The sequence below is a fragment of the Manduca sexta genome, chromosome 22, assembly GCF_014839805.1.
Source record: "Manduca sexta isolate Smith_Timp_Sample1 chromosome 22, JHU_Msex_v1.0, whole genome shotgun sequence".
Taxonomy (NCBI): Eukaryota; Metazoa; Arthropoda; class Insecta; order Lepidoptera; family Sphingidae; genus Manduca; species Manduca sexta.
The window spans coordinates 9,245,232-9,317,320 of NC_051136.1; the positions used below are offsets into that span (position 1 = coordinate 9,245,232).

The 72,089-nt window shown below is 33.3% G+C and overlaps 2 protein-coding genes across 2 annotated transcripts in view; both read left to right on the top strand.

Annotated features, from left to right (window-relative positions):
• Positions 1-19,427: 19,427 nt before the first annotated feature.
• On the top strand, positions 19,428-51,328 carry LOC115451384 (zeta-sarcoglycan). Its single transcript, XM_030179678.2, has 6 exons — positions 19,428-20,889; positions 46,904-47,129; positions 47,431-47,620; positions 47,924-48,116; positions 48,356-48,479; positions 49,519-51,328. The coding sequence occupies exons 1-6, from the start codon at positions 20,801-20,803 to the stop codon at positions 49,711-49,713; spliced, it is 1,017 nt and encodes a 338-aa protein (XP_030035538.1). The 5' UTR covers positions 19,428-20,800; the 3' UTR covers positions 49,714-51,328.
• A 17,333-nt stretch (positions 51,329-68,661) lies between these two features.
• LOC119190196 overlaps positions 68,662-72,089 on the top strand; it is a 5,594-nt gene continuing 2,166 nt past the window's right edge. The window contains exons 1-2 of the mRNA XM_037441507.1: positions 68,662-69,172; positions 71,279-71,396. Of these exons, the coding sequence (XP_037297404.1) occupies positions 69,014-69,172; positions 71,279-71,396 (277 nt within the window). The 5' untranslated portion in view covers positions 68,662-69,013. The remainder of the gene's footprint in view (positions 69,173-71,278; positions 71,397-72,089) is intronic.

Below are 72,089 nucleotides of genomic sequence, written 5' to 3' on the forward strand. Positions count from 1 at the left end.
GAGGAATCGCAGATGGAGAGTTTCAAAACAATATGATATTATCGCTGCGTTTAGGCGGTCCTAATAAGATTTACCTCAATATTAATGCGCATCGCAGCGTCCATTATTTAGAGGTATCTAAATACACCCGTTGTATTCCCTCGCTTTTCATTTACAAACCTTTGATAATAGCCATTTAAACGCCGAAGGTTGAGAAGTGGCGAAACTATTATAGTCGAATTCTGTTTGTGATAATGCGCCACTGTTGTAAGTTAACAATAGAGCGGCCCTAATGTTACAGAACAATCGTGTCATACAACCTTTACTTTCATAAAAACCCTGGAATGATTAATTATTTTTCCGACCTCTTCAAAACAGTCTTATTCTTTTAAAGACTTCCGTTATTTTCCGACTCGATGACGGTGAGAGGGTGATTTTCGACTATAAATTAATATTTAATTACGGATTAGCGGTAAAAATATTTTTTGTTCGTATTTTTTAATTTTTCGCGTGTTTGTTAGCAGCTAGGTTTTTGCTCATTGGAATTTGGGGTTGTTGTATTTGATTGGTGTATGTATGCATGAGCAGTCGCTCGGCACGTAGTATTGTTTTTGCAGAACGGTCTTAGTGTAGTGGGTAAGTCGGGCGAGCGAACGCGTGAATTCAATCTAGCCGAGCTCACGCGTAGCCGACCGACGCGTCGCTTTGAACAGGGCCACTAAAAGCGAATCGCCGTAAACAAGAATTAACGCCAAACCTGCATCGACCACTGCACTCTCCTTTATGGTGACATGATAAAAGCTTCCCGTTTTGAGTGCTGACGTACACTTCAGCCTTACATCATATTATACATTCACTACAAGCGTGTTTTTTTATTTCCTTTTAACCAAGAGCGGGTTAGTCTTTAGTTTTTTATGAGTCATTTTTTAATATTGAAAAGAGGAATATTTTTATTCTACAATACAATAGTTATCGAATGCGACCATCGACGTCGTAAAGAGGAATTAGTGTAGGATTGTCATCCACTATCACGGATCCTTTTATGGGGTTGTACGATAACGCAATACCTACTATAGTTCGATAACGATTGCAGCCCATCGTTTACGCGAATGTTAAAACAAATTGAGATATGTATGCAGGCAAGGTCCAGCTGATGGAATCAACTAACCAGTTGAATTAAGCTACGTAACAAAAAAATAAAAATGTATATAATCTAAAAATAGGGACATACTTACAAGTCACTTTTTCATTGTAACAAATAAAATTGTTTCAATTTATTAGCGTATAGAATCTTTACCAAAAAATAACAATTTACAAAATATCCTTTTTTATTGAATGTTTTATTGAACTCTATGGTTTTATATGAAACTGTAAAACATATTTCTGATGTGAATCCATGCACCGTTATAAATTTCGATGACAACGGAAGTTTTGTATATTATCTAGGTTGTCATAGGAAGACATACGTTCGTTACTCGCCGGGGTTTAGGTCTTGCGCTGGATGGATATATTGCTTTAGATTTTGAAGATACGACAACATGTTTCATGTTAATGTTATAACTCTATTAATCAAAGTATGGGTATAGTTTCTGTATGGATTATTGACTACGAACGAAATAAAGCTAAATGTTTGAGATATCGAGAGAGTCACTGATCTCAATAGACGTTGGTTTTGTGGAAGGGTAGACATGAACGCCAAAAGAATGTTAAGTGTTACCTCGTTAACGAACTTGTACATAGTTACACATTTTTACTATTAGAACTTTATTATCGAATAAAGTTGTACTATGAGGAAATAAAGTCCCTAACGTATAATTGAAAAGGACCAGCCACATTTTAAATTAATAAACTAAGAGACGTAATTTTAATAAGAATATTTACAAATTACTTACGGTATAAATGATATTGTTTTAGTTGTTTGATCATTGAGTTAAATATGTTTCTTGAATAAGGTATATTTTCATAGGGAAATAATGAGACGATCATACCTTTAGCCTGACAGTACGCCATTGCCGACATATACTAACACATCAAGTTAGATCTTTGAGTTACAAAGCACTGTAAGGCCTTGCTTATACTGTGCTAGCTGCCCAGATGCATTAGATGTTAAGTCACACAATGCCCAGTAATTACGTTGGCTACCGTGGCTTTGAAACCGGAATATAACAGTGTTTGCATACTGTTGTTTAGAGGTTAAGATTAGACTAGTTCAAGTGACGATAAATTTAAGATGTCCTGAGGCATTTGGTTGTTCGAAATAATATCTTATTTTACAAGACGGTTAAATGAAAAGTACCTGCACATATTTCGGACATTTTCGAATTTGCTCAAAGTCTTTTAAAATGTTACCGCATATGTTATACCTTTTAAACGTACGTAGCAAAAGTACTTATTATTTTAATCGAAAACATTACCGTAGTAGAACACTCATCACGGCTTAAAAAAGCTAACTCGGCGGGGATTGCGTCCAAACTGAAATTTTAACTATTCGCTTGAAATGCGTATGAGGCGAAAGGCATCAAAGGCTTATTCCCAACACGTCATCGACACGTTACTCCAGCGTGGCTGCTGACGGCTGCACTGCTTTGAGGCCATATTAAGGGAGGCCTTTTCCAAACCATTTGGTTAAAAATGATTTATGAAATCTACAGAGCCGTATTTTTTGGAGGCTTGTTGATTGTTCACAGAAATATGGATATACGAAATCTAAAATTAGTTTTTATTAACCGGGACCAGACTGTTCGCAGTGACACCGCCGTCACTGTTGGGGTTATGCATTTATTAAACTTCGTTATCTGTGGGAATATTGTGAATATAAAAGAAGGTAAAAATTCGCTTTGAGCACGTTTTTATTATACTGGTGTTGTTTTCAATTGTCTGAAATAGTATTAATATACGTATGAACGTAATAAGATATCATAACTTAATGAACTAGAACTTAACCTAGGATATAAACTATATCTTTATAATAAGACTGTAAATAAGTATACATAAATAAATTACTACACTTTCTAATCGACATAGGAATGGCATAAGAGTTGTGGTTGTCCTTTCAAACCAATTTATTACTTAAGTTGAACAGCACGAATCGCGACCGCTCTGAGTGAAAGCTTAAAGTTTCAGTGAGGCAGTTACGCTCCCCTTCCGGACGATCAGCGTAAATTATTCCCCTAGAAGAAATCTCTAAGGGCTGAATGACGGATAAGGGACGAGTCGTTTTATTGCCTACACCGGCCCGCGTCTGTGGCCGCTTTAAAAATCGACCTCCGCATGTTAATTGAGGGATAATGTTATTCAATACTGAACCGCCATTGATTTAATTACGGACCTAAAAGAAAAATGACAGATAACTGCAAAACAATTACTTTTACCGACAGTATGCTAATATTGTTTTAAATAAATTTTATCGCCGCTGTCATAGGAAATGGCGAACGATATTCTAATAACTGGTATCCTAAATCGTTTAGCTATTCTCTCTTCTAAATGGTTTATGAGTGTAATTTTCCGCGGCTGAAAGGCGTTGTAAGTGATAATTAAAACCCAGTTACTGCAGCTGTTACTGACATCATTTTAGAGTTTTAATACCATTGCCGCGATAAAAGGCTATGTGGATTTCCAGCTTACGTTAGTTAGCCGTTCTTGTTTCCCATAAACCCTACCAAAGTACTTGTTTAAAACGATGTTTTCTAATGCAAAATATATGATTATGACGCGTATTAAATGTTTTATTGTGAAAGAATGCATGTAGGCATGTGGGTGCGTCTCCGTCGTGACTCGCGTCCTCGTCGTATGCGAAGCCCCGGCTGGTGCTTCCTGTCTCGTGCCTTTTGGTACGCAACGATGCCTGCAGCGACAAACGACGCGACGCCTACTATGTTCAAATGCAATGCGCTAAAGATATGTTCAACTTTAATACAGTTTAATCTTTGAGAGATGTACATAATCCGTTTACTAAAAGGGATTTCAAAACTCGTTCCCCTGACATAATCGACACGAATTTTTCACGTATATTTCTTTCACTCGCAAATCCAATTTAATTAAGGCGGGGAACTCGCGGTTAAAATCCTATTTAAGCCGTTTTTATTACCACCCGTCGGGCAAAGACGGTTCGCCACTGTGCCTGAAGAATTTGAGCGCTCGCGAGGATTTCCCGGCTTTTATCTTAGCACTCCTCAGTAGAATGGTAAACGATCTCAATGCAGATTATTTATTTTAAACGTCGATGTTTATTGGAATCCATCATTTGTTTTGGGATTGATTCTTTAAATTACAGTTGAGTATTCGCCATGTGAAATGTAAATTTGTTTTCCTAATTATATCAACCGCAGTGCTGTTCAACTCAAGACTTGTGGTATCATCTTAATGAACGTAAATAAAGATTTCTCGCAGCGCTATAAACGAGTGCTTGCGGGTTATCTTTGTTAGTCGTGTTTCATAGTTAGTGAGTGAGAAGTAATGCGATTTCCGAGTAACAAACACGCGCTCACCTTAGCCGCCGACTCGAGGGATCGAGTCTCTCGGATGTTTACCCTCAATTCAGAAAAGATCTAGCTAATCCGGCCGCTCCCAGTGGAGTCTGCTCTCTTGATATGTTACCCGGATTTCTGGCCACTTGGCATTACTTTGCCTTTGCTTACGTTTAGTAATTGCAGTCACACATTATCTAAATATAATATCACATTAAAATACTTGTATCTGTAAAACAAATTTACAATATCTTAGAGTTTATTAATAGTAAATAAAACCTGCAGTTGAATATTTTATAGTACTTTCCCACATCAGCTTATTTCGTGGATATTAGCAGCTATGAGATTTTCAGATGCGCTATACTCAGACCCCAAACAATTTCGAAACTAGCAAAAATTATTGAATTTTATATAAGAGAAATATAAATATAATAAATATTTGTTATATAGAGATTAAGTCCGAATTGAAATGACCTGCGTTGCATACCAGAAAGGGACCCACGCGGAGCTATAAGTCAAAGCTGGTACTAACGTACATTTAAAAATGCTTTAAACAACCAGAATCCAATAAATAAAAATCAACTAACTGACGATATTTAGTACACTCCAAATCCCGAACAGGTTTCGCTTTTCACGAAGCATTGGCAAGAATTTGAACTGGGGCCAACGGCGCCGTGGTAATGATCCGAGAGTGCATGCATAATTTACCAGCAAAGAGCTTGTTTTGTAATGTTATTAGTTGGTAATCTCGCCGGAAAACAGCTAACAATATTATTTCGCGCCGGCTGAAATATTAAAATAATTTATTCCTAGCCGGACTAACGATCTGTAAGACATTATTTTTCATGATTTAGGTTGGACAATTTCAATTCCATGTTCTAACAATCCAGCTATGTATAGAGCTTTGCACTGAGCTTATTGTAGATCTCTTTTAAGCTCATATTTGTTTTATTCGCAATAGTTAAATTAACATAGTTCATATTGTTGTGTTATTATTTAAATGAAAGCTAAAATTTCCATTGAGATACTTTAATGTATTTTAAACAGATTTGAATACTCGAGTAATAAAACGTCAGGACTAATCCTGTGGAAGCGATGAGCGAGAAATAACTTCGGTCTGACTTTGCAATGATAATTTAATCATGATATAAGTAGAACTCTCTTATTATTGTCCTGAAGACAATAAAATAACAAGGAGATTGCCGGCATAACGTGAATACTGTAAAATAAATTTTATAGCAAGCTTTATGGCTGCCATTTAATTGTATTGTAATTATATAATGCATACCCTTATAGATAGATCTCTTTTTATGTAATTAAATCCGAAGTTTTACTTGCTGTAAAAATACAGATTTTTTTTTAATAATTATGATTTTAATGTGTGATGCTACAAAACTTATAAATATTTACGGTACAGGCGATTGTTTAGCCTGGTCGGAATAGCTGCCAAATGCCAGAAATCTCGGGTTTGATTCTAGGGGACACGGTATACATCGCTGATTTTAAAAATTCTATGTAATAAAATGTTCACTTTTAGGTAATTAAACCGCGCTCTACGGATGGGAAAATATTATGAAAAATTCCTGTATAGTGTACATTGTAGCCTATTTAGGATTAACTAAATTTATTAGTTACTATATTATTTCAATTGTACTAAAGTGAATAAAGGCTCGAATATTCGGTTGAAATGTAATTAGTTTAAAACTAATCTAAACACAAAATTTAATCACGTGTTTACCCTCTATTTTCGGTATATGTGAGCATTAACACTAATGACCAGCAGTTAAACAAATATTAACCGAGTTGTACAAAATCAATATGAAATGTGCTTGAATAGTGTATTTGTGAAGAGATTGTAAAGGGAATGATTAACTTGAGCTAACTGTAGGTAATCACGTACTTAAACATATTCCTCTTGGGTGCAGCCTCATCCAGGCCATGTTTGCAGGGACCATGACTCCCTGAATAAGATTTACTGAGCACAAAAGAGTTGTTTTTAGTTGGCTAAATATATTGCCAGGATGATTTCAATATATTAACTTCACTGTTTGCATTATTCGGTTTCTTTTATAGAGTATAGAAACTGTAGATTTGAAATATCGCAACGTAATTCAATTCTAATTATAATAAGCAATAATATATTCATATGACTATCATGAAACATAAGCATTTACAGATTTTAAAACGGATCAACAATTTGTAAGCAAAACACACCTTATAAACGAAAAAACAATACTACATGCCAAAAATCAAAAATAAATATAGATATTTTATAGTAAAAGTCACTGTCAGCCGCCCCTTATCACTCGTCTGAGTAAATAAGAGTAGGGGACATTTTGTTCGTAATTTTAAATTTCGAATCAAACTGACAGGGGCAAGCATTAATTAAAAATTATAAAATCCCTAACACAAAAACAATAACTCTTCAAAAATATAAAATATTAGGTGTATATAGCCTTATACTAGATTCACACATATTCCTTCAAAATTGGAGATAAACTTTAGACATATTATTTTCTAACACAACTTAAACCCTTATTATTTGTCTAGTCGCTTATAATCTACGATGATAAAGTTCGATAAAAGGGTAAAATTTATAACACCGCTTTTTTTTTTGAGAAGGGATATAATACATATCCAAAAAGGATATAAATGAATACAGAAACTCTAAAAAGGAATTTAGCCCCCATCAACGATAGTACCGGTTCCATCCTAGGCTGGGCTTGTCAACAGTCAGCGGCACAGATGCGAACCTCGTATTCAGTGCCACGCATCGCAACTGTCGACCGTTTGCACGAACAAAGTACACAAGCTCCGTTGTTGGTTACTCATTAGTCAATCCTGGATGGGTTAGCTAAGTCTATTTCTGTATACAAACGTATGAAAGGTGATACTTGAAAGGTGCTCGAATATGCCGAGATGGTTATTTCGTGGTGAAATGCCTTGAAATTATGTTTATAATGTTATGGTTTAGAACGCGCATTTTTAATATTTGAGAAAAATTACAAACATAATATTAAAATAAGTAATAAATAATTTTGTAAAAAATTATAAGCCAAATAATTATATTTGAATAGTTATTGTTTAATATAATTCCTAAAAGAAAGTCAAAAGAAAATGTTATTGAAGTCGACGACTTTATGCAGACACATTAATTGTAAGTACTTTGTCACTAGGAACGATGATGGGATCGGCACTAGTATCGTATTGATATAAGTAAAGTAGTATCTAATTTAAAAAATAGCTATGCACTTTATTCAAAATAAGCTAACCACTTTAGGGTAACGTTATTCTTTCTTGTCTTCCCGCAAACAGCTTCACAATTCGCCTAAATAAATAGCAATAAGCTGTTAGCTGTAGTGTTGCGCAGGGCCGTCCATATAGCCGTAATACACACTGAAAAGTTACCGTAATCAGCCGGGGCAGGGTTAAGATTGCTCCACCGAGTGCATTAGCTTCGAGACAATTGAATTAAAACAACGATATCTACAGAGTTGGCATTGTACCAATTAACTATCTTCGCAGCTATTGAGTTACCACCGTACATTTTATGCTTTTAGCTGCAAATGACTTTATTCATGGACTATTGACTTTTGTACACGTTATTGGCAGCCTTTGGTGTGATATTCCTTTTGTGCATATTCAATTAGTTGAGGTTAAGGGATTAGTTCATAGGTTAGATTACAAACCTCATAACACAAATTTCTATCACAGGTACAGGAGACTAACATAAAATAATACATTGAAAATAAATCTTGATGTTCTAAATTAAAGATAGTTTACAAACATGAAAATACACGCAATTATTTTCATTAAACCTAATGATACCGCAAGTCTACTGAATGCTCATTCATAATACACAGCCATGACGCATGGCGCGAGTTTATTGCAAGTGCAATCCAGACACATTGTAGGGAGCACAATTTAGAAAGTATGTTGATATTAGGTGGAGGTGTGTGAGTTCACACGTTTGTTTTCATTTGAGTCCTCAACCGCGACAGGCTAAGGAAGCTCGGCGCGCCGTGTCGCGTGCAGGTGATAAATCGCACCGAGCCATCACTTTTTACTAACGAGACAAGATGTCTTGTGCTGTCGTGTGTCTACCTGCAAACATATTCAAGTAACGATTGTTAGCGCCAACCGAGGTTTTGTCGGTTTTACGTGTCACAAAAGTTTTCCAGCTACGGCCGGGAATTGGCGGAATGTTTTCGTCCGATTTCGCGAATGGAGATTTTTCAGCGCGGTTCAGTAGGCGCCGTGTCGTACAACTGCACCGATGACAATAAATATCGGACGCGGCGAGCCGTGAAATCGAATAGGCTCCGTCTGTGAGCGCTTTACAATCAGCAGCCGGCTGTCGTGTCGCGAGCCTTTACCCGCCCCAAACCCCTCGCTATAACTTACTGACGTCCCGATGCATAAAACCTTATTTTAACCTAATTACTTTCCTCTTTCCTTCTAAACCTTTACAATAAACCGAGTCTATTAGGATTAACATTATTATAATCAAATTAATTTAGGCTTCCTGGTTCGCCTGATAATCAATAAATTGATTTCAAGAAGCAAGAGCTGAGTTCATTAGGTATTTATCCTGTGGTATTTCGATAACGACGAACGAATATGTACTGTACATACGTCTGAATACGTATATTTAAAACATTCGCACGCAGAGTGTTGGAGTAATTTGCGGTTGTGACGCTTCCCCCGTCGCCCCGTGTGTCCCCTGACGCGTGTTCGATTAGAGTACAAGTAATTCCGGAAAGGAAATTGAAATCTTAAAGCAATGCCCCACGGACTTTATGTTTCTGTTCAAAATGAAGTATAAAATGAAAAACAAACACCACCCTCAACCTTGCGAGATCTTTGTGTTTGAGAACGAAATGACACATAACACTCGATTCTCGCGATCGGTATTTTATTTGGAAGTTGTGTTTTAATTTTTCCCATTTTGTTGCATAGTTATGAAATATATTACGATATAATCATTTAATTAACGGATGTTTCATAAATAATAATTATAGGGGTGAAAATTAAAAAAGTTCCACCATTGTGAGATTCTAATTTAAATGTTTCCATACATTTGAATGTTCTTTCAACGATAGTTTAAAGCTGCATTCACAAACAGTGGTAAAGTAATCGGGTGTGGAGTAATGAACACGAGCCCGGGGCCCAGGAGTTTAATTTTCCTCTTCCGCGCGGCTGTCCCGGCCGGCCTGCGCTCATTAATGGCGCGACAATACCTAGCGCCTCATCATTTGCACCGATGCGACGCGCTACGCGCCCTACCGAGTGCCGGCTTGCCGGTTTGCCTTCGACGTCACTACATTCCAACAAATAAAACTTTTACTCATGAATAGCGCTCGCGTTACGCATTAGAATGTTTTTTATGCTCATATAACGTATTATCGGACGATGAGCTGTCAGGACCTGTCAGCGATGACATTTAAATGAAAGTACTGCTGACTAATTTTTTTTCATTTTCGTATCCAATCTTAATCCATAATTATTTTGACATTACGTTAATTAAATGAAACTACATACTCTTCTTTACGTCAGTTAATACTGTGCTAATAATCATCCATCAATAACGAATTTATCATTTTGTAGTTTAGTAAGAATATATCATGTGCTGAAGTGTATTTCTGATTGAAAGTGTGATGTGGCCGCTGCGACGAATTCTCTTAGAGTAGTAGTAGTGGCATTAGGGCGCGTAAAATTATAATAAGTTTTTAATAATATTTATTTTGTTTGAAGCTTACACTTTTTTTATTAACATCCACGGTTCCACTTATTTATTGTAGTGTTATTTTGAAGATACCCGTATGTAGTTTTTATTTAGTAGCGTAATATAAAAATGGCCCTGTATAATGTATATCTTTAAAGGAATGAAAGAAGTCGAATATTATAATATAAGCAGGTATATATTACAAATTTACTTAATTCTAAATATTCTTTACGTATTAGGTAAGTACTGAAAATGATGAAGTATGATTATGTAATTCTTTAGATTCGTCGTTTTAGATTTTTTTTCGTCTAATATTCATTAAGTTGAGCTGATATTTTTAGCAACGTGGAAATTATGCTGGTGGATATAAGATTTGTATACGACATGACGTATGTACCGATCCGTCGGCCCAGTAATATGTAGTTAGAACTGGAGCACATTAGTTTCATGAATGAATCATCGTGATCGAGTCCCCAGACCCCAAGCGGTCGTATTCGATTAGCACGAATAATTCCGAAAGGGAAATTGAAAAGCTAAAGCGATGCCCTGAGGACTTGCTCTTTCTGTTATTTGCGGCTAGCTGCCGCAGTCGTTGCGCGGAATACACAACTAGATCCACTTAGTGAGTTGTGTATGAAAGTTTCATGTTTTTATATTATCTCGTTACCCATTAACAATAACACATCTGGTGGAATTTGATTTTTATTTTCTCATATTTGCATAATGTTATTGTTAAAATCATAGGTAGTGCGTTTAGACATTTCGATGTGAATGCAATGGTAGGACAATGGACATGTATATGGGTGGTTTGAAATGCGAGGGTACTAGTTAGAGATGTAATAATTATAGGTGAGTGACGACAATGCAAATGTTAACTTATTTTTATTCTTAATGCTGTTTATTAAGCCGGTTTCAATGTCAAGAGAAAACATATTTATGTATTGGATATATAAATAACTAATTAAAAAGTGTTGTTTCGATCTTTTATCCATACATCTAACGATTATTCTAGAGGGTAGAGGAATCTTAAAGAAGTATGATAATATATAAAGCAGCCCAGTGCAAGAAATATTTCTGAACTGAGTGAATTCCTGCAATTGTTTACTTTTTTTATAAATTATTCTCTACGTATGTTTATTTATTTATAAATCAACAATTGCTATTTTGTTAAGGCTTGGATGAGATGCATAGCATACTTTTCATCTAGTTTATTATTTTTATTTATTCCTTAAGTTGTGATGTTATTACACTCCACTTCGTGGCAAACTTTATGATCAGGCTTCGGTTATTAAATAGTATATTACATTACGATATATCTTTATTACGTTATAGAAATTAATATATTAATACTTTTTTTTTACTAGGGTATTCAAATCTCTATGCATGTATTTAGTAGGACGATACTGATTAAAAACAAAAAAATATATTAAATGGAAGGTTTTGTTCAGCAGATAATTCGCTTTGTCTTCGAACCTAGTTGTAAACATTAAGTAGTTGTGGACGGGTCCGTTCGGTAATCCGGCCTTAATTAGCAGTTGGTTGAGCGCTGCGGTGTGCGATCATACAGCCAAATATGACCACCAACATGTTCGCCAACGATGCTTTATGACAATACATAATGTGAATTTGTACTTGATTTTATTTGATTACAATTATGTGCAAGCCCGATGTAGAGCATTTGTATTCCCAAAATATTATTTGTTTGTAGACTGATTAAAAAATGTATTCAATGGCAGTAAAAATTATCATGATTATATTATTTTTATAGTAATTGTTGCAAATAACTTTGCGTGTGAAAAAGACGGTGTATAGCACATTTAGGTTATAAAAGTTAATAGTTTCTTCAATATCTCGATACCATATTTTCTATCGGGTATTATATTAATACTTTGCAATAATTTGTAAATATCATAAGGTAACAGAAACCTTGAAGGCTTACTTAAATTAAAAATCTTTATGACATCGTTTGTTAAAAATTATATAAAGAAGAACCTTTGATTAAATTGCAACATATCATAACGTATTATATACTTTTGGATAATAAAAGATCTATAATTTTTTTTGGTATGTTTTTGCACTATAATACAAATAATACCATAAACATGGATGGCCTCGTCAGGAACCAAGCTTTCTTCGGTTACACTAACTTATTTCTAGAGTAGAAGTAAAATTATATTCACATTCGATTTCCAAAGTTAGGAATTGAGCTATTTGTTTCCATAGCATTAATTAACTTGAAGTTCGATAACCGTATTGACCGGTATCATTCGCGTCCCGTGTAATGTAACGGAGTAACGTGTGCTGCATCCGAGCTGGCTTTTACCACGTTGTTGCCGATTCACAGTGGCCTGTGTAGTGAGACTTCATAATTACCTGAAGAACAAACTCCACTGATAGGGTTTTGTTACCATTGCCAAATTACTGTACGAATTTGTTAACTGCATTAATATTTTAAATGGTATATTTGTTAATATGCCTTTGCGAGGTGGGCTATTTTGGAGTAAGATAATTATTAGCCAACTTAGACCCATATACTAATCCTTATTGCATTTTTATATGAATTATGGTTTATTATTTCGATTCTTTAATTTAGCTTTAATTTGTTAGTAACTAAACTTGTTTTTTCACACATCGTTTGTGCAAATTATGATGGTGTTCTTGTGAATTAAACAAATCGATTATAAAAATCCCTACAAAAATCAAAAAGTCCTGGAAAACTTAATTTTAGAACTAAATTTTGGACAAGCCAAGAAATGATAATGAATAAGCTATATTGCAATTCGTATGTGTAAAGGAGACTACTTTTAAATAATTAACAAGCAATCTCAAGAGAATATACGTATTGTACCAGAGCTGTCTCACGGCTGCTAATCCCACTCTAATTGGTGGTCAGAAGACTATTGGACTTGAAATGGCAAAGCCAATGCAATTACGTACCGGGACAACAGCATTACACGACAATGATAATTGTATAAACCATCTATTTATTTCTCACTCTTTTGAGACGCTTTTATCTTGAATCAAATATTTTTACGTGATATTGTTGCCATACTGAAAATGGTTTCTTTAAAATATTATTTAGTTTTGATATGTCTGTTCCTATGTCGATCGTTTTTTAATGTTTAGAATTAATTGAATAGCGTTTAAATATAAATACATGTGTAATATAATGCCGCTTGTAAAGTATTGAATTATTGACAATTTACAAATATATCGCCTTATATCTCCTGAGTATATCAAACGTAAGGATGTAACGGATTTTTACTTGCTACATTTCAGGTGTTTTTAAAAATAATTTATACATAATTTAAAGTTAATATAAAATTCGCAGCAATTTTTAATTATGTTTATGCAGCTTAAAAAAGAGTAATTAAAAAAAAATGATGATGATGATGTTTACATGTACAGTCAACACCAAAAGTAGGTAAACAGATTAAAAACTTAAAACCAACCATACACGTTAATTTGGAATAGAAATTTCCTTTTTTTTTTATCTAAAATGAAATAAACCCCCTGTAGTTTATTTAAGTGAGGAAAAATGCTTTGCTAAGGATACAATTTTAAGTAGATTAGATGATTATGATGATTATGACTAGATGATTATAAGTTTGCCTTTTGTTTGGCGATTTATGTAGCTGATTGTACACAATTTATTGTGCGAGAAAAACCCGGAAAAAATTGTAGTCTATTTTAAAAGGAAATAGTTATCATTTTATCTTTACTGTTGTGAAAATACTGTGGCATACGAAGTATTTTCATCTATTCTATACTTATAATAAATCTGTAGAGAGGTCAATTCTGTACATGAAATATATTTCCAAAATAACTATCAGGGGGTGATTAGGGATCGATACTGATCCCAAAAATGCAATTAGTAAAATTTTTGTCTGTCTGTCTGTCTGTCTTTCTGTCTGTCTGTCTGTCTGTCTGTCTGTCTGTCTGTCTGTCTGTTTGTCTGTATAACCGTTATAGAAACAAAAACTACTCGACGGATTTTAACTAAACTTGGTACAATTATTTGTCATACTCCTGTGCTGGTTATAGTATACTTTTCATCACGCTACAATTAATAGGAGCAGAGCAGTGAAGGGAAATGTTGGGAAAACGGGAGAAGTTACTCTATTTTTAAGCTTCCGTCGCGTGTGCAACCTTAATGGTTAAAGCTACGCAGAAATTATGTATGACGGAAATGTTCTCCTTAAAATTATGTAAAAAATATCCCACGACAGCATATGTCTATCTTTTATGGTTGACTCACAATAACACGTGTAACTCCCGATAGCTTAGCAGTTCGAAGCTTTCTCATTATATTTGTCTACTCTTACGTTTATAACACTCTCAGTCATCCCTAATTAAAAAAGTTAACATTATTAAATATTCCATAAAAAGAATCATAGAAATCGGTATAGAAACACCAAAGTTATACATGAAATACGCTAATAATAAGCCATCACGCGTGAATACTGAATCTTGCTATAAGCTTCCTTCGATTTCACCAGAATCCCATCATCAGACCCTGACAGGACAATCGGACCACCTGCATACCATCATACTTAAAAAAACATCCCGACAAATTGAGCACCTCCTCCATTTTTGAAGTCCGAAATCCACGCGGGCGAAGCTGCGAGCGGAAGCTAGTGTGATAATATAATACAATATAACTTATATAATGTATACTTCCGACGTAAGCCAGACGAGTACAAAACCGTAACGAGTTACCACTTCATACACTAAATACAAACTGACCATGAAGACTGCAAAGCCTTCGAAACCTCGAGAGAAAATAATATAAAAAACCGCGATAAATCCTGAAAAATAAAATGTTTCATATCGAAATATGGATAATGAAAATATTTTTTACTAAGAAGTTTAATTATGTCAATTATAATTATAAATCATTGCCGGCTGACCCGGTGGCCTTATTCTGTCTGACGTAAAATATATAGTCGAGCCCAATATTTTGATGTTAAATTAACCACAAACATGTTAAATGAAAACCGATAGTGCTAAGTTTTTAAAGCCATAGAATGGGAAATATCAAAAGGCGACGTTTGTATAACATTCCCCGACACAATATAATCCAGAGTAGAGTCATCTTCGACATGAAAGAAACACATCTAAATTCTTAAGGGGAAATATTACTTTGCAATCGCGAAATTCTTCACTGAAACAACTCGTGGGGAGGTAACGTTCATTTCGACAAAAGACAAGCAATATTCTGTGCACAAAGGAAAGCACCCGATATATTCAATGCAGTGACACAAGAAATGGCGGCACAAAGCGGTAACAAAGCTCATATTGAGAGTTACATCGTAGCGAACGCCAGCCTTGGCCTCAGACGGACATGTCGATCTCGAGCAATTGTTAACAAATATGTATTTTCCTTTGTCTTTTACTAACTTATTGTCAATAAAGTTTTTTTTATTTAACCTCTTTACTGTTTTTTGATTACGTAGAAATATTGCTTTCTATTGGTAGAAGATAGAGGTGGTATCATACAATGTAACGTTTTATTCCTAAATATAATTTATCATTTCTTAAATATCTTTATTTAAATCAGTTTTTCCAATTCGCTGCGGGCAAAAGCTATTATTATAATGGGTTTTAGTGGTGAGGATGGGGTCCTAACCTTAAATCTCAATAACTAGTGATGCTTACTGTTGTAGTGATTCGTTTGCTTGTTTGCCATGTAATTTAGGTACTACATGGCACACAACCTAACCTAACACCTATGCATGTATGCACCTATGTAATGTGCGAATCAAGCCTGCTATGTCAATGGCTGAAGAGTGCTAGACTCAAATAATGCTAATATTATGTTGAATTGTATTATTATTTTAAAGTATTCTGTCTAGATGTACTGTATTTTCAATATTTATGTTTTATTTTTGATATTAATTAAAACCGACTCCTATATTTATTTCTAACAACCAAAATGATGTACTTACTTTTATTTTATATAATTAACTTTTGTCTGTTATTTTACTCTATTGAAATATGAATTTCCAGTAATCTTTAGTAGTACTCATTTGTTTTAAAAGAAAACAGTATGCAATATTATTTTGTTACACCTACTACTACTTTGAACTATGTGTTGATAGACAGAATTTCATTACAAAAATTTGAAGTTTAAAAATTTTATTGAACTGCGTTTGTCATATTAATGTTTATTTAATTCCAAATCAAAGTTAATAAGTTATACTCACGTATTTCCCATATTACGTCTGTCTATATTTTCTTCCATCACCCCTCTAGGATGAGTTGCATTTATATTTTTTATTTAACGCCCTTAAAAAAAATATTTTCAAATAAAATATTCTTAGTGTTGCTTTATAATACGAGAAAAAAGCTGTGCAAGATTTCATACCCCTAGAGCTTGTTTACACTGACTGCCTTTTGTCTGTCAATCAACGTTAAGATTTTCATAAAATTTTATAATCTGTAAAAATAATATTCTATCTGTATTAATTATATTGACCAACTGCGCAGTTATTATTAAAACACACCGGTAATTATTAATACTAACCGCGTTTATTAGTCAGATCGGCCTGAATATGTAAATGTTACGCATTTAAATTCACGAGCTGCTTTATAAGTCAATGTACAAACAAAACTGGGTTACAGAGTACATTTTTGTTAAACGATTTTTTTATTTTTGTGGGATTTTTATTTATATTTTATAAATACGAACCTATTATGTCAAAGACAAATTATTATTATTTCTCGATCTCCTCAACGATTGAGATTGCGACTATACTGATGATGCGTGGATAATATCAATATTGTAGATATAAACTTTAAAAGTATGTAGATTGTAAAGCTATTGAAAGATAGCTTTACAATCTACATTACAGAAGAAAAAAAGGAATACCACCTCAAAGTTAAATTGAAAGTACAGCTGATAGAAATATATTGAGTTAAGATTAGGAAGGATTTTTGCATGCCCTGTTTCGGTTGAAATACAACCAATAGCTTACAGGAAAGTAATCGCGATATATCTAAAATATTCACTATAGGGGTCCGATGATATTGTTATCGGGAGTTCAATGAGATAAATTAATTAGAATAATTATGATATTTTTAGTTTCTAAAGATCTTGCTTGCTAAAGAGCTCTCGAACAAAATTTTTGAAGCAATTTGTCTTTACTAATGAGTTCAAATAATTTTAAGTTCGCCAACAATTGCTAGTAAAATAATCGTTTTAATATTGTAAAAAAAATGCATATTTTATGATGATATTATGATGAATATATGTTCGCCTTCATAAGGAATATGTATATTACTCTTTTCCTATAGCAATACGTGTGATTTTAGTCTATTAGCATTTGGCAGCATTTAGGCGTTGCAAAGCGGTAGGTCCTGAGATTCCTGATGAGAGAGCTCGGGGAACACTCTGGATTTTTCAAAGACGCTTTGCCCAAGACTAGAGTCCTCGGAGAAATTGGATGTTGGGCAGACGGTTAGTGAAAGGCAGCTTAAAAAGGAGGCTCCATCGTCATGGAAGTAGAACAAGACCAGTCAGAAAATGATAATGAGATCCCCACAGTATGGTTGTAGAGTTTCCAATAGCCACATATTGCAACTCGTTTACATTTGGTCCTGGTTCTAATTCTCTGCTGTGAAATTATTCCTAAAGCAATAATAATAATTATTATGAGTCTGTTTAGTCTATACCATGCATTGTGCATAGGCTTTATTACTCTAGTCGAAGTCGAAACATTCTTTCGCTAAGCTTGAAGAGAAAATTGCTTTAGCATAGCTAATGTATACATGTTTTTAATACTCATATAGTATTATTACAAATTATCTAACGTACATCAATATAATATGCTAAAAATGTATAAAATTGTTTCAACTAAAAGTTTTAAATTTGCTATGATTTTATTTATAAGTATGTATTGTTTTTGCTGTCAGTTCAGTTCTGAATATGTTAAAAAGTAAAATTATAACTTAATAGTATAGTTTTATATATTTTATATTAGGTTCTTAGAAAATATATGAGTATAATTATTTGTATAAATATTTTTTAAATACGCTGATACGATGAAATGAAAATAATACACGCACACTCTCACACACACACTGACACCTTTTATCCCTGTGGGGGTAGACAGAGGTGCAACTGGTGCACTTACTTTCCGTAGTGTGTATTTCATCCCTTGATGTGATAGGGGCGAGGCTGTCGCAATGTCCGACACAAATTTCAAACTTCGGGCTCATAAATAAACGAATATCATTGCCCGAACCAGGGAATGAACCCGAGACTTCAGCATTGCAGTCGTGCCATAATACGATTATGGTGCCTATTTAAAAATAATATAATTTATTGTTTATTTTATACAATAATTACGTAAGTCTTCAGTTTTGGAACATCTATATTGTTATAATTACCAACAAGAAACTTTTAACTAATATTTAATGTAAGATTATGTTAGACCAAATTTTATTAATTTTTAAACATCTACCTATGTTACAACTTTATTTCAAGATTCCTTTTTTTTATTGATTTTGTTTACAGAACTTCTAATCTGTTGTCCAACTACAGTCACAAACAGTCCGTAGTTTAATAAGTGAGAGCGCACGCCACCTAGAACATTTCTTATTTCTTTGTGATAAATCCCAATTAATCAATTGAGTTGCGACAAGTTCTGAATTTCGTAAGTTATTAAGAGATTTACGCATGCGCCTATTTTACGCGCCACCCCTCGAAGCCTTACGACCGCCTCCATCGTAGACACATTACCTGCAAATTGAACTCTCAGATCTCAAGCATAGAGGTTCTCACTGTCTACTAACGTCTTTTCGTGAAAATGTTGAGTTCCCCGTCATCCTCAGTTCTAAAGCAGTCATTATGTTCACGTAGGAAGAATTAAATTTTCCTGACGTATTTTCCCAAAATCTGTCTCGAACAACTCCTGTGCCTTAGAATGTCAGTATAGTTGCAAATTAAACTGAATGCTATAGTCATTAGGTGCAAATTTGTTCAGTACGATCGCGCCGTGCAGGACAATATTGTGGAGTAAAGAGTACAGCACTCAGTCGGCTGCGAGCCTTGCCGGTGGATGTTCGAACTCACCCGCCGCGGCCGCGCTCCATCCGTAACTTAGTTCGTAGAATGAAGCGGGTTATTTTCATTTTATTATTTTTGTAGTGAACTTAACAGAATTTTTTAAAGGTAAAATTAGAATGAAATGTACTTATTTTTTGTTTGTTTGTTATATTATTTGAAATAAAATAAAGTTTAGAAAACATTAAAAAATATATCCCGTATAAGAAATGGAAAATGCTCAGTGACAAGAAATAAAATTATTGAAACCTATTTCAAAGAAATATGACAAGTTGGTATTATTCCAAAATAACCCCTAGAGTTTTAATCATAAGCTTCAGTTTTATACGGTGAATTGCTCGTACAATAAAAATAAATCAGTACGGTAAGAGAGTTAGTCAATTACCTTGTGGAATAAAATTAGCCGTCTCGGTGAATTAAATTAATTTGTGTTGGTGTATTTTGTAAATAAATAAGAGTGAATGTAAATCGTAGTTAGTGTAGCCGGGTTGGGAGTCGGGACGCGGGGTGGCCGGCGATCTTGGCATATTTGCCGTTTCGCCGACATTCCCCAGTTAATTAAAGCCCATTTGTACACTGTCTTGCGAAATATAATTTATAAAATGAGAAAACGTTTCACCGTTTGCAAAATATTTTACTGCCTGAAATATTTGGGTGGCTTAGTGATTTATACTCATTAAATTCAATTTATGATGGCATGATGTAAAGATATTTCCAGGGTGACGTCCTGATATGTGTCAACGTTTTAATAAATTGTATTATAATTATCGTAAGAAACATAATATATAAAATATTGATAAATAAGCAGATGCCTCCACTCCACCTCCTTGTCAATTCCAAATAAGCCCGCCTCGATCCTAAGCTCCGCCTACTCGTAGAAGGTAAATAAGTGCTTATGTAAACAGTTTTATATATTTGCCAGTATACAGTCACATTTTCCTGCTTTATCGTTTGGCCATTGATGCGACGGATAGTGCTGTATACGATTCCCATTGATATATAGATTGATATGTCTTATGTTACTTCACTCTGACTAGCTTCGGTGTATTAAAAGTTCACTATTAATAATGTATTCTTCAAAGTATACATCCATATACCATGGTTATTGATAAGTGCTTGGTTTTAGTTAAATTTAGCTTTCTTAAAAATGTTTGTAAAGTTCACGTTGTAGATGGACGATCAGTAAAATGGAAAACAAAAACCTTTTTTTAAAGTGCAGGAAAAATACTTAAAAATAAAAACAACATAAGTTTGAATAAACGCAGCAAAAGGGGTTATTTTGGAAATACGGTTCTTGAGTAACAGGACATTGTTAACAAAACAAAATCAACATAGCGGGTGAAACTTTAACAGCTAAGAAGTTGAAACTGTACACAATGTCGGGACGAACAGTAAGCTCTAACAAGCTGGCCATCCGAAGTTGTTAAACTGAGCCGAGTGAGCAGCGGGGGAATAATTCTACCAAAGCGGTCACTAACTGAACAGACAGTTTGAAAGTGTTCGCGGCTGCAGCGAACAGGCCTAGAGCGGCATACACTACGAGTCACGGAGCATGCACCACCGATGAGGATGGAATCACAACTCTTGGCCAGGAATCGGCAACCACTCGCCGCCAGAAATCATATCGTTTACACAGATCATAAGGGACGAAAGTGAGTATTATCAATATCCAATCATGATCTAGAAATAACAATATGAAATTTCCAAAGTAAGTATTTACCAGCGACAAGAAATGTTAAGATTGTTAAATTCAATGTCTCAAATAACAAAATAATTAATTTAACAATTTGACTGTGGTGAAATAATAATATCCGAGTGCCGGAACTCAAACCCTTTAAACCAAACAAATGAGTCCTATTATTTCTCTCAATTTAGTCTAACAAGCAACTTAGAGTCAAAGGTTCTCTGAAGCGGGGAACTCAATGGCCGTGAATTTTGTAATCTTCATTAATTTCAACTGTAAGTTAACTTTGACCTCCTACATCTATTTCTATTAATTTTCAACTCGACCCGTTTTATCGAGTGCTGCCTGTTTAAAAACAAATGAATATCATTTATTTTTAAAAGAGATGATAAAACTTTTGATACTAGAAAGATACTTTTAGATTTATGACTACTGGTTAATAAACTATAATAATAATACAACCAATAATATAATATAAACTATGATAATGATAATATGTTATGATATATTATAACGCAGATTTTGAAATAAATTGCAATTTACAGTTCTTCGATAAAAACATATAACAATATATTAGTGATAGTATAACAGTATCCGAGCAAATAAAAGAATATATTTAAAACTAAAAATATATGTAATAATTAAATAAAATATACATCTTAATATATCCCCTTATAAATATCAACTATGCAGGTAATGAGAGGATTGTTTTAAAACTTATTACTTTACAAATATTTTCATACAGCAGATTGTAAATAAAATGTTTTCAAAGCACATGGTTCTTTTAACTTGAAAACGCGTAAATTTCCTATTTATCTTATATTTCTTAACAATAAGAATGTATTTTATAAATAAATTATTAGTATCGCGTTAAAGAAATAAGCTATTAATAAAGATGATTAACAGCACTTAATTCAAAGGCGGAATTATTGTAGGGTGACATCTTACATTTTAAATTATATTAACCTCCAGGGGAACTCTCCGGAGTAGGAAAAATATGCTTTCTAATTCTCTTTAAACCGCATTAAAAGACGGCACATTTCCCTTTAGTTTAAAATAGGTTACATGTTTTAATAGTAGCAAAAGAAATTTTCATATAAATGAACTGAACAAAGTTTCTAACCACAGTAAGAAAGCAGGACCGAGTAAACTTTCGTAGAAACATTTAAATTCACTACTGACTCTTGTATTATGTTTTGTTTTGACTTTTTACAATTCCTCGTTGCGACTGTTCTCTTAATTTTTAAACGAAAAACGAATATCTCTTAGCGAGTTGATAATTAGGTTCTACACAAAGTTAGCTGACGTATTCTTTTACTATTAGCATATAAAATTAAGGGTTATTTCCTGGCAACACCTTAAATTTTGGCTATAATGTCAGAAATTTAGTTTAATACCCCTTCGAATTATCAGAAATTTTCCTATAAACTAGGTATAGTGGTTTACATATACAGATTGTCCCAGAAAGTAGTGTCAAGCGGAGGCCCAGAGATAGAGCACCCTTTGGGATATCCGAATCACCGCCAATATGTTTTTTTAATAAATATGTCAGTTGAGAGTCTGGATTTGATCTACCTTAGAACCACGAAGTCACGTGTTTATTTTTTTTAATTTAAAGAAGAAAATTTAAGTTATAAACCATAGAACGTAAGTTTTTCACTTTACACCAACATTTTCATAATTTTTATTAAAGTTATGAAGCTGATTGTTTTTAGCAATAAAGTACAACTAATAAAAATTTTGTTACATTAAAATAATCTCGAATAAGTCTTCTACTTTTTTAAAAAGAAAACATTTAATTGTTCAAATCGAAAATTCTCAAAAATTCAGAAAAACATTCATAACTCGAAACCTATGAAAAATCGCGGAACATACATGGAGGTGATTTGGATACCCAAAGGGTGTTCTATCTCTGGGCCTCCGATTGACACTACTTTTTGGGACATCCTGTATATGCAGAAATACAGAATTAATGCTTCTTAAAAAAGTTTTAAAATTTGTTTATTATAATATTTAATAACCTCTAAAAATCCTCGAAAAAGGAAAAAATATTATGTATTTTTTTGTCCTTTAATTATATTTTACCTATTTAGTAATTATTGACCTGGGGAACGCAAAGGTCTAGGATTCGATTTAAAGGATGAAGAAACAAATTTTATTTTTTACTTTCTTGAGTTTTTTTGTGCCAGGGTTATTGATAATTTAAATTTTATTTTTATTTCAATCTTTTAAATTTACTATTTCTCTACAGTGAACCTGAATCATCACCTTTTACTAACAAACTACTCGTCTCAATCATTCTTATGAGATTAAACCCGCTATGTCTGCTATAAGTTGATGAGGAGTTAGATATCCCGTAGACTACATGATGCTGTACCATCAGCTCAAGGTTGCCATGTCTTAAAAATACAATCGAAGTATATTATAAATGTTATACGAAATATCAAATCAATCGGATCTGTGAAAGCAGGGAAAGGGCTGAGGATCTTTAAACGCTTGAATAGATCTTCCTAAATTATAGCTAAGAACCATATCGACCACACCTGTTTGCAAACAAAAAAACCGCATCAAAATCTGTTCATTAATTTGGGAGCTACGATGCTACAGACAAGTAAACAGACACACTTGATCACAAAGGCAGATACACACCTCAAACTTCTAGCACCCCTCTTTTTCTGTCAGGGTTTGAAAAAGATCACAAGACCCCTAAATTTCTTTTGTTGGATTTTAAAAATAGATCACTATACCCATTGACGTATATTTATCGATGATTATACTTATACCGCAATATTTTGATGTTGTACAATGTTAATTTAATGACCAGTGTCATTTGTCTATGGATCGGTGTGGTATCATCATTGACGTATATTCTATCGATGCGAATTTACATATAAACTATTTGTTCAAAATCTGAACTAAAATGGCAACCAAAACGTCACTGCGATAACCTATTTATTCACTTCTACAACAAAGAATTTTACTTATTTCACTAATATTTTGTATTTAAATCCAGGATTACACTTAGACTCGAGTTCCGATATCATGAGCGCCACTCCTTACACAGCCACAAGCTGTCAATATTGACCATACTAAAGTCAGTTTGAATGGATATTAGTTAAAATCAGTTGAACTCAGTGAATATTCGGAACGCCAAATCTAGTACGTAGTACGTATTATATCGATGGGTGTTTTAATTTTTGAAACTTTGTGAATTCAGGATGCCATATTTGATTATCAGACTATCCCATTTCAAGACGCCGGCGTTAAACTTTTTATGTCAAAGTTTCCATTTATACCCATGTCTATACTCATTGTGTACAGAGTAAGGATATTTATAACAGAATTTTTGACATGTTACGAATTAAAATGTATGGAACACGTTTTATATTCATGGGAGAAATAGCAGAAGCATCAAATACGATATATTTTATGCAATGAAATTAATGGAATTATTTAAATTGATATTAAAATATTATAGCCGTGGCCTACCTATAAACCTGAGAAGGTTTATATACATAATAACTGCGGAATATTTTCTATTTATAGATTATGTTTAATGTTGAATAACATAATTGATTTAGGTAATATCGAGCGAAGTTATGAACTTCATGTAAATAACGAACATATTTCAGTGTAAATGTACATTAATTTATATTTACCATATATCATTAATTTAGCAGTAATTCTGTAATAACCTTTAAAATAGACAATTAATAAATAGTGAATAATATCTTCTAAATAGCTTGTTGTTAAATAATCAATAAATTCATTTAAAATTCACGCCTTCAATTTATGATTTATAATTTATGATTGAGTATTGTTTATTATAAACTACAAGGGGCGATTGGCGCTATAAATCTACAACTAAGTACTGACATGAGAAGTCACTGATTTGATGGTAGCTTGAAGTTTTCCATAAAATATTACCAACATTAGTCGAACTTTGAACTAGAAAACAGTTCGTAGAACTGTACTGTGCTGCATTTTGAGACATTAAATTAAAATAAATTATAACTTTATTTTACTATTTTAATGTTTTTCAAACCGGAACCGAATAGCTTTTTCATTGCTTTTTCACGGCAAAAATAGCCACTGCAATAGTTACCACTTACATTGCCGGACTATTCGTGGATCACAAAAACATAAATAATGGCGCGTTGGGATTGAAACAGGGCTTTTGTGTTTAGTTACTTAAATAAACCGCAAAAAATTGACTATTTTAAATAACTTTGATATATACATGGATCCGTCATAATTGATAATTATAGGTGAAACCATGTGATATGGCCGTACGGGAGAGATAGATAATCCAAAAAAAACACTCATGTTATGGGTAAAAAGGAAATATCTTTGGAACTTAGGGTATCGAGAAAAAAAAAGTAATAAGAATGTATCTATCTACATTTATGCAAAGTTTAAAGTTTTTATAGGCCTTGAGGGAAATAGTTTGGTGATAAGAAATGATAAATATAAGCCAGTTTTATTAAGTGAACAATTTATAAATTAAACTGAAACCTATCGACATTACACTTTGGTTCTTAATACTTTTTATAGAAAAAAATGCCACCTATTCTAGATAATAAGGATAGATAGCTATAGGTACAGAATGAGCTTATAATCCTTCTGTCAATGTGCATGGCATGGTAAACCTATGTTTAATAAGCTTCATGAAAATATAAATGTTCAACAAAACTGGTGGTAGGACTTTCATATGTGAGAGTCCGCCTGGGTAGGTACCACCGCAATGTCTATTTCTGCCGTCAAGCAATAGTGTGAAGTCACTGTTGTGTTCGGATTAGAAGGACATTGTAGCCAGTGTAACTATCGGACATAATAAGACTTAACACCTCACGTCTCAGGATGGCGAGCGCAGCGGGATACCACTTTAATTTCTTTCTTTCTTACTATGGCTATCTCTTCCGGATAAATTCGAGATGGCTGTGTTTGATGCAACACTATTCAGCACTACAAACGGTCAGATTCCATGTGAGTGACAAAACAATACGATAAATGCCTTTGGAGGACCTATTTATTGTCTAATGGCTGGCTATGTGCTGCTGAGTGTTCCTTCTAGCACAAGACGTTGATAACAAAATATCTTAATTATATAATCTGTCGTACATTATCAAAAAAAATTGATAAATTTTATTACAAGTATATCGTATTCGATGCTTCTGTTATTTCTCCCATTAATATTAAATGTATTTGAATTTACACCATATTAAAAATTCTGTTATATATGTCTTTTCTCTGTTCATAATGAGTGTAAACATGGCTATAAATAGAAATATTGGTACAAGTGTAAGTCGCTTGTGTCTCAAAATGGGATAGGGTAAGAATCAAATATTGCATTCGCAATTAATAAAAAATCACAATTTATGACTGATATATCAGTTGAAAATTATAATTAACGATTACTAAAATGCGTTAAAGCAGCTTAAATCCAGCATACTATAATAAAAGTATGCAAGCTTGATACGTAAGGAAAAGAACATGCAAAGAGAATCTAATTTGCGGAGTTTATTTCTTGCGGTAGTTCTATTTCGAATTAGTGAAAACATATCTGGTGGTTATGTGAACGCGTTGATATATCAAAGAAATTTGAATATAAATGGCCGCTTCGTGCTGAGCGTGGTGGTGATGGGCAGAGGGTTGCCGAATTTGTCATACCAAAATAAAATAGAAGAACACCAAGCTACCTGCAATTGTTATCGTGGTTTTACTTCGTACAAAAAGTTCAAGGGTTAGTAGGGCGGTTGCATAATGAAACTTCCTAAGAGTATATTACGTTGGATGCCATCTATACCTACTTATAATAAATCTGTAGAGAGGTCAATTCTGTACATGAAATATATTTCCAAAATAACTATCAGGGGGTGATTAGGGATCGATACTGATGCCAAAAATGCAATTAGTAAAGATTTTTGTCTGTCTGTCTGTATAACCGTTATAGAAACAAGAACTACTCGACGGATTTTAAGGAAACTTGGTACAATTATTTTTCATACTCCTGAGCTGGTTATAGTATACTTTTCATCACGCAACAATTAATAGGAGCAGAACAGTGAAGGGAAATGTTGGGAAAACGGGAGAAGTTACTCCATTTTTTAAGCTTCCGTCGCGTGTGCAACCTTAATGGTTAAAAGTTTCTTCGATTTCACCAGGATCCCATCATCAGACCCTGACCGGACAATCGGACCACCTGCATACCACCATACATTAAAAAAACATCCCGACAAATTGAGCACCCCCTCCATATTTGAAGTCCGAAATCCACGCGGGCGAAGCTGCGAGCGGAAGCTAGTCTATAATAAAATAATGCGACGCATAGCTCACGACAAAATTTAGTTTCTATTTTTGTAGACAAATTGATTTGATGAATAATTATAGTCATTACTATAATTGGTATAAATTATTCTCACTTTTATTTATTATAAAATTAATGTAAAAAAAATTGCATTTATCTTGGTAATTAATTTTTGCTCGCAAACCCATATCTTTATGCAAGGAAAATTGCTTGTCATTCATTCTCTGGCTTATAGATATCTTATGGATTTTTGACTGCGTGAGGGGAGAAGAAACTAAGCAATACCCCTTCAAATTAGGTAGTAATGATAATATTCACCAAAATGTGGTACTTTTTAAATGCTAAAAAGAAAGGTTTAGAAAAATCTACTCCTTGTCTTTGTAAACGGCGAAACTAGCGTAGTGTATGTACTTGTTTTAATCTTGTAAATGAATTAGCCTCGACCACTAGTTCTTTCTGCCTTATTTTTATACTTTAAAATATTTAACTTTTAAAGAGGCATGATAATTTTGTAGCCCTTTCTCCTTTGTTACAAGAATATTGTTTACCTCCTTGATATTAATTCTATGTATGCCTGCTACGTACATATTAAAAGTAAAATAAAATTTGGCGCTTGGCTTATAATATTCGAAACAAAACAACATCGAAAGCTATTGTAAAAATATTGCTGTGTATTAACACACAAGAGGTCGAATTTTTTCTAAGCGTTTTTTTACTGTAATTAGTATAAAAATAAAATCAAAAGCTTAATTGTAAATCATCAAATCTCTAACAAGGTCCGAGCATTTCATTTGCCAGTAGCGTTTTTTTAGAAAAAGAGATAAACTAATCAGCGGAGACCGAAACTGTCGGGCTGAAAGCCACCGCGTGGCAACCCTGTGGGTAGACAAGGTGCGAGAGTGCCCGCTGAATGTGTGTCGAGGAAGGACAGTAGAGTTACTTGTACACAGTTTCCGTTAGTCACATTTTCGCAACAAGGTATTCACATTTCGAGGACTGGAAAGTTGGCGTTATCGCGTTTAAAATAGAACGACAAACATATCTAACTTTGTGATGCAAAATGGACACAACGAGCCGGACTCACCATTTGGGTTGCTTATTTTATTTCTCTTGTTGCACAAACCGCTTAACTGTTCCGGCAATCGTCAATAACCTCAAGGCACAACAAAGTAACATTTTATTTGTTTTAAAACTTTAATTTTCATTCCTTTGGCGCATATGTATTTATTATGTTATGTATTTATAGTTTTATTCAAGAGATTCTTATTATAAAGTAGGTATGTTAGTGTTTTTATATTAGGATTTTTCTAAATCAAGATATAGCTATATCTGAGCTGTTTATAAATTACATATTATGACTCTTATTTACGAATTTGTATTAATTTGTAATAAAATTTGTTGAACAAAAGGTAGTATAATTATGCTCACGCTATCATCCCCATAGAAACAAGCAAAGGCGCAACACAAACATCAATATGCCGCCATAATTCTTTCAATGTCATGATGGGATGATATGATATCAAACTTATAAATACTGCGCATAAATTTCAATATCAAGCACCTTATTTTTATTTTTGGTTTAAAAGATGCAAACCCTCACATTTTACATCCCACAACTGACACTAGACCGATTTATCTATTTATGCTAAACGTTATCAAATAATATGGATAATAGGTACGTCAAAGTTTGGCTAACAATTAACCTGTATCGCTTGTGTATATCGGTTATTGCGCTATGGTCTTATTCCGCCTAATCATGAGTAGTAAACTAGACTTGAACTCAGCAGCGGGAAAAGAACAGAAAAGTTATGAAATAGTTAATCATACCTCGTTTTTAATTTACTTACCTAAGAACGACATTTCAATTTCATGAATATGACTGGAGCATAATTCACTGTGCAATTCTACGGTGCCGTGATAAATATTAATCTAAATAAATCTTCTCAAGCTCGCATCTCGCCGTCTCCGAGCCACTGAGAAATTAATGCATGTGTACTCGGCAGCCAAAAACATTTAAGAAATTGTTGTAATGTTTAAGCTGTACTAATAATTAAATCAGCACATTCATGCTAAATAGTGTATTTGAAATTTGTTTTATATTATTATTCTGAAATACATACAATAAAATGTAATAAAAAACAAATATTTTAGGGTAAAAAAATAAATTTTGTTTTAATTGTAAGTGCTATTGTATTGTATTGGTTTCATGCAGAAAGTGTCAGAAGCACTTTCACTTTATAGTTATGAAGTAATGGTACGTAGTGAAATAGTACTTCTCATATTTGCAGTTTATAAGAAAATCGCCTAATAATTTATTTCTCTTCTCCTTGTCAGATCTTTTAGAAACAAAGATGTACGCCGGGTGCATCCTAAGTTATAACTTAGTCCTCTCTTCTCTTATATTGTATTGTCGGAAGCGCCTATTTTTTATGTAAATATTTTTCCGTGGTAAGGCACCAAAGATATTCTGGACTAGCTTTTGCTCGCGGCTCCGCTTGCGTGAAAAAGTTTTTAAAAGTGTGGATAAAAGTACTGTTCTATATTTTGGAGCCTAAATTTTATGTTTGCCCTCGGGCTCGTAATAATAATAATAATGTGTATTTAAAATAAACCTTTAAAATAAAGAAAATTGACCATGTATATTAAACATGCAGACATACAACATATCTACAAAAATTCTAATAAAGATTGTTTTGTTACTATAATAAAGTCGCTCAAGTTAGTTATATTTCAATAATTATAATGTAACATCGGCCTTTTACAAATGTGTTATATTATGTAAAACAATATGACATGCATTCTATTTAAATAATATGGCTAATATATAGTCTACAGTTTTTTTCCACATATTATTGCGTTATATTATAAAAATGAATCAAATTAAGTGTCTGAGTGTGTGTGAAGTTGTTAGAGTAATTTTAACATATTCAGAGACGGTCGCGACACGTCCCGAACTCCACTCGGTAAGACATTATAAGTACGCGTAAGTGTACAAATTGATTTATTGAAGTTGAGCGTGTTTACGAGTTGCGCCTGAGTATTCACAGTCCTTTGCGTTACAGATAAAGTGGAAATAAAAAAGAAACTTCACAAACAGAAATCCCCTTGTCGCGAGATTTACGAGCTGACGCACCTCCAACACAAATAACTTATGTACATGGAAATTTTGTGCTCCGCAAGAATAAACATTTGCTAGCTCTCCGACATAATCAAATACTTATTGAGTATACTGTTTGGTTGTTTGTAGCGTTAACGATCAAAAAGTTTGGGCCGCATTAGCGATCAATTTTCACTAATGCAATTGACACAAAGTTTTAAGTAAACCAGCGATTTGCTTTATGACATCTGTGTACGGTGTTGTAGTAAATGCGGTGTTTCCATTTTAATTACAAGAAGTCACGCGAACAATGTTTTAAATATAGTATATTAGTGTCGCTATAAATTTTCTTGGAAGGACAATAATGCCATCACTATCAACAGAAAGATTTTTTTTATATTTTGACGTGTCAGATTGTATTGACTTAGTAATAATTAAATGTATTTTTTTATTAGGTTTTCGTAAAATCGAACAAAAAGATTACATTTGAATTAAATCATTTATTATCGTGTTTTTTAGGAGACTAATACATAATTATATATTTCCTTTACGAATAAGACTTTTTTTCTAAGACATATGTCTACTGTTTATAGTTAATTTATTATAGGAAAAACGTTTTTATAAGTTGCGTGCATTGCTGTGTGTGTGTGAAAGTGTATTTTGATGCAGTTCTGACGTGATGTTTATTCATTGAATTAACATCCCGCAAATGCAAGCACAATTTAAGCGCTATTTTCCCCGAATTTCTGTTTGTCAATTAAAATATTTGGAATCACGAAATCATTTCAGTAGCGGTTTATTTGATTACTCGGAAAACTCCACAAATGATCGCACATTGCAGTTTATTATTATTTTCCTTGGTTTGTTGGTATAATATGATATATCAAAACAAAACCAACTGCTATAATTTTATCAATAATTGGCATAGTATTTAGCTATAATAAAAATTACATCATCATTTTAAAAGCGTTTTGAAATTCTGTTAAATGTGGATTCATTGAATTCGACATATTCAGAGTGATATTAATTAACAATTTGATTTAAAGATAATGTTATTATAAAAGAAATAGCCTGATAAACCATTCTACTAGTAAATAATAATTTTACATGACACTTTTCTTCCTGGCAGAGTGGACGGTGTCAGTTTTTGTAACTAAATTAATATTAATAAAAAAAAAACATATTTAATGTGTTGTACAGGTAATAAAATGAATCGTTAGTCGCATTACTTTTCGAATATAATTTCAGTCTTTGTGTTAGTATCTAATAGTTTTCTATTTTTTGAGACGATAACTTAATCAAGCCTGCTCAAAGATTTCCAGTATCGAGTCGTGTATGTTAAAAACATTGACCATTTAGATTGTTCTAAACTCCTATTCCAGCTATATTCTACTAATATCCAACGGTAGAGGTATCCCTAATTTGTTTCAACAAACAAATGGGTGGACAAGTGAAACTATAAGAGTTCTTTGTTTTACTGTGGGAGCCCAAAAACCGGTTAGCTTCGAACAAAAATCCCGACCGGTGGGGTCCGTTCTGTTACACATGGTATACATACATGGTATTTAGGGAGAGTTAGTAATTTCATAGTATAATAATAATATTAGCACTGTTTTATAGTAATTTGGTATTGCATTAAACTAAACGGAACCAAATAGTTATCTTCTTGAAAATAATACTTTATAATTAGTCGAATCGTTGATGTAAAATAAAAAAGCGTAATTTTCAAATAAAATTAATATCAAGAAAGAGTGATTTTTTAATTTTGTACAGCCTAATGACACTACTTCTACTTTAATATAATTCGTCGCAGCGGCAACATCATACTTTCAGTCAGAAATACCATCCACGCACATGCCATTTTCGCGCTAAACTACAAAATTATTAAAAGGCAGAAAAGTAAAATTGGGATTTATTAAAGAATGTTTGTTGTTGATGGATAATTTTTTGGTACAATTTTAGTAGAGGCAAAGAAGAATAGTTTCTTTTATTTAGTAAAGCGATTAAAGTAATATCAAAATAACTCTGTACCATTACTACTCACTTTTGACCACGTGACTACTCTACCACTGAGAGGATTTAGGCCTTAGTTCATCGAATTGATCTAGAGTGGATTAGCAGACTTCACATATCTACAAAATTCTTATGGAGAATTCTCAGCTATGTAGGTTTCCTTAAAAGGTTTTCCTTTTATGTCAACGTGGATGATAATTGGTAAACGATACACACATAGCTTCGAAAAGTTATTTCATATTATTTTGTGACAATAAATTCTAGTTCCAGGTGAAATTTCCTCTTTTGGTGCTAGATTACAAGTTATAGTGACGAGAAACTTTAAAGTATGCATAAACTATCTATCAGTTTCAATTGTGTATTCAAATATTTCTTGAAGGATTGACTCAGGGGACTAAGCTTGTCGTAGGTCATCCGAAAAGTCAATGTCGGTCCTCCGGTGACCATTATGGTCTGCAAAGTCTTTGAAACGGTGGGCGAAAATTATAATATAAAAAATTGCGAGAAAATCCGAAAAATACTTTTATTTTAATGTCTAACATACGCGCGCATTCTATTATACATATTTATATAGGCTCATTATGACGTTAATTGTGCGGCAAAAGGGATTCAGTACGATGCATGAGCCTTTTTTATAGTTACAATACGAAATCCAATCTCAAGTTTGTGTTAATATAATCTTGACATTCTTGACGGATTTTATAAAGTAGATACGGGAAACCTCCTTCTGTTTAACTACTACTACATTAGCGGTGATTAATATTTGAACGGCGCCAGTTTGTAATGAAATTCATAATTGATAAATAGAAATTAGTTGCAGTATTAGTGATTTGCCAACGCTCTGCGCTCCGAATTGTGCTGCGTGTCACGTATTCACACGGCTTTGGCTTGTTTGCCCAGCCAGTCACAGTGCGAACATTCCACAGCCAGACATTATTGTCGTCTTTTTATTTTGTCGCGCGCGCTTTTATGTAAGCCGAAATTTTTACCTGTGAACGTTTTTATTTAAAAATATTCTCTGGGTAAATGCATAATGCTGTGACAAGCCAAATATGTTTGGAATCTGTACGGATTTTAGCTCTTTTGGCCCAGGTTTATTTTTACGATATGATATAGGGTTTATACATATCTATTGGAAATAGCCAACTATTCGGCTTTAAAGTTTTTAAGTTAAGCACGACATCTTAATATTCTTCGACGAAGTTACGAAGTATCTCTGTATACCTACAAGTATATAAAGAAAGAGTTGTGAACCTGCATTTGATACTTATCAATAAAATATTTACAAGGAACAAACAACAATCGGTGTTGAAAGGAAAAGATTTATCGTGAGCAATCACAGATCAGAAGTTGGTATTCCATCGAAAGCCCGGGAGAGCGGGTTCGTATCGGCTGAATTATTTACACTCACGTTACGCTTACGATCTAGAATGTGCCACTCCGTATATGTAAATCGAACATGTGATGAAAATATCATTTTTATTTTCTTTACAATGCCTTTGACTCTCCGGACGCTGGAATATTTTCACGGGTAGCGGATTCCATTTACACGATTTTTAAAATGATCAAATGTCAATGGCCGGTTTCACAGCGAACACATCGACAGGGTAGCTTACGTACGATTTGGTAGATGAACTTAATTGTGAGTGATCGGGCACACTGTTTTGTCGTTTAAGGCATTATGCACGCCACTTTATCGGTACTGACAGGTTGATAGACAGACATATTTGTTTCATGAGGAAATCGGACTACCCCATGAGACTAGAGTGGACATAACAATTGAACAATCACTGAGGAAATATTATAATGATATTATTACTAGATTTCGTTTAGTGATATAGTTGATCCATAAGTTCTGTTTTCAGTTTAAATAAAAAAGGGATAATATGTATAGCTGCAGCTATGTCCGTATAGAATAAAAAAAGGAATATTACTATACAGCAAGCGTACTATGTAGCTACGGCTGTGTAGAAAAATTCTAACTAAAGTTTTAAATTAAATTGTAGTAATCATAAAATGACGATAACTTTTGTCCGATATGATGATTTGAATGAAACCTTTATTCTGCTCCCAAATATATTCTGATTACTTCTGAAAACTTCATAAGAGAACTCCGTTCAGTGGTTTTGGCTATCTTTTTTTTATTTTATGCATGTAGCATTTGTGTGAACATTCTGATAATCTATAAAGAAATACATTGAACTTTTTTATTTAAGGCTGATTTTTAGATCTTAAGATAAAGGTACAACACAAACGAATAAAAAATTACAGTTATGTATTATGTATATGGTTGTCAATTTGTTTCCCTTTTATATCCAATCAAGTTATAACTTATTTGATTAATAAATAATATATGACGATTGAAAATTAACCGTTAATTGGGTGTCATGACAAGCTTAGGCTTGGCTTAAGCTTAGCATCACGTTTTCTTATAAAAATAGCATTACCTGCAATTAAATACCACCTACCCAACCCAAACTTTGCATAATTTGAAACAATTTTGCGTTTTTTAATATTATTCTTCATGACCAAAAATTAAGGAAACGACATATTATTTGACGTTGACAGCAACTGAATCTGTATGAATAACTAATAACCACTTAGATAAAACGTCTCTATAAGTTTAATATAATTATAGGGTCGCTTTATTTGTTATAACTGTGCGTTATAGGGATTATGGAGACCCAACTCAAACTAATGTTCGCTTGCGACCTGCGTTTTGTTGATAGTTTAAACGATAGATATAAAATTATGTTAATTTTTTAAAATAAAGTTTACTTGATAATGACTGCGGGTAGATTAACTAGTCAGTTTTAGTTTATTTCATAAGATTTACCATAAAATTGTGGCTTTTTGCTATTTTCACGACTGTATTTGAATAAATGCTGTTTTCATAAAGGAATTAAATAAAAGAAAAATTAATAAAGTGCAAAATTTACAAGTTCAGTCAAGGACGTCCTTTAAATAAACCACAAATGTGGTGAAACTCAAATGATACTAAACAGCAGTAGAGTGTATGTAAGTTGTCGTTACACAGTGGAAGAGCGGTAAGTTGGCTAACTTTAACTGGAGCTAACTTGAAGTGTGAGCAAAGCGTCTGTAGCAAACTCGACTTTGCGAATTACTTCTAAGAGATTTCACGATATCGCACCATGGATCAAATACCTATATTATGAATTAAAAAATGATATTTCTTTTTGAAGCACTTAATTATAATAATATTTTACTGTTTTATTGTTAATATATCGAAGATTCGTTGTGTTAGGTTCTGGTCTTAAGTCGTCTATTAATAGTAATTTGCTTAATGCTATAAATTCGATTGAAAAGTCGGAAGGGTAGTCACCATGTTTCTTTTTTATTTCACAAGAGAATGAACAATTGTCCACTGTGTTAGTCTCATATATTATGGTGAATTAATTAATTTAGTACCAATATTGCATAATAAGCCTAGTGTAGTATCTATCGAATCACTTATATTTTGACATGAGGTCTACTTTACTAAGCAAATTTTCACGATCGCCTTTTAATTTTCACTTTTCTCAAAATTAATGGAGCGAATACAGATATATTATTATACACAGTTCGTGTATCGACATTTTAATAAAAATTAATAAAGAAACCAAAGCTGTTCACACGAAATAGCCATACAATTGATTTTTAATTTGCCGTGGCCGATAGTTAATTACGTTACACGCTTTATTATACGCTAATTAATGGAGTACTGACTATTGACGCGTCGACTCATTTCACACGCACCTTCCGTAATATTATTACGAGACGTCCTTTTTGAAATCCGCCATTGGCACTGCCAATGTTTAATTGACACGCTGAATATGTATGTTTTCCTTTTCGAGGACTGTTTTTAGCTGATTGCTGAAAAGTTAAAAGAACGATTTTTGTAGTTTCTGTTTTATATTATAATAGTGTTTGTTGTTTGGCAAATTTAATGTTAATGTTGATATCAAAATTACTGTTGAATGTCCATAATTTACGTCAACATGTCTATGAAAAGTTTTAGTCAGTTTATATCTGACATTAAGTTATAAAGTACTATGATCGAACATAGCCCGGTTCTTGACATAGCCAAGTTTTCAAAAATCTTAGTAAAACTTTTCCAATTTATTTCAAATAATGTGGGTTTATGCGTCTGCAACCACAAACGAAATTGCATCTACGGAAGGTTCCAAAGGCACCGCCATTCTGAAAAAAGTAATGACATTTTTCTATAGTGCGTCGTGACATTGGCCATGTTATTATTTCCATAAAGTAAACTTTCTTAAAAAGAAAGCGGCAATAGGCTTGTTGGGAGTAGAACGGACTGCCGAGATGATTGTCCGCAGGTTCAAAACTGAAGCCACGCACCTCTAACTTTTCTAAAGTTATGTGTGTATTCTTTGTGAATTATTGCTTGCTTTAACGGTGGAGGAAAACATCGTGAGGAAACTTGAGACGTTTTCCCTAAGAATATTGAAGGAATGTAAAGTTTGCTAATACCCACTATAACAGCGAGGTCGACTATGGCCTAAACCTTCTCAGTAGTAAAGGCGGAATGTGCCCGCCAGTGGAACGGTATAATATAATACAGAGCTGATAATATTATTTATTATTGTACTATTATCAACATTAACAAATACGTATTTTGTTATAATATTACGGGCCATGTTGAGCACCCACAGCTCGTCTTTTAATACAAAATCTAATGTGAATGTTTGTTAGTTCCTTAAATATTAAATATGCTTCAATTTAACAAAAAAAAACTTTATATTCCTTCATGTAACGATTTGCGCCATAGTGGCTCAAGTGTGTCGCGTTCCGGGATCAGCCTGTGTGTATCCGGTTCTAGTAGTCCGGCATAATTGTGTCGACTTCCGAGGAATAATCATCTCTCATAAGGCGACATTCTATTGGGTCCAAGACCCAACTCCACTTACCATCACTTGCAGTGGGTTCAGTTTTCCATGTGCGTAAAAAAAATTCAAATAAGGTGGGCTTTGTATAAAATATTTTTACTTTGCAACGCATTAGGAGCAAACAAAAATAGTTTGGCGGTGGTTATTATAATTTACATTAGGAGGCTTAAATTTCAATGATTGTTTTACTAAAAATACGTTTCGCACTAGACAGTATTGTAATACGTTACTATTGATCTAACGCAAATTTCATTACGGGTCATAATTGTGTAATGCTACACGTTTAATGGCGGAAGTTATTTAAAACATCGCACTATAGCACGCAATAAAACGCAATTAACATGAAAATTAGTGGATATTGTTTAAAGTTTGATTCATATTTACAGGGCGCTCTCGATCGCATTATTCGCGATTGTACATTTTAAATGAGATACTTCAATTGATTTCATATATATATTTTATGATTTGTACTTTGATGTATCATGGCGGTTTCGCCTGCGTAACGTTTTCCAGAATAAAGTCAAATTGTGTACCATTCCGCGTCAAAATTAGCCGGTATGTTAATTCAGGACATGGTTTATGTACCTATGTGCCAAATTTCTTATCCATTCGTGTACTTCATAAAAATATATCAACAAATATTTTTACAATATAAAAATTTATATAATGATCAGGAAGGATTGACTAAAAACTTGTAATATAATGTGCAATGAGATTTTTTATTTAGGATTAAATAGTGACATAAATTGTTACCTAAAAGAATACTGTAATTTTAATTGTTAAAATTTTTCTAACCGTATCTAAAGCTTTCTTTCCCTTTAATCTTACTACAACTATTTCACAGCTGTTGATTTATCTTCATAATGTCCCCACTAATTATATGATTAACAATCCTTGCAAATGAAAAGATTGTGGGTGCGCGAGACGAGCACGCAGCGATCCCCTTGGAGACGTAAGCGTTGTTTTATAGTCCTCGTGCCGCCAACAAACTTCGGCAACTGCTTTATGATCCTAATTTATAAGTGAGTGCCGTCGCGAGTATTTACGACTCTTTCTGGGAGCAGTCCCGCGAGTGCGTTCCTTCTGTCCCACCGCGGGTGCGTTAAAATGGCAGCTTTCTCAGCTTCCGGTGTTTGTAAACAATTAGAGATGATATTAATTAGTTTTAACGGTATAAATAAATATTACATTCTGAAACATGTAGCTATTGTAATTGATATTTTGGCATTTCCTTCCCCATTCTTGTTATAACATTTTCTCGCTTGTCATGATCGTTAGCTGAATTATTTGTTAATAAGCCATGCTAGCGAAATATATAAAATATAGGTAGTTATATTTTCTAATTCCAATTACCCGAGACAACTCTGCGAAGAATTTCAGTTGTCTGATTTATGAAGGTATAGTAACATAAGAGCATAAATTAATTTTCAATTTCCCTTTGACGTTTCGCTGAGCCTGCCCGACATGTCTCTCAGGCAAGGTATTAACCCGAACACAGGGCGTCCTGTGCTTATTTGTAACTACCTCGTTTCCACTATAACATTTTACAACATTTTTTATAGTTGGATGAAAAAAACTTGTTAGTGTTTTACGATGAAGGGGTGATTATTCAAATAATTATTGAGGATTTTTTTTATTATCAGTTGTTATTTTAAATAATCTGCATATGCATGTTGCTTTACTGGTTCAGTAGGACCGTAATAATTCAATACGTTTGGTTCGATTCAGGTCAGACATTGCTATTTGTGAGACTTAAGGCTTGAAGCTACCGCATGTCTTGCTCGAATTGGAATGCGTACCTGCTGTGGCGATGAGTTCACAATTAGATTTGTGACTATCATTGTAACATGGTATTGACCCAAATGGTCTCCATATATTTTAACTATTTACTCTTTTCGTGATTTTTATTAAACTTGGTACATGCTCAATAAAAAAAATGCTTTCCCTTTAATGTCTAGCATTATTGTTTTTATGAACTTTGCTAAATATTTTTCTTAGCATCTTTATCTATACATATAATAAACAATAACTTAAAAACATGTCTTACCAAGTAACGTAGTTCCCACAATATTATATACGTATCAGATAGGATTGATTCATGTTGCATCACGGGATACAACATGCAAAAGCTATTGAGTAATAAACTGGTTGGGTGTAGTGCGAGCGGCGCCGGGCGGCTCGCCTATTGTGCGGATGTGAATGTGTTATAATACATATCGGCTTTGTCTTACTAACTAAGTTATTCTAAATGTTAATTCTAAAGTCTAAGGTTATGTCTGTTGGAATCTACCTTAGATTAACTACATTATAATTACTAACTGGCTTTTGCTCGTGGTCCTGCCCGCGTGATACATTTTTCCGGGATAAAAGTACCGCTTTATATTTTCCCAGGATATAATGGAGCCTATATTTTATATTAGACCTTTAGCAATAAATGTGTGAAAATTGCATACAATTCGATGCAGAAGTTAATAAAAAGCGTTGTTATGGTTTCTGTTGCTTTAATATACCTTATTAGTTTTTCTTCAATATCTGTAATGTACTGACATCGGCCTGTTACAATGTTATTACATGTTATATGTAATAATAAAGAAGGTAAGGTATGGTACTCTAATTAAGATATTGTACATAAATAGATAGAACTTCTACTAGGGAAGACTCCATGATTTTATATCTGAGAAAGTCCTATACAGAAGCGAAGCTATGAGCAAAATATTATAACATGTAGAATAGATAAAACCTATAGATGTATGACGATACGTCAATACACTTCAATAGTTAAATTATGCACATATAAGGAACAACGAACAATTCGGTTTAATTACGATATTAAAGTAAAACCGACCAAATTGACCGTAGCCAGAACGAACCATATGTGTATTCAAAAGCATTTGTATTAAATGATGCGTTGTACAGTTTGCTTTTATTATAGTGATACATGAATTTTATTTCAATACACTTGTTAGTACGGAACAGCGTTGAATGTTATTTAAAACAGTGCAGGGTTCTTTTGTTTCGCCGGGCACATAAAGTAACGTGGCTCGTATTTCCCTGCGATAATTCTAAGCTGTTGCGGCGCTCTACCTCTGCGAAGTTTGCCAAGTCGCAGGTACAAGCCATAACAAAGTATTGCGGGGTGTAGTGCAGCCAGTTCGGCGGTGCATTGGTTCAAATATCCGTCGCTCGGCTATGGCCCACCGACACGAAGCAGGAAGGAGATTTCAATGCACATGATTTATGAGCCATATAATGCAGCGCTGTACTACTGTATTTGCTGCATGCGACCACACTCTCAACGTTAAACATCTTCCACGTGGTATTATGTAGTCAGTAGTTTAACTGAAGCCGATTTAATTAAACTTCGCGCGACATTGTGACAAATATATTATGTGCATAATTTACAGACGTTTAAAAAGAAAAGCGTCGAATTTATATTTTATTATTCTTAATTCCAATTTTACTTTAGACTATCTATAAATTATCTAAGAGTTTTAGTATTAGATTCCATGATACAAGTTACAGTAATTAAGATGCGAAAAGGTTATTGTGTATAGTTAATTTTCACTTTAAGAATAATAATGTCGTATTAAAATGCAAGTGTTGTTTTTAATAGTATTGAAATTAATGTTTTGCATATTTATTACCCAACACGATATTAGGTTTGCATCTGTGACCGAAATATATCACACTAAAATGGTTAGTTTTCGTATGCAGCATTTATAATGTAATAACGAAATATTTTACATAGTAAAATTAAATTGCGTTTATTTTAGTAATTAAATGGAGAGAACAAACAATTAAAGTAAATGCATTCATAAAATAAGTTTATTTATAGTAATGGATGTGTATTGGCCTATCAAATCGAACTTTCATCAATCATGATAACATTTTCCAGAATAAAAATCCTCATTTCAAAGTGATATTGTATAATTTAAAAAAATATCTCAATTCGTAACGATTATGACCTACATAGCCTTATTCGATTATACATATTATATGAATTTTCACGCATCGGATTATGGTAGTAATTTATGAATAACAAATGATATAAATTATAAATATTATATTTATGCTTTATATGTATAAACGTATGCAACTGTTTCGATACGTATTTTGAGGGTTGTTGTACCCGACTGTACTTTTAACTTGTTATAAATTTTATATGCAAAATCTGTTAAGCCGCGTATGTGCGTATTTCGTGTCATCTGTCAGCGCGGCCGTGTATGGTATTTGTAGCGCAAAGTACTACGTTATTCAACTTAATAGCCATTAGTTTGGTTCGTTAGCGGAATATTGCTAACGAATGTGCGGCAGCCGCGTATTCCGGCCGCCGCGTAGTCCGCGCGTGGTGAAACGCTCAATTAGCACATACTGCTAAACTATCCACAACACTCTAACATGCTGCATTTGTCAAACAGCACAAATTATACATGACTTTTTCGCTTTCACTCATTCGCGTCTGTTTATAAGTGTTTCATTGATTAATTGACGCACCGCAAGCGCGTGGCCCTCGGTGCGGACTTTATACGTGGTACGCTACTGACATGTCGAGTACCGTCAGGGGCCTTATTCTCTATCCCGCACGTTATTTTAACAGTGCGTAACAAGCACGTATCACAACGCTTCATGTTTAGAACTATAGATATTTTGCTTACAGAATACCATTCCACGCACATTTCTCGAAAACATGACACGGCCGCGTTACGCGTTTACACTATCATACAGAATAAGGGCCCAGTGCTTGGACGCGCGGACGATGACTGCTTTGTAACTACTGTTAAAACGTAGCGTGCTGAAATGACCACAAAGGAGCCAATCTCTTTGTTGTAAGCATTAAGCTCATTGTACCACTTAATGATTATTGTATATAGAAAGGTTACTATATTGAAATAAGTATTATATAAAGTGGACTAATCAGTAATCGGACTGAAGTGCCACGCGTTTCTAATTTTGTGAGGCATTCTTGTTGTATTAACTTTATTATTCAAGTGTAATTTATGTACGTTTTGGTAATTATAATAGTTAACATTAGTTCTCGTTGGATGCGAACGCAATATTTGTTCGAATCTGGTTATAAAATTATAGCATGTATAATATTCAGTACAGATACATGTCACGCACATAATTTTTAGGGCATATTCAAAACTTCAAATCTTAAAATTATTTTTTAAGAATAATAAAATATTTACTTTACTTCACACAAAGAAAAAAATATGTTTCAAATAAACTTAACGTGTATTGACGGTTTGAAGTTTAGAATTTATTCAGTTACTTTTTTGCTTGACTGTACAGGCAAACATTGATATTGGTATTCTCAAACCAATTATTGAAAAGACATATAATTAAAATATTTACGCGTACTCTAGCAATACAATAATAATAAACAGTCACAATGCTTTTAAAACATTACTATTATTTATCTCGGAAGATAAAAGGTAGTCTTATTAAGGGAAATCTGGAAACAGAGGAAGCTCAGAAGTCGAGCTGCCGTGATGGAGATGATTAATATGGCTCATTTGGGGCACGCGCGGCTACGAGTGTACGGCTACGAGGCTACGAGCCGCGCCTCTGCTACGCGATGCTACGTGCTCGTTTCCGCGTACATCGTTTACGCTTCCGCACTGAGAATTTATTATACTTCTACCCGTTTCTGCCTTAAAATATCTGTATGTATTTAATGCAATAGACATCGTTATGAGTTATTGGTGATCATTACGCTTTTTGTATTTATAACACGTTTTCAAGTATTAATATTCACATTCCTTTTACGTGATCTAGCTTAATAATTAATATATGATCATTATGTAGTAGATATTTAACAAAAAAAGGTACGTAGAAAAACAATACTATAAATCCATGAGCCAAATTGAAATAGCTTATGTAAATTGTAAATTACATGTGACTTCAGATGTCTACATTTTAGTATAAAATATTGCAATATTACCAATTTGTTACTCAAATCTTTATTAAAATCTCACAGTTTACAGAAGATTCCATAACAGAATATTTTATGGTTAATTTTCTCTGTTTATTGCATTCGTCGTGTTTTGATTTTTTAAACTCTGAAAGTGCGAGGGGCGAAGCAATGCCAAGGTATTATTCGTGTAATTGGTTTCTAATGCCACGTAAACCCCATAAACGTGTTGGGAGAGTGGACGGGGAGATAAAGTGAACCCAACATCCTTGAACTGATTTCCTTTATGTTTTTGATGTTTTTGTTAGGGTTTTATTTTCGACAAACTTGTTAATGTACTAAGAAAAAAAAACCTTGTTATAATGTTTGAAAATATATAAATAAAATTTACAGTTACTTATCATTCTTAAGAAAAATCTATGTTTATTCACTTTAAAACATATTAGTAAATGCTGTTCACTATTAAAAAAAAACAAATTGAAGCCTATATTACAAAATAAAGTTCCCTAATATGAAGGCAAAACATACGCATCGACATTTGGTTCTCTCCCTTTTTATTGCATTAGGATTACCCTAAATCTTGCGGGAGGCATTTGTTCCGATGGCTGTGTATGGGAACCATCATCTTGAAATCAAATAGCTATTTCCAAAAAAAACGAAAATACAATTGTATTTTTTTACGTCTAATTTTGAAAAGATTTTGACCGAAAAATGGAACATAAAGTAACTTGTATACATTTATAACAATGCGAGTATGTTGTAATAGACTCACCGTAATAACACACTTTCTCCTTAAAAAAATACTCATAAACAATTCTAAAAATCTATTGACATGAATGTATTGTCCATTTCAAAAGACATACCTGTCCTTCACGCTTTACAAAACTTTATAATTCGACTAGGATAGTAACAGACATAATCCAGACATAGAAAAGCACTCCTGATCACATGTCCTTCAAACTTAACATTATAAAGGGATAACCTTTGGTACTGGCCGTTTCAATACATATTTTGTCGAAAACTTTAAACGGGAACATGGGAGCGATCCTTGTACATCTTTCTTATGTAACCTGGCGAAGATGGTTGGAATTTTTCAGTGTGCAGCGGTGCTGTCGCGCGCGAATCCTTGTAAATTTATGGCCCCCGCACCCTGACGCTGGCCAGTTTTACGAATATCGGATAGGCTACTTTTGTACATGTCAGGTGGAAACATTTGGTCTTCGGACAAAGTATGAATTCCGATAAATGGCGGGGCGAAGTATGATTTATGTTGCAAAATATAATGTTAAGATTATTAAATGTATAAGTATTCATGTTTAACAAAAATAAATTTATACTGAATGCCTATAAGTCTCGCTTTTATTGTTGTATAAAGAAATATCTAAACAAAACTATATTTCAGTGAATGGTGAAAATAATTAAACTTTTATCTGTCATAGTATACTTAATATAATATTATTGACAATATAGCACTGTACTTTATACTTATACCAATAGGTTTCCAATTATTTTGGAATTTTATTCGGCCAGCGAATTTAATTTAATTACGAATGATTGGCCGCAGTTTCAATCGCGTGGCAGCCGGGGTAAAAAACAAAATTGATGGCTAAAAACTAAAGCAAAAAGTTGATCGAGAAATCTAGGTTTTGTTCGTTTTGTAACTTTGGTAATTTCACTTAAACATTTTATGTGTTAATATTAAATGAGTCATTTTTGTATTCGTAGACGATTTTTTGTACATTATCTAAATTAACGTTTTGCAATGATGTGTGCTAAAATTAATTCATTTAGAAACATTTTAGTTTTTGTAGGCTGTATTAAGCTTCATTTTGGCGTATTTTTTATTTAAAAATGGGCGCCGAATGTTTTAATAATAAGACTTAATCTTACTTACAAATTTCTTTTCCAAAATAAAATATTTTTTTATGATACTAGGCTCCAATTTTAATCCATAGATAAAACAGTTTTACTATTGGTTTTGAAGCTACTTGCATTGTGATTAATTCCTTCCTGGAATAAGAGTCGTACTTTGCACCTTTCCGACGTTAACTGTAATCAAATTAGTCTATATGTTAATCCAGGACTTGATCCATCTGTGCCTCAGCTTATCCCAAAATCTTTTTTTGTTTTTATTTTCAACAAATATAAAATATATTTACACACTTTTATATCCTAATATAAAATTAGCATCTAAAGGTTAATGTGGGAACATTTAAATACTATAGCAATAAGCTAATAGCCCTTGTAAATTATTTTAATTTATTAAAATAATTACAAAATAAGCCAATCTCTATTATATTCAATTCTTCCAGTAGTTACATGCAATAACTGAAATAAATAATCAAGTAAAGCACGAGGTATTGAGATTTTACAGCTCTTAATAACGGGTCTATGTGCCTTTAGCTCGAATCGCAAACTTCTATAGTAATTGTGAAGCTATAAAATCCTTGTTTGAACAAAACGATAAAGTACCATTTCGTGAATATAAAACTGCACTTTATACGTGTTCGACGTAAAAACAGAATGTTTTAATGGCAACAATACGCGCGGGACGCTGCCGCCGTCCGCCGCCATGCGACCTCTGCAAATTGGAATTGTAAAACGTGAATCCATAGGTTTCGTACCGTATCATCATATAGAAATGTCGCGATTGTTGCGCTACATAAGTCAATATATTCTATCTGACAGTATAAAATATTTAGGAGCTATATTTTAGGAGGCGTGCACTGATTAGATGAATTAAAATGTAGTGTAAAGAGGAGCTAAGATTTACAGGCGAAATCAGTAAACAATTTTAATCGCTATCTTCGGATCGTTCCCGAGAATAAACCAATCAAATGAAGTAATCTGTGAGCATGACACAAACTTTATTCAGATTGCTCAATTTTCGCAATCGGTAGCGACTGAGATCATTTATCGAAATCGGCCGCTAGTGAGTAACTTCGACTCAAGTTTAAGAATAAAACATACAAGTTAAAATTTTCAATGTTCTCCTTTTTCGAGAAGCCAAGTAGAGTTAATACACATGCATTATTACTGGTTACGATCCTTAAAATATCTAATATATGCTTTTTTGCGTTATTACGCCTATATCTAAAGCAATTGTCGATTAAAGTTTCGGACCAAATAATTCATTTAAAACTACTTTGAGAAATACTATATAAAAGATATCATCGTTACGCCAGGTTACAAAATTATCTGTAAACATTACGCGACTTGATAGAGCCATATATAATAATTTACAACCATTTACAACATGACTCTGTATACATAGTCATTTTGATATTGTGTTAGTAAACAAAAACACATACTTATCTACTTAAAAATGATAAGTTCCTCGAATCGTAGATGTGATTTACAACAGTAATTATAATCTTACATTCCATTAATTTAAGTTTACACTTTCAATTACAAAAACAACCACGCACACGCCATATTCGCACTTAACTACAAATTTATAAAATATCTGAAAATAAAACCAAGATTTTTGGTGAAAACGATGGCACCAGAGATAAAGATGAATATATAGTTTCATTTATTAATTCACTGTAAAAATGACTGTAATTTAAGACTAGTAGCTCAGAAATCATAAACCAATAGCAAGACGGTTTCTGTTGGATAAATCCAGTGCATTTGGAGTAACAAAATTGTCGGGGCCAACATTGTTCCGATACAATATCTCATCTTAAACATCTGCGTGGCAAGCTTTGTGTATTGTTTCAAAGAAATATTTTCTTCCAGGATACCGTACGCAGACAAGATCACTCCAGAACCGATTCTTCACAACAATGCGGAGAGAGACACAAAGCCTGACTCGATCAGGAATAGTTATAATAGCCAATTCAAAGTTGGCATTTACGGTTGGAGGAAGAAATGCCTTTATATTTTTGTCATGGCGCTCATGTTTATGATGATCATTAATCTCGCATTGACGCTGTGGGTTCTGAAAGTGCTCGACTTTAACTCTGTAAGTTAGACAACTAAATTACACTTTTGGTTTTGAAAACTGTGAATTGAAGTTTTTATTGGAATATAGGATTTAGATTGTTGTTATATTTGTTTGTCTATTTATATTTGACTGCCTGTTGTTTATAGTCTTGCCTGCAAATGTTTTAAAAAACCTTTATAGCCACGGTAAAATTTGACACCAATAATTTTTTGTTCTATTGTCTTCATTAATAAAATACCTCTGTATATATTTTTTATTTTTATATAAAATACACAATATTTCAATAAAATACCTTTCAATAACATGTTCCTGTTTTCAGGAAGGGATGGGACAATTACGCGTAGTGCCAGGAGGTCTGCAACTTCTCGGACAAGCGCTAGTACTGGACTCGCTATTCGTTTCGAGTATTAAGTCGCGACGCGGACAGCCAATCTCGATCGAATCTTCGAGAAATTTTACAGTTTCCACTCGAGACGCGCACGGACTACTGCAGAGCAGATTATTTTTAGGTATTTTTATTATCAAATAAAAAAAAAATAACAGTATTCATAAACGTGTTTCTACAGAATCATAATAATATATTTATCTAGAATATTTTCGTGATTGGAGTGAAAAAACATAAGAAATATTCATCGAAATTTACATTAGCTCTTACGTTTTGCTTCGTGTTGCGGAAGAGCCACGATTTGAAGTTGATTTTAGGTTACTAGAAACTACTTTCATGTAATTTTCTATCTTAATACATTCTGATTAATCTACCATTATTGTTGCCAGCTAAGTAACTTTTTAGTATCATTAAGTTATATTTTTAGGTCACGATCGCTTAGAGGTGAATGTCGGACGTCTAGAGGTGAGAGATTCACGAGGAGCATTAATACTCGGGGCTAACCAAGACGCCGTAACAGTTGGAGCTGACACCCTAACAGTGTCAAGTCCAGCTGGCATCACCTTGCATACAGCTGCACAAACATCACTCGTAAAAGCACCTCCATCAAAACCTTTAGTGTAAGTTGAATACCCAAAAAAAAAAAATCATATTTATAGTATAGGTATAAATTCAGTAAACTATAGGTGGCATTATTAAATACTGTTTCGTTACGAATTGTGAGCTTATAATACTTTGTACGTCAAGTTTTGCCATATTATAATATGTGTAGCCCTTACAACAAAGTATCCAAAATAGTATTTGTCCCTAAATATGCTAAATATTTAATAAGATTTTCATGAATACCGGCATCGTTCAGGCTGGAGTCGTCGACACGCTCGTTGGAGATGCACGCGGCACAAAACATCGCGCTAGAGTCGCGGGCTGGCGACATCAGCGCCACCTGCCTAACCACTTTCAGACTCAAATCCGTCGCTGGTTCGGTAAGCACACTTATATTATTACAAAAATATTTCACTTAGTTGTGCATTTGCGTTGGGTACAAGGACTAATACTATTTTGATGTTTCAATTACACTTCGATAAAACATGTTTCAAAGCATGGTATGTAGAATAATCTTGAACAATAGTTCTTGAATAATACTATCATTGTAATCTTGCGCAAGACTTATGCATAAATAATACTAGAGCCTTTTATTGCTTTTCAAAAGTGGTCTACTTGCAAATGCGAATATAAAAGGCACTGATAATCCTAAGAAGGTGCGCATGATTCACGGGAACCACATCATTCGGGGTATGCTGAACCTGTGCAGACCTTAAGCGGTTTTACAAATAAATAACACTATGAGTACCGTGTAGTAAAGCTGTCATATAAAATAACCAAATTGTATTGACGGCTTTGTTGAATAATATTGGAGATTTAGAATTATACAGGAGATTGCTGGACAAATATTTTTTTCCTTGAGTATAATCTATTTGTCCTCCTTAAAATTCAGCAACACATTTGAAATTCCTATTACGGTGTGGATTTAAATGCTTTGGGTATTATTTATGATTACATGACTCATCTGCTTGCTAGTCCATCTTTTTCTATCATAATGCAAATACATCCGAAGGAGTATTGGTTAGCTCCTTGGTTATTTGGAAGAAAAGGCGGTAATCCCATGTCAATAACAACCTATAGAGAGTAACTGACCATTGCGTGCAGCTCGTACCAGTACGTACCGTGCGAAACGCTCCCTTTTAACTATATCTTTGCAATTGTAGTAGCATACCGCACGTTTAAGGCACGTTCGTCAATCTCCGTAATCTAAACACACCTTTTAACTGCCTACGTGTAACAAACTTATGATTTAGTTTGATTTAATATAGCACAGCCAGTTGTCAGTAGGCATATTGTAACTGGGCAATGAATATATTATTAATGGGAATAAGGGAAATAACAGGGGATGTATGTAAGTAGTTAAGTCATAAATAGGTGTATTAATATTTGAAATCATTTCTAACCTCATTATATTTCCAGATACGGTTAGACGCGCCGAGTATATACATGCCAAAGTTAAAATCAGCTCTACCGCTGCCCCCCTCTGCGGCGCATTCCCACGATCCTCACCACCAGAACATTTACCAGCTCTGTGCGTGTGCTAACGGCAAGCTATTTCTGGCGCCACCGCATGGCGCTTGCGTCGCCAGAGAGGAGAGCCTAATTTGTCGATGATAATTTTTATCGATTTCTAGTTTATGTGGCGCATTGTGCTTTTATAGAATGTTTCGGTTTTAATCTTTTTTCTTACTTATTTATGGTTTTGTAATTAGAATCTTTCTGTGGGTATTTTATTTATTTGGTTACAATGATGATATTTTTGTATTACCCTTATTAACGTAATGGCAGAGTACTAAGGCTAAGAAATCGATAAGTCCTTTGTCTTATCATCAGGCTTGGGAATTGAAATCTGTATGTTTTCTATTCGAAAAATTCATGGCAACAACCAAGCATTACATTTTTTGACAGGTACTTATAATGACGAATACTCAATCATAGGGCAAAAACAAGTGCGGTTAATAGTATGTACATGCACTATTTTGCACGTCTTATGCCTTTGGAAATTTAGGCCTGTGTACTAATACAGGACTAAATTTCCAAGACCAAGACCAAGGCATAAGACGTGCAACTATGTTGTTATTTTCTATCTGAAATATATTTTGATAATTGGATGTCCTCTTTCAAATATGTATTTTTTATTATTTTGTCAAAACATTGAATGCTGATAAGATAACCGACTAGACATCACCCATGGAATACACGAAAAACCAGCCGTAGTAGGTCATTTCGATCATTCCAGGATACATTCCGAGGTAGACCGGTGTAGTTCCAACGTCGGCTGGCATAATTACGGCAAACGTCGAGGGACGCGACGTCTGTCGTTGGTTTACATTATATTTAGATTACATCGTGTTTACTATCAATGGCATTGTAATTTTGCCGAGCCAGAATTTTAAATAATGTAGTATTTGTTTTAATACGTCATTATTTGTTCTGTATATCTGTGTTGTGAACTAATGTTTAATATAATAAATAAAGGAGTGCTTATAGTAGTCGTAAAGAGACAATTTCGATGTCATTACGATGGTGTATAGAGCTAATCGTCGTGTTGGATGTTATTCAAATGTCGTGTTATTTATGTTAGTCTTAAAGATTTTTTAATTGTTCAACTACAACGACTTTTAAAACGTATCAATTCATACATATTATAACAACTAGTGCCTTTTTGAGTCTCATTTAGTATAAAGATTGGCTGAGCAATTGATTCTTGTCAATGATTTTAAATGCACCCTTTTCAATTATTATCGTGAAATTATAATGTTGTCAATTTAATTACGAAAAATAATTATAATTCTTTGATATTAAATAAATGGTAATAAATCTGTTTTATTCTTTAATACATATTTCTATATTATATTTTAAGAAAAAGGTGTATAAAGTCAACCTTATGTAGATACCAAAAATGTTACAACTTCTTTATAATCGTTGTCACGTTTCAATTCAAAATAAATCCACGAGAATCGGCAAGTTCCTACCTTTCGTCAAAATTTAAACAAATTTTAATGGACAAAAAATAATTAAACGTATTTAAAGCAATCTTAAAAATAAGTATATTGTCTGTTTAATATATTATACCGATTGTACCATACAGACATTTATTAAATAACTTAGATTTCTGTACCATATATTGCGAGCTTTATAAAATATGTAGTAACGATATGATATATATACTTATTGAGTCAACAAATATTATGAAATGAAGTAAATATCTTCAAAATAATCATTTAATACCGTAAGATTTTAAATTGTAATATGCTTATATTTTTATGTGCTTAACATCACATAAAATTTAGAATTATAAATTATGTAATAGTATGAAATAGTTTCAGACCCATTTTAAACCTTTGTTATTCTTTATTAATAAGTTAAAATAAGTTGTTAGATGTTATCTTTTATAAAGAAATATGCAGATTAAATATGTAAATCTTTGCTAAGGTAGTAATAAAACTTTGTATAGATTAGAAAACGCGATGTGTATCTGTCTGTCTGTTAAAATTATAATGACATAAATGTTTTAATAACTAGCATTGTTGATATTGTTGTAAATAAACTTTGTAGAAAAACATAAGTATATACATGTGTATACCAGCATTGTTTTTGTGATACAACCCGTTCTTAGAAATATTCAGTTACACGAAAATAATGCCGTAAAACGGAGAGCACCAAGGGACGCAGTTATTTACTGGCAAATTGTTTTTACTCAAAGCAAAGCAGCTGCGCTTTCTTTGAACAGTCGGTATTGTTTTCTTAGCTTTTACTTTGCACCGTATGCATGACGTCATAGATTCTAGGGACCTTATAATAATTACTAAGACTGCGAAATACCAAGAAACATTACAAAATTAAAAAAAATATATTACTTACTTAATAAAATATCCCAGGAATTCATAATTAAAGATACGGGTAAACTGAAATGGGTTATTTTATTATGAAACGGTCTCGGAATAACTAAAAGTTCTATCATAATAATATTAAAGACCGTTCTCGTAGCGCAGCCAACAAGACAAGCATGCACTTTAGTTATGAATATTGGGGTTAGTAACATTAATGAAGACGCTGAAATGTTAACTTGATTTTAGTCCGAGTTCGGGTGGCTGATTCATTGAAAGTAGCACGTAAGTAAATGTGAGTTTAATTACTGCTATTCTGCTATGAGTAACATTAATGACGGAATTATTACGAAGCTATATACATTAAATAATTTTAAGAACAATTGTACTTATAGACTATAATTTATAATGTAAGAGAGTTAACATGCGTCGCAGTTTACCTACTAATTACCTTAAATTAAATATTCAATATATCTATTAATAATCGCGGCTGACTCCCGCAGCAAGTTTGGCCTAACGCAGTCTAAGATTCCACATTTTACAATACGGAGCCGTATGAAATTTTGATCCGCTCGACATACTGCAGCAGCCGTAAGTAGCGGTTTAATGCGATATTTTATTTCAATTTTGACTAGAGCGTATATATTAACTATTTCTATAGCCAGCAATGTTCAAGTATATTCAAGTCAATATAATCAGTCAATTACATATTAATTAGGTAAGTTATAAAATTGCACATCAAATTAAGGCTGATCACGGGAATCCAGCGATCTGCGCGTTAATTTTATTTTTAATTCAGTATTCTGAATGGAGTTATTCGTTAAAAATAGCTGTAGTGGCATTTGGGCACCGCGCAAACGCTGCCATTTTTATAGTATGTTGTGTTTCTCGGCAAAACTTAACAGCGTTTACCCGGTGCCTTACCTTCAGGCAAGCAGTATACTCGTTTCGTGAATCAGCTTTACACAAAATAACTGAACTCAGTTCTTACTCTAATCTAAGTTTTGAGACGGTGCAATTGCAATTTAAAGCCAATGATTGATACCGTTTGAAATTGATCAAATTAGAGTTTATTTACGGTTCAAAGGTGGATTTACTTTGTGATTTTTACTATTTCTTACTGATTATTTCTTGGTAAATAGTTTTGTTTTTCAACTAATGATGGGTGAGATTTCATCCAATTTTAATAAATTAACAGGCACGGTGTCAAAAATAAATTATTTGGATAACTTTAAAATAATTTTCTTGTGTTGACACTAGTTTTCGCCCACGGGTTCATTTGCAATAACATCCTATGGAAATGTTTCAATCAATCCGGCATTTTAACTTTTTACATGAAGTAAGTATACACACACAAAAATAACACAAAATAAAAGTGCCGATTATAATCATTACAAACGAGTACTGCAACGCTGCCGCTACAACAATTCATCTGTTTGATTTATCGCCAGTTTTGTGCGCATTTGAAATTTCCAATCAAAGTAAAAACAACCGCACGAGAAAATAGATTTATGTGCAGAAAGGATCAATCTACTTATTATGGTTAGTGCACAGGCCCAACCGGTATTATCTTTGTTATAGCAAGCATTAAAGCTTTCAATATTACATATTCTTATTTATAGTACACATTAGCTCTAAACATAAAGTGCAGTGCAGTGTGCACTAAATAGGGGTAGATTCCCGGTTTTAAGCCCTTATAACCTCGAGGCAGTATCTTAAATCAACTTCCCGCAGTTCGTTAGCACTTCCACATTTATTATTAAACAGGTTTATTATACACACGTTTTCTATTAATGTAAAAAAAATATATAAAATGCTCTTTAAGGTAGTAAGTAGTTTTGCCCACGGATCCGCTTGCGTACTAAACTTCATTTGAATAAAAACATTAATCGTTAACTAATGAAAAAAGGTAAGTCCATATTTCGACGCGTAAAGTTGTTTTTTTTTGCTTTTTACAGAGAGCGCTGGATTGGTTTCTTTTTTATTTATTGCAGGTAAACTATAGTTGGAAATGGCAATTCTACTATTTAAATAATTTATCACAACCATTCGGCATATTACGTTAATTGAAAGAAATAAAGAAATTTTATGAAAGTTTGTTCATCTTTTGAGTCAATAATATCACAAATGTTTTTGTCATCAATTCATGCATTTGTTTAGTCCTCTACCTCTAGTGGGCAACATTTCAAAAAATTTTACTCCTAAATATTCCACAAGAATTCTTAAATAGTCACAGACCCATTTTAATCATACTAAATTCCCCTACTACATCGCTTTAAGGGTTGGATTAAAAAAGTTGATTGTTCGATGGTCTACTACCGCGCTCTAGCTACCCTCATACTAAGTCTTGTCACAATTGATACAGCATATAACTGTAAAAAAATAGGCATACTTGATTGCCATTTTTTAACATTAGTATGGATTAAGAGATATTCAGAATTGTTGTCGTTCCACATGAAAGGAGACCTAATTGGGGTTTACACTGGATTATGTACAGCGCACATCAGGCGTACTGATCGAGCATGCCCGAGCATTTTTCACTTGATAGGTATTAACACAATTAGGAATTTTAATAATGTTAATAAAATATAAAGTACAGTTATTTTTCTTAACTGACCTCAGCTGATAGTCTACCTATTGTATCTTGTATGATATATTCGACTGTAACGTTATTTAATAAGCCTGAAGTTTTATTATAATTAACATAGCACTGTTATGCGCATAGCAATGGGTGCATAGTTTTACGCAAGTCTGCGGTGACCCGAAAAGTCCTATTAAACAATGAATCACGTTTAAAATGCGTGTGTGATACGATGTGGAAAAAGCAGTCTTAGGGCCTAGATTACCACTCAAAACACTTGCTTAATCCGATTACATATTATGCATGGTTAAATTTCGGTGAATAAGCGAATTAAATGCCTGAGTTTTCAAATCTCGAGGGATTTAAAAAGATCAAGACTGTTACTTAGTATCAATCTGAATTGACAGTTTCATGTAATGAAGCATAAGATTACTCTTTTTAAAAGAAACCTGTTTAACTTCTACGCATACCGCACCAATAACCTAGCACGAAACCTTGAAGTAACTAAACACATTACGGCAACATTTTGATAGTAAAAACTGTTCAGAAGCCAACAAGATATATAGTGTTAATAACACCTTAACAACGTAATAAATAATTGTAGCGGAGAAATAATTACACAACAATCAATACGGACGAGTTATTGTGAGGCACAATGAATCCGTCGGTGAACAGTCGCTGCTAAAGTTTAATTAAAGATTCATGATAAATTGTCGCAGGAAGCTGCATTCTGCGCGAAGTCTCGCACGTGAATAACGCCCGTTCTGCGAGCACTTAAATAACTTAAGCCAGTAACCTAACAATAAATTCATGAGCCTTCAGCTCCTTTTGTTTGGGCCCACCGCGTTTTCGCAACACTAATTGGCAGGAAAGCCTCCTAAAGTGATCACAAATGAGCGACCTTGCGGTATAATAATTGTGCACGGTTAACGTTCATGCGTAATTTACTTAATGTCATCTGCATTATGAAACAGCTCACACTACCAACCTTATCAAATTTTATTAATTTTATTATTTACTCTTACAAAATTGAATTAGACATAAACATGATCAAAGACATTCTATACTTTATTAACTTGCAAAATATTATTAAAGTAAATATCCAAGTTGTTAACAAAATAAAGCTCTTTGAATCACACATGCATCAAATGCAATGAAATTAAAATTTTATCATTGTACATCACGTTAAATTACCGAGAAATATTATTAGTTTCGCAGCACCATCTACACCTAATTGAATTTCACAGTCCTTTGTTGTGGCATAGCCGTGCGGGAACTCTTAAAGCCATTTCAAAGACACCTCGCTTCGAGTCCGCATCCATGAGCGAGAGGAAATAAAGTTATGATTTATGTAGTGAAATATGTTTCAGACGGAGGAGCCACACTTACTGTGCGGCGTCTCCGAATCTCGCTTGCTCCTGTCGTTGACAGTACAAATTTGCAACAAACGTGGCGGCACTCGTTCAAAAACATATGTAATGCTAATCGTCTGAAAGTGGTGATACTGTTGTTTTAAATCTAAATCTACACAACTGGTTATTAAAGCGACCTCTATTGCGTGATGTTTTAATTTCTACTCTCCCAGTGTGGTGATTACGAATAGAAAAAAGTTTAAAAACTATTATTGTAGCATTGTTTCAAAGCGAATCTGATAATAGCATATTAATCCTCAAGTGTTTGTTTTGCTAAAAGCATCGTTGACAAAATATAAACTGTAATTATTTCAATATTGAACTACAAACTAATTTCATTGCATTTAAATCCATTCTCAATGCATTACAATGTACTTTCAATACAATTAAAATTAACTTTCATTATTCTCGGGACTAAAATGTAGCTCATTTGTAAAGACTTCACAGTATTAACTTCTACAGCTTTGTAGGTAAGTTTTCAACAAGAATTCGACCGGAATACTTTATATTTGCTTATAATATATAAAATCTTACTAATATTTTAAATGCAAGGTAACTCTATTTATTCCGCTTACATTGCTAAAACACATAACCGTTTTCGATAAAATTAGGTACTGCGGAAGCTTAATAAAGAAAAAAGGACATACGTCATTTTTTAACATACGTCACTAATCGAATTCCATACAGTAGCCGCAAACAAAAGCATACCATAAGTAAAAAAAACTTGGAAAACTTAAGTATAGTTTATAAAATTATATAAAAAGCTGTATTTTAAAGTGAGTAATGTAGAGTGAAATTGGTTGCAGTTATCTGTTCGGTGCGATACTGGGCGCGTGTTCCTTGGTCCGATTTGACGGAGGTCGAGTGTGGTCTGCCTCGATTAGCCAGGCAGCTCCCGCACCGACAGGATTTGATTACGACACCCGGATGTGGCGACGGATTATTATACTAAGCCGATGTATATCGTTTGGGTATAACTCCACGAAATATAAAATAATTATTATAACGACTTAAATAAAAATTATGATTTCTGACTGCAACTTTTATTGGAAATGTACACACTCGGATATTTTTCTTAATAAACCTCGTTATGCTCAGTATTCATGTTTTTTTCTATACATATTGATCAATTATAAGCAATTCCTGCACAGGGAAGCTTTTTGGGTTCCAATAATAATTTGAGAAAGGTTATGGTTTATAGACTTTATATTATGGTAATACTATTGGTCTTACGTTAGATTATCGGTCTTGAGCTTATAAAAATACTTAAAAATATATATTTTAAAATATGGTACTTATATTTTTTTGGATGACCGTAGACAATAATCACAGAGAGCAGAATGAGGATACGAATATTATCAATATATTAATATTTTTCAAGGGGTAGGTATGTATTAATACGTACACACACTCACGCCTTTTATCCCCGATGGGGTAGGAGAAGCGTAACCGGTGCACCTAATTTCTACCGTGTATATTCTGTCCCATGATGTGATAGGATGTGAGCCACTCGCCATATCGGGCACAAGTCCGGGTTGATAGAAATACCCAATATCATTGCTCGACCCGGGGATCGAACCCAAGACCTTAGCACTGCAGTCGTACCGTAATACGACTACGTCCCCGAGCCAGTCAAGTACATAATGTAATCATTTAGATAGATTTCTACTAACTAAATGGTGGTGCATGCCATGCCTTCCTGTAAATGGAAGCAACACCAGATAAAACCTTTAATAAAAAAGTATTGTTGGGTACTGCACGGCACTCGCCGCTCGTAAAGTAATTTCCTGAGCTATAATACAGCTACAATAACCTTTAACTTAATATAACAGGTTCAATACGCTGCCTAGTAGCAGAAAAAGACGAAACAGGAAGTATTTATCCAATCAAGTTTCTTTTTTTCCGACAAAACGTTACATGATTGATATCTAAACAGAATCCTCACATGTAAACATCACGTCTCTCGTATTAGACGATGCCTTCTTCGCCGCGTTAGATACAATCAATGGAATGGAAGGGCGAACAGGGGTGCGGGTCACGTGTTTTATGATTCAATTGTCTGCGCCGCCGTGAGGTGTACCCCTGTTCAAGCTGACCTGCGTCATGCCACCGCTGTCATCGCTAAATGTCTCTTCAATAAAATTAACATATATTTTGTTAACTACTTTCAACCTTTGTATACCTTCGTTATGATGACAGTTTATTTTGCGAGCTTGCCTTTAAACGTATTTTAAATCTATGGTACAGTATGTGAGTAATAATAAATATACATTTACGCCTCTACGGGCAGTTTTCCTGCTTAAACCTACTGGATTTCATGTAAACTTATTGCGATTTGCTTACATATTATTTTTACAGGCTTTATATAAGGATGTCACGTTCCACCGTTATTACTCATTTATCATATTTATTGTGTTTTTAATTATGGTACCTTATTAAACAGTAATTTTATTAAAACAATAAAGATAGTGTTTTGAAATCTAACTCAAATATTTTTTTACGCGTTACATTTTTTTACTCGCATAAGCACTATTAATGTTTATTCGTACAAAAATATATAAAATGTCTTTTACTATATGTGTCAACATACAACATGCCTTAACTTTTATTGTGTTTAGGAAATCTGTTTACACAAACACAAACGGATTGAAACAAGAGGAATGTGAATGGTGTTTAATCTAATGTAATGCAACTGATCTGCGGACGCTGGCCGGTAGGATAGATTCGGATTCCAAGCAAGCATTTGCGCCCAAACTCTCGGCCGGCCGACATCTACATATCTATCAGTACGACTGGATCAGCATAGTTGGTGCTTGTACATTTTATGTGTGAGAAATACACCTCGACGCCCCATTGATATTCCAAATGTAATTTTGTAATTAATTTATAGACTATTTATTGTGTTAATCTGACTGATAGGCGCTTGCTCTTTTACTAAGGTTATGATGTTAATATGCAACGTACTAAAATGCTTTGCAGAAAGAAGTGCTGGTGGTTAGAACTGAAGCAGGGATATAGGTAAAATAAGTTAAAAGTAAATTATTTAATAACATAAACTGGAACGAAAATATATAATGCAGTGTTGTGTTCAGTTAAAAATGATGAAAAGTGAGCAAACATGCGAGTCCCGATTTGAAAGTGCATTTCGGGTGATGCATATTCAAGTTTATAAAGCGTTCCGCTAATCCGGCTCGCGCGGGCGATAGTGTTAATGCGAAGCATTAAACTCACGAAGCCGGAGTCTATCGTCTACTCAACACCGGCTACAATGACACGTTTTATGACACACTTCATTAAAATGGCAACGGCGGTATTAAGTACGTGCTCGCTGAAAAGAATTCATTATTAAAGTGCCCTCGAGTACCACTGTCTTAGTTAATGTTAGCGAAGATTTAAAGCGCAATACGTGCTCACTCGTACAAATGTGAAATTATGATTTTCTCTAGCGTAAGCAAGATTTGCATCGCCTTATAATGGAATTAAATAAGTATATTTAACGTTTAGTGATATTTATACGTTTATTTTGTTATTCGTTTGGATTATTCGAGAAATGATTCACTGTTCGCTGCCCACTCAGCATTTCAACAGGCATTACAGTTTATGAATGTCACATATAAATAAATTAGTTTATTTCCTCTAGGCGCCAATTTAGCTCACGCTCTTGTCACAAATTGTCGGCGAGGGTAAATGCAGACTATTAAGGAAATACAGCAATTCAAGCAGCCCTTACCCTACATTACAGCGCAATCTTACACCGGCGAAATTATAAGCAACACCTTCTTGTGTCGTGCCTGGCAGCAATAACATCTACCCGTGCATTGAACGGACAAAGTGTTTTGAAAACGTTTACTGTACTGACTGGTATTCAAATAGTTCATAACAGTAACAAAAACATTATACGTTGTTGTTAATAAATTATAGAATCTAGATACTAGTACAAACGACGCATAAACAAGACGAGAGACGTGCGACGTACAGTGACCCCAGGGTTAAGAAATGGACGAATAAATTTACGATTCCGTATGTGAGTTCAGCTGCACAGGACAAATACTAAAACTCTTTCCTGTGAGTTTCGTGCTGAATTCAAATGTCGTAAATAAACAACAAACAGCGTATATCAATACATGTAGACGCGACCGATTATTTGGTTGTGTTTTTATCCAATACAAAAATAACCGCAAACTTATTAACCACAACCACAAAATTTTAATACAACGTACGGTTAATAACGTGAGTAGCAATATCCATTTATCCTCGTACCATACTCAGTCTATATTATAATGTAATAATCAGGGTGCACAGAACCTCATAAAATATAGCACGGTTAACAGCGTTTGTGTAACATTTCAACGAGACACATACCGTATGTTATCCACCGAGCTTATTGCAGACGCGATGCTACACCAAATTGATTTGTGAGCTGTCGATCTCGCGCGCACTACATGTGACAACCTATCGGCTACTTCACCACTTCACCCCTACCACATTCGATTTGTCTATTAAAAAACAAATTCACGTGTATCGTAAAATGCGTCGATACATTTTTTCAGTTTTGTATACATGATTTCTTGTTTCAGTACCACTGCTTTTGAATAGAGAAATTTTTATTTCAAAAGCACCAGATATTTCGGAGCACTATTTTATTTTTATTCATTTGTAACGTACCTTTGCAGTTATTGTGTCATATTTATCATCGTCACATCACCGTTTTGTTAAACTACTTATTTTATCTTTTAGCAGCACACGATCCCACTAACTTGTTTTCTGTAAGTATGAAATATTATACTAGATGTCGTCTAGGCGACGGGGCGCGAGACTGGGCGGTTCTATCTCTAGTTTCTCTAGTTGTTGTCCCGTTACATTTATGTATCTACGTACAGTGTTTGTGTTCTATAGCTATTTGAAACGTAATCGAGTGTTGAAACCTAGAATAATCCAACTTTATAAAATAAATCTATTTTTCGAATTTTTTCGCGGTTTTAATTATTTTAGTTTTCACCATTTCGTTTCGAAGACTTTGCAGCCTTCATGGTCAAGGGGGGATCATGAAGGCTGCAAGGGTACGGATTTGGGTTCTAGAACGATTAATATAATACATATTATCTCAATGTTATATCATCTTATTCGTCGAGTGGCAACTAGACGTCAATTCTGTTATTAATATCAAGGCCCGACATTCAAAATATTTGATGCGAACAAAATACATGGTGGGAATAGTTTCATACCTGGTGTGGCGATTAGTTCGACCTCTGTAACATTGTAGAACGAAAATAAGTACGTGCGATTCGTAGAAGCCTTCATTGCGTTATTACCTACCCTCTCGGAAATACATTTAAGATAATATAATTTATATTTATGAATATATAAAGCGTTGGAGTGATGGTTAATATAATCAATAAAACGGTAATTGATTAGCGCCATTAAATCGGATAATCGAGTAAATAAAACCGTTCAGAAATATTATATGTTAAACGACGTCCGATACGAAACTATCAGACGAGCTGTCAGTCGTGCCGCTGTAGCGAGTTGAGGAACTTTCCCTCTTCACATGGAATCGACGCGATGAATTATGCATGAGAATTAACTTTGACGGCAGATAAGCGGCCGAAAGATTTATTTGTCGATATGATGTGTAGAAAACAATCCAACTTGTTTCCACTTTCTGAGTTATGGTTGTTGTTTTATTGTGAGCACGTCAAACGATCACTAACTTTTGGATGTTTCACCTTTAAACCTTTTTTTTTATCACTATGTTTCTGAATAACATATTTATCAATGCGGTTTTTATAAGTACTTTATATACCTTATATTATGTACTATAAAATCAATAACAAATATTGGATAATTATTAAATAAGCTTGGTACTTCAATAATTCAGTACAATAAAACGTGACATAAACACAAAATCGGTATTGTGGCTGTGTAGCCTTTTATCAGAGTTACGCACGCTCTTACAGGACCTTCCCGGAAATTTAACTTCGTTAAGAATGAAATATGTCCCGTCGTTATTCCACGGCTTGTTGCGCGAATACTTACATTTCGAGCTTTCCACCTCTAGTTTTCTCATCAGACCCAACGGAAATAATTTCAACCGAGGCTGAATTATGACAAAACTCCGTCGGACATTGCCGCATCCGTAATGAGAATGAAGTCGAGATATGTCCGTAATTTATTATCACATGGTTGTGTTTGAGGCGCAGAATCGAATGTTTTCAGCGTAGTGTTGGTAGATAGTAGATACATTTGCGCGCCAGTTCATGGCATTAATGGCCCACGACGACCTCGATATTCGTGATCAAGCATTTAAAATATTTGCAACGTGGCGAGGGAGCAATAATCAGAGTACGTAAAGTGAAACACTAGGTAGGTGGGCGGTACAAGGAAATATTTAATTAAATCTAGAGGCAGGAGCTTCACGCCGCTTTACATCACCGCCGCTAATCACAGGTAGGCGTCGACACGTTCGCCTATTTGAATACCAAACTGTTATTTTGTAAGTGCCGGAAAACTCATTAACCTTCTGCTTAGTAAGCCGTTTTATAGTCCTAGTAACCGCCTTTACTTTGCGAAATAAAACCTCTATGTAGATTTGTTATCTGTTCTAGCTTTTTGCATATACCTAAAGTGTATTTAAATAGGTATCGATCGCATTGCGTAATAATTCATGGTATAAAAATTAATCATTTTAAATTATAAAATTTATTTATTATTAATTATTATTAAAAATTATAATTGACTGTTAAATTTTTCTATATTTCATAGAAATTAAAATTAGTTGTTTGCAGTCTAACTGATTATATACTCTCTTAAAAGTTTTAGTATATCATATTTAAGCTATCTGTTCACTAAAATCAAAGAGAATTATAATACATATCAAAAACGTAATAAAATAAATTATTAAAAAAAAATCACGAAAAAATACTGAAAGTAGTTGCATTTTTAAAATGGGTTTGGCGCCAATCTACAAAGAATTATATGTAAATTATTCTCACTTGCCAGCGATTAGTCTGGAGATAAATCACTGAAGATAAAATAATATTTTTATTTACGTAGTTTGATACTTTTTGGTAATATATAGTTGAATAAATAATTTACTGTGTAAGTTATAACAATTCTCTTTAGTGTACAGTTTACCCTGAGGTCTTTCTACATAGTATATTATAATATAATTCTCTTTGGTGTACGTTTTTCTGACGTATATCAAATTTTAATTTTGTTGCTTGTTAATTTATGTAGTTTTGAAATGGAAAATAATATTATAAACACGTTACATGATCAAGAACGAGTTTCTAGTTCATATGCAGAAATTTATTTCGATGAAAGTTATTGTGATGATGTAAAACTAACAGTTGAGCGTGTTTCAGCGCAAAAAGGAACAGAAAATGACGAAGAGCACCAAAAAAACGAATGGGAATCGCCCAGTGATTTACTCATTGGAATAATAGAATTAAAACCACCTTTCACATCAAAAATTACACGTGGGAAAACACACGAAGGTATTTTAGCTGTAGGTAATAATGTCCTAGAGGCTGAACAAGAAAAATTCTTGCAACTACTAAATACGTTAATTAATGAAAATGATGCTGCCTGGAATCATATTCTAGAACACGAAAAGGCATACATTTCTGGACAAGTCAAAGAAGTGTATGAAAATATATTTAAATATAAAAGTAAAATAATGACAACAGAAATTGCATCCTTTTTTGAAAAGTCTCTTCAAGAACTAGAGGATCATCTGCGAACCCCAGGTCCAAAACGTATTAACAAACGTACATGCTAGAATCGTCAGTAACATAAATGTACAAATTAAAATGAAAATGACAAAAGAAAAAAAAATACTTGAAAACTCTTTAAAAAATAAATATAACATAGAAGAGGCGAAAATAAAACTATATTACAAACTTTTGTTACAAAACGAAATACACAGAAATTATTTAATAATACATAAAGCTGTGTCAGAGAGAAACGAAGCATTAAAAGCATTTTTTCAACAAATTGAGATGGAAAATATTACGAATACTATGTACGTTATGTGCACGGAAAGAAAGAAATGTAAAATAAATAATTTCATTCTTGAAAATTATCAAGATGCAGAAATTGCAGAAAAACTTAAAAAAGTCAAAGAACGAGAAATAATTATAGAGGATTATAAGAAAAACGAGAGACGTATATCGGACATAAACAAAGAGTGGGAAGAAAAGATAAAGAAAATTCTACAACTGTTCCTAAAATTCATCAGTTTTAGCCTCAAGTTATTACCCGAGCAAGCAACGTTTTTAATGGATTTCGAAAAAATGGTAGTTTTGCAGTTAAATGAAATGATTCAAAAGCCGCAAGACGCTACATCTATCTTAAAAATAAAAGAAAATTTTGATAATACATTTAATTTTGATCACTTAGAACCAAAGGAGTCTCTTTGTAATAACGAACCATTCGTCATTACTGGTAATTTGGAAGATCCTACTCCATCATGGCATGGAAGTAGGGAAACGTTAGCGTCTGATGTAGATTTACCAACAATTAGGGTTCAGAGACAGTTTATTTACGCAAAGTGTCATCAATTTGAAGAAATAAAGAAGTTTCTCCAAAATAACCGTTGTAAATGTAGATATGCCCCTGAAAAAGATCCCTCGCATATCTCAATTGATAGCGAACCAAAGGAATCAGTTAGACCGAGCACATCGAGTGCAAGTGAATCATCCAATGAGACGTTATTGGTGAATGACATCAATAGGCTCTATGAATGCCCAGTCAGGAATTGTAAAGATTGGGCTAAAAGATATTCTTTTCCATACTTAGACTCATATTTGGATTTCACAGAGGAGAATTTTAAACGAGTGCAAGATATTCTTGGAAAACTACCTGACATGATAGTAATGCCAGAATTATTGGATCCTAAGAATATAATATTGACTGAATTACCTTTTTCTGCTACCAAAGAACGTTACCACACGGTTGAAACACAATATTCAAGTCAAGAAGACTTGTCATCTATTATATGCCCATGTATTGACGATACGTCGGAGAATAAAAATGAGCCATTTGGTCTGTCGAAAGAATCACAGAATAGAGATTTAAATAAAATATTAATGCAACGTAAAAACTCTATTAAAGCACTTCTATATCAAAATACAGAATTGCTTAAAATATTTACTGACGAATCATTCGACTTTGTTATGTAATTTTAATCAACATTTAAATTTTCGTGATCAAAATAATTTGTAGATATTTTTTTCGCGTATATTTGATAAGGGTTTTTTAATTCATACATTTTATAAACTTGTTGATAACGAAGACTGACCATGTATATTTCGATAAATATAAACTTTAAGAATTAAAAGTACTTTTATTAAATCTACTTCACAACAATATTGTACAACTGAAAGAAATTAAATACTAACTAGTCTTTAATAATAAAACAAAACTATTCCATTAGTTTGAGTTACATGCCTATACGAAGACAAAATCAATTTGAGTTTCATGTGTACATCACAATAATGTAAATTACTCAGTTAGTTAAGAATAATGTACGAGATGGTGTGAGCGTGTATATTGGACGTAAAGGTAAATTTACACAAGTCCCGTAACAACTTAACTTATTAAGTCGTCACGGAGTACGCGCACACGACTTACGCCCAATATAACAGACTACTACTCACCACATTTTGCTAGCTCACGATTACAACATCTTATGTTAATTTTTATTTATGGTGGAAAATAAAATTAAAAAAAATTATGTTGTTAAAAATTTGTTAAGTTAATTTATGATTCTTGGGTCATTCATTCTTCGGGATTATTGAACATTTTTACTAATAATCATATGTTATATAAAATATATTTTTGCAAAAATATAACTTAGAACCTTGTAATAGTAAGTTAGATATTTATACACAAAATTACTTTTCGAGCACAGGCTATCGTTTTTGTTATGATATACAAATTTAATTTAAAAATATGCTGATAAGATGACCCATTAAAGTATAAATTAAGAATTTATTTCTGATGTAAAAATTATAATTAAGTAATGTTTAAATGTTCGGCGATAGCCTAGTTGGGTGTGGAACGGACTGCCGAGACGAATGTCCGCAGGTTCAAATCCCAAGGGCACACACCTCTGACTTTTCTAAAGTCATGTGTGTATTCTTTGTGAATTTATCGTTCGCTTTAACGGTGAAGGAAAACATCGTGAGGAAACCTGCACATCTGAGAAGTTCTCTGTAGGAATTTGGAAGGTGTGTGAAGTCTACCAATCCGGACCAGGCCAGCGTGGTGGACTAAGGCCTAATCCCTCTCAGTAGTAGAGGAGGCCCGTGCTCAGCAGTGGGCAAGTATATAATACGGGGCTGATATTATTATTATTATTAATGTTTAAAAAAAAACTATGCATTACTGTAACGTGAGGCAAATCAAAGCAATAATATGTCGCTCTAAATTATTTACTGGGCTTTGCCATGGTTATCTAAAAACCTGTTTTATGTCTTCTCTAGAGTGTTCATTATCCCGCTGCTAAACTGCAACATGGGTAACCATAGTAATAATAATAGTTATATTAGGGCATCATAAAGTAACAGAAATGAGACAGATGAATAAACATAATTTTTATAATCGGTTATTTCTGTCTCACAAATATTGTATGTTAAATGTATTTTTAATTAAAATGTTTATTTTGTTCAGGAATAAGTATTGCGCGTGGCTTCGCCTGTGTGAAAAGATTTTCCTTCTTCAAAGTTATCTAAATAAATATTTCCCACAGGAGCAAATAACATAAATATAAAATATAGTCCATGTGAAAATTCGGAAAATGGTCTATCCGTGTACCAAGTTTCATCGAAATCCCTCCAATGATGGCTGCGTTTACTTCTATTCAACATCTTAACATTTGCATAAGAAGGTATACTAATGATAAGAGTAGCAATAATAGATAAGTAATGTAAAAACTCTACATAAAGTATTGTCATAACACTACCGCATCGAGAAAAACTTGCGCCTTAGTTATTTTATGGTTACGAAACTTACAAATCTATTTCAAATTATCACGATAAAAGGAAATTTATTGACAATTCGTTAGTCGCCCGGTTTAGTTAGCAGTAGACAAGACAAGACTTGCGGTAATTATATCACAGAATTGCTTAAAATTATATCTGCCAACTAAATAAATAAAATAATAAAGCTAATATTTTATCAAAAATGATATACCTTTTACATTTACAAATTTTACGTTATCGGTACTTTATAACAAAATACAATTGAATTTTCAACTCCACTGAAGATAAAATAGCATAAATAAGAAAAGCACTCAAGCATTCATTCATTAAGAGATAAAGTTAGAGCAATTACAATTAAAAAGACACCAAGAATATTTTAAGTTAACATCACCCATTGATGCCACCACAGTTATTGTTGCTAGAAAAGCAATAAACCTGTATTTATCTAATTTTAAAAGATGTATTACTGTACTTTATTAATAATATTACAGCATAAAATAACAACGTTTGCTTGGTCTCTTTATTAATTGTGAAAAGTACATCACAACAGAGTTGTAAAGTTAGTGGAACTAGTGGAAAGTCAAGTTTTATTCCAATTTTACTATCGCACAGCAAAGTTAAACAGTGTTATGCTAACTTGACGTTTTGCCATTCCATAATATTGTGTTAAGCGCCGGTCCCCGTGAAATCTGACACAACTGTACAGTACTGAATAAACTTGCTCGTTTTAATGTAAAGAGTTCCATCTTTAGGTCGTTTATATCGCTTAATATATTTGTTTACGAATATTGTTATGCAAGCGTGCTTTTCTTCATAAATTCATAAGTGCAACCTATAATTATACATACTACATTATATAGAAAATAATATTGTGGTTTAATAATTGTGTTATATAAAAATACTGAATATACCAGACACCTATAATCCTTCTGACCACTCAGTTTATTTAAATCAGAAATCGGAAGATGTTAATAAAATGAATATATTTATCTAATCATTAATTTATTGATATGGTAACAATAGACTTGATTTTCAAACTAGTAACGTGTTAAAATATGGACACGTGTCGAACTTATTTTTACTGGATTACAGTGGCGAAGGATGAAATTTTCCGAAAGCTAACCCGAGACAAAATATCGGTACTAATATGCATAAATGCGGTCTGCAAATCGTTCAAATGATAACTAGATCCTACATAAATTCTAAATAAAGGGAAGGTGGCAGGAACCGGGTCATATGGACCGTTCGCCACTGCTGGATTATTCCTGCAAATTAAAATCCTAATTCGACAGTGGCCATGTTTTAAAATAAAGACAATTATATCGTAATGTAGGTAACATTATAATAATAGTAACAATAGTGTTTCAGTGATGATGGTGGGACAAACACGGCCTCAGAAAATGAAAAGGTCTACTAAAATTTTGACAATTGATCGAAGTAATTAAACATTTTGTTCAGCTGTTATAGACGTAAATAATAATTTATAATAATTCGTATTATTATTATAATCCTTGCAAAAACAAAAAAATCCTAACCACAAAAAATGCGCCCGCCTATTTGTGTTTTCCATAGGTTATTTTGTTTTTTCGTTTTTAGAGTACGCCTATTAATTTGCGCTTAATATTGTATTGAGCATTTATAGCTATTACTTTTCGCTCAATACTTTTAAAGTAATAGCTCGTGCAATTATACATTGTAGAGAAAAACATGCGAGAACGGATTGTTTTTCAATACAAATTTTTACAGTCGCAACGCAAATGTTGCCGGAAAAATAAGTCCATACAGGCAAAAACATTAAACTTCTTATCGGATTTTAACTTAAACTGCTGTTATTCTTCAGTGGTAAATAAATATACACCTCTAACATCAATGTTGCTACGAAACGTATTGAAATGTGGGGTTAAGAGGAAAGTGTGTAACCCGGCTACGATTATTGATCAAACGGAACAATATCCTTGTTACACCACAGGAGAGATTTGTGTGCACTTCATTGCTAATGTTGTTTCTATTTAAAAACTGTTTGATTTACAATTAATTCTAGTATTTGGAATTCGTTTACATAATTTTAAATAACTCTACGTGGCTTTTTGACAACTGTCTTATAATATGGATGACGATGTCTCTCAGTTAAATACAAACTTTAAAAAACCTAGGAAAATTATTAAAGTTAAACCTTCAAAATACGAGTTTGTAGAAGCACTTCACAGAAATAAAATTTATTGGAACAGTGTGTTTCGTGAAATAGATTCGTCCCATAAAATGGCAGTAAGTGTTTAAATATTAATATTGACCCAGAAATAATGCTTTTTTTATTGATATCAGTTTTAATTGATAGGAATATCCAAAAATGTTAAAGTATAGTTTGGAAGTTTTAGTTTTTGCTCGTGCTTTTATCGCAGTATTTTCACTTTGTTAATCATCATCTTGTCATGTGAATGTAAATTAAACTTATGTAGTTCTACTGTCATCTCTGACATTTAGTTCTGTCAAATTAACATTTAAGTTAAGAAATATTCGCGTAGCGCATAAGTTTTTAAACTTTTAAAATCGCGATATCTCGCGAACGTTGATTCATACGAAAATATTAGAACTATTGTTGTAGAGAATTGTATAATCTAGAACTTTTGTCTGACTTATTTTGCAGTTGTAGGATCGATAGAGACTTTTGACATTTTATTGATAATGACGTATTTAACGTCTATACCAATTTTTAGTTCTATGTGATTTTTTCCTAACTCACAGGTTTTTATTGTCTATTTGACTGGACTAATTACAATTTTCTGTAATTGATACAACTACTCGTCATTGTTCTGAGGATACTGTTTACACAATGAATAATGTCTAGCTAGCGTCAACTATGCTGAAACTACTGGTGGTAGGTCTCTCATATGTGAGAGTCCGCCTGGGTAGGTACCACCGCAATGTCTATTTCTGCCGCTAAGCAGCAGTGTGTAGTCACTGTTGTGTTCCGGTTTAAAGGACATTGTAGCCAGTGTAACTACTAGATATAATAAGACTTAACATCTCATGTCTTACGATGGCTAGCGCACTTTGTAATTCCAGGTATTGGATGGTGTTTCTACTGATTATGGGCGGTCGTATCGCTTACCATCAGGCGAACGGCAAGCTCGTCTCGTCATACAACATAATAAAAAAAATCAAAAAGTTAAAACGTACATTTCGTAAAAAATAGCGCTATTTCAATTTTCAATTCGGAATCCGCATTCATGACTTTATATTTTTTTTTGTACATTTCAATGTGAGTTTGCACTTTGCTGGTTTATTCTATTGATTCGTATTTACGTTCCACACACCAATTTGAATGTATTATAAATGTAACAAATTACATACATAATAAAAACAGGTTTGCGTGTGTTTAAAGTTCTTTTCAAAGTTGGGTAAAAAATATTTACTTTTACTTTATTTACTTTTCTAGTTACTTGTTACTGACACTATTATCATAAAATTTAATTTTGACATTTTAAAAGTTACGCTATCGCTAAAATTTTATTTATTTCCATTATTTCGGAAATATCTGTGGGTTTTTATAATATTAGTATAATTTTTCACTATGTTTTAAACACCGAATTTCAAGTTAAGTACTGTTTGATTTTAGTTCTCTATATGCATGAAGTCTGAACAGGAATATAATGAAATATAATAACTGGAAAGTTTCTTGACTAAATTAGTCGCCGTTTGAGTTTCTTCGGTATTGAGGCTGATAGAGCCGGAAAATCTGTTTCATCCAAGTTTTTGATACTAGCGACATATTAATGTACTTAGCCCTGATAGCATTAACATAATATTTTGTATAAAACAGAACCCATTTTTATATTTCTACCGCGGAGTGACTAAACAGTGTTAAATGGCTAGACTCTAAAATGAAATAATCTAGCCTATTTACTACCTTTGTACGAAAAGTGCGAACTGGTGAAATATATAGTTAAGCAAACACATTGTAAAACTCACAAACTAAATCTATTTTTTTTATTCTCAATAGTGACTCATACAATGAATTAAAAATAATTAATTTAATGCTTTCATATATATTAGTAGTAAACATTGAGACAAGCAGAAAGTTATCATTAGTTAGTTCATTAGTTTATGTTGGTAATTTATATATATGATGATAGTGTTATTCATATGTATAGGTTGTAATCGTAAAATATTTGAATAATGTGGTATGCTATATTGGTTTGAACAGTCTTACCTAGAAAATTACCGTTAAATAGCATCAACTGCACAAGCTGCGAGTAATAAAAGACCGTTTATTTATTTGTATATCTGCACGCTGCTAATGATGCTAATTAACGGTTCTTTAAAATTTCTGTAGTAATTAAACTGGATTGCACATGTTGTGTTCTTTTCTAGTTAGATGAAAGCGTGCAATTAGCGAATATACTGCCGACAGATATTTATAGAAAAGTATGCGAAACTTTAGATATACCGATTGCGAGTTCGTGCCATGAAGCTGATGAAAGTATTAAAGGTAAATTAAATTAATATTTAATATTTTATTCGATAAAATACACGATGGTTAATTATTAGATAGAATTTCATTGATGTTAAAGAAAATAAAAAGGAAGTAATGAAGAATAGATAAACATAATAATAATAGCCCTTGATAGTATTATTTACTTCCTCTATAGCATACTATTATATCTATTAAAACAATATAACAACATTCACTAAAACACAAATATAATACGCATACCATATTATACACTACCCTACCCTAAGAGTTTTGTATATTGAGACCACACCCCAAGAAAGATGCAGAACATGGAATCTTATTTAATGCTCGTAAAAGCATCATTTATATTACATAAAATGAAATAAATTAATCAGTTCAAACGAAATACAATTACTTAACATAAAATACTGAACGAATGGATCTATGCTGTGTGATATTTTTTGTTAAATGGAATGGCGAGACGAACTGACCGTCTGGTGAGCGCTACTTATTCCAAAACAAGAATAAACCCACCCATTATGTTAAGATGAGAAATATATGAGGCTTTACCACATGAAATCTTGATCGTCATACTACTAAAGGAGTTTTAAATCTCAAAATGCTCCGTGATTATACATGGTATAATCTTGTTACACACTGTTGCTAAGTGGCAAGCATTGTCTAGACTGATTATATGACACAGCAATTAAGATACATTCGGCTTATTTT

Excerpts from the sequence above, each read along its gene's own strand:
- LOC115451384 (XM_030179678.2), top strand. The coding sequence starts at position 20,801 with ATGAGGATGGAATCACAACTCTTGGCCAGGAATCGGCAACCACTCGCC. Across the intron at positions 47,130-47,430 it reads AAGTGCTCGACTTTAACTCT|GAAGGGATGGGACAATTACG; the intron begins GTAAGTTAGACA and ends TCCTGTTTTCAG. Across the intron at positions 48,480-49,518 it reads TCAAATCCGTCGCTGGTTCG|ATACGGTTAGACGCGCCGAG; the intron begins GTAAGCACACTT and ends TTATATTTCCAG.